Below are 72,089 nucleotides of genomic sequence, written 5' to 3'. Positions count from 1 at the left end.
CCTGGTTCATAGGTCAATGCTTAACCACTGAGCCACGCCAGCTGGGCTGACTCCATACTTTCTAGGTTTTTTTCCTTTTCAATTACAGTCCTTTTAGCATTCCCACTCCAGCATCACAACTCCCGACTCAATGAAGACACCACTACAGGGCCAAAGCAAGCACACATATATTCAAAGCAGATCACCTGGGAAGACATTGCACTCTTCTCGGATGGTTTATGAGGAACATTTTCCTATTGTCAGTTTCCCAGAAGGATGGCTATATGTGAAGGAAAGAGGAGAGAACCACACAGGCAGCTACCCCTGGGGAAGTCTGTTCAGTGTGTGCCCCTCTGAAATTATTCCCTGACGCTTTGTGCAGATGATTGGCAACTGTGAACTTGATTTCTTGCCTCATGGGCCACTTTGCATTAGTGTCTTCTGGTTTTTATAAATGTAAACATATAGTAAAAAAGAGATAACTCTGTGAGTGTGTGTGTGGTGTGTACAGCTCTATGGGTTTTAATACATATATAGATTCATGCAGCCGCCTCCACAGTCAGGAGGCAGCACAGGTCTATGGCCCCAGGAAACTCCCTCATAGAGCTCCTTTGAGTGTACCCGAGCTTCACCCCAGGCCTTACTCTCATAGAAATCACCAGGGAAAGGCTAGCCTCTGTAGAAAAGTTAAGAAAATTGGTCTGTGATCAATATTTAAAGGAACTTGTCATTTGGGGTTGGGTTCCATCTACAGGGTGAGGACCAGTTCCTACACTCTCAAGTCCTAAATAGATCCTTAGGTTGTCTTCCGAGGCTAGTTGGCTGAGCTATTGCCTCCTACCCAGGCAAGCAAGAGGTACCTCGCTCAGGAAAAACATCCTTGTCCTGAATGGGAACCTGATGATTTAAACCAGGGGTCCTCAAACTTTTTAAACAGGGGGCCAGTTCACTGTCCCTCAGACCGTTGGAGGGCTGGACTATAGTTTAAAAAAAAACTATGAACAAATTCCTATGCACACTGCACATATCTTATTTTGAAGTAAAAAAACAAAACGGGAACAAATACAATATTTGTATTTGCATGTGGTCCGCGGGCCGTAGTTTGAGGACCCCTGATTTAAACTTACATTCATGATACCCATTCATTTGAGTTTCACTAATATGAGTCTGAAATCATTAGGCTGTAACCATAAAACTTCTGAGAAAAAACTCTCAGTATGGTTATAGTCATTTAATCTCAATATGTGATGGTCTCGATTTGGGGAAATAAATACCAAGTTCATGCGCCCGTATCTACTCCACAACAAAATAAAAGCCTAAAGAATAAACTGTGAGCCCTGGCCATGTGGCTCAGTTGGTTGTAGCATCATCCCATACACCAGCGGTTCTCAACATGTGGGTCGCGACCCTTTTGGGGGTCGAATGACCCTTTCACAGCGGTCGCCTAAGACCATCGGGAAACACATATGTAATTACACATTGTTTTTGTGATGAATCACTATGCTTTAATTATGTTCAATTTGTAACAATGAAAATACATCCTGCATATCAGATATTTACATTATGATTCATAACAGTAGCAAAATTACAGTTATGAAATAGCAACGAAAATAATTTTATGGTTGGGAGTCACCACAACATGAGGAACTGTATTAAAGGGTCGCGGCATTGGGAAGGTTGAGAACCACTGTCTTACAGGGTCTTGTGGGAGATGCGGGCTGCGGACTTGGGGAGGTCTCAGAGCTGCCATGGGAACATGTTTTGAATACTATGCAAATCTCAGGACAGAATCCGAGAACTTAAAATCTGGAAAAGAAAATAAAAGAGGAGGGGGGGGAGGGAAGAGGAAGAGGAGGAGGAGGAGGGGGAGAGAAAGGCTGGATTGCTATAGCACAGAAAGATGGATGGATGGGTAGATAAGTGACAAAGCAAACCAGCAAAATGTTAATTGTGAAATCCAGGTGACGAGTATGTGAATGTGTTCTGTATGGGCCTTTCAATTTTCCCACATATTTCAACATTTGTCACAATAAAATGTTGGGGAGAAAAGTTTATTTTGCACCTCTGCTACAGGTCTAACAGAGGTGGGCTAGGGTCCTGCTTTATATCTTCTCTCTCTAGGACCCAGGGTGATGGATCATCTTGAAAGTGGCTGGTTGTCATGGCAAAGGGAAAGACAGCTCTGCCGGCATTGCACAGACAGCCAGATATTTCGGCCTGGAAGCGACATGCGTCGCTGCTGCTCACAACTCCTTGGCCAGAGATGCTCTCACAGGGCCTTACCCCAGGCCATGGATGTGAGTCCTATCACGTTGTAGGAAGGGCAGGGCTGGAAACACTGGGTGGGCAACATCAGTAATTACCCCGACAGAAATAAACTACTTAAAGGAACAACCGACGTCAGTACCGTCATCATTAATAATACAAACTCGAAAAGGCAGAGCCACTTAAGGCGAGGTCAGCAGGAGAACCCAGAAGCTTTTCCTCTCTAGTGCACTCGCCTTCTTTTGGTCTCCTTTAAAGGGAACAGCACTCAGCCGCTCAAGGCTAATATATTCCACACTTCTCGATGGCTGGTTTTCCAGTCATCCAGCCAGCCCGCCAGCCAGCCCGCCAGCCGGCCCGCCAGCCAGCTCTTTCTAGAATCTCATCACCTTTTTATTGAGTCAGCTCATTTTCACCATCAGTAAGAATAGGTGGACGCCGTCCAGAGAACTTAAGAAAAAGCAGAAGTTAGATGGAGGCTGATGACGCTTTTCAGAAAGGGGGTATAACAATAACATATTTGAGTCAACGATATTTCACAATTATTCTTGACTTGACATTTTAGAGGAGTCAGGAAAGCCTTCATAGCTGGGGTGACATTTCAGCTGGCCCTTGAAGGCATGTGCCAGGTAGAAAACGGAGCCGGGCATTCCAAGCCCAGGGAACAGGCTGTGCGGTGGGAGGAAACTGTCTGGCTCGCTGCTGCGTCTGAGGAGAATCACACTCGCTCCGTGGCCAGCGTCTAGAGTGCCTGTCGGGATTACTCTTCAAGCACGAGGGCAGAAGAACTAAAAATGTTGTTGCAATTTTCATTGGTTAGCAAATGGGGAGTGGAATCCTATACACACTAAGGAAAACATTTAATTCATCTTATCTAGTGCTGTAACAGCAGTTATTTAAAAAAGAAACAGTCATCTACAAGTCATTTGCTGTGTAGGGTTTCCATACTGAACACCGAGTTTCTAAAAATTGAATACTTCTAGTTATTGACAATAATTTTTAAGTTGCATATATGTTTTTAATAGATCCATAGTAAGTTTCCTTGGGAAAAGCAACTGATCTACTAGGCTGCAAGCAAATGAAGGCAAACCCACCTTCGTTAATGTGTTAAACAAACAAACGCTGCAGGAATATGGGCACAGAATGAAGTCATTTGCAATGACGTGTGTCAGGAGGAAGGTGATGGGTGGGGTGTATTAGTTAATTCTAATGCACTTTGTGAATTGGATAATATCATCATCATCATTTCATAAATGAGACAACTGCAGATCAAATAATGTGGTTTCTTATTAAAGTAGCAGTTTAAATTTGAGCCTTATATTTAAACTTCTGAGACGTTTTCCCCTCTGTAAAACAAAGATCTGACATGTGCTGCTTACCTCACAGAGTTGTCAGGAGGATGCAAAGAAATAGCAAATAGAATTTTTGACATAATTCGTGACGTTTTCCAGATTTTAAGTTCTCTGATTCTGTCCTGAGGTTTGCATATTATCCAAAACTGGGTCTTTATAAAAGAGACTTAATAAAGCCTGTTTGTGGAGACAGTCTTTTCCTACCATATCTTATAAGACGTACTACTTCAAACTATTTATTTTTAAATAATTGAAAATATTATCTCTAACCCTAGCCAGTTTGGCTCAGTGGATAGAGCATTGGTAACCAATCGATGTGTCTCTCTCATATCAGTGTTTCTCTCTGTCTTTCCCTCTTCCTTCCGGAAACGCAGAGACATTGACAACGGGGTGCGCAGAAGGAGCAGGGCCAGATCTTGATGGCCAGTGCCGGTGATGGGAGCTCCAAGAAAACAAAGCACGTGCTGCCAGTGGCTTTCGGAAGTTCTTGGTCCGCAGCGTCAGGGAGCTCGTGCTCAGCCTGCTCCCGCGTCTGCCATTGTGGAAAGGGCAGCCCAGCTGGCCATCAGGTCACCAACCCCAATGCCAGGCTGTGCAGCGAAGAAATGAGTACAGACTGTGTACACATTGTATTTGTGTTAATAAAACCATAAAATTTTGCACACACAAAAGAGAGCACCAACGTTGGCCACTATTTTCAATCTAGGCATGGAACAAGCTGCGAAAATAAGTTTTATTCCTTGAAATGCCTTCAGTTTTTCTCTTGGTATTTTTAATACTGTTGCTTGAAAAAGCATTTTGCCCTGCCTTTTAAAAATGTACTGAATAATATTATGTACAGACACGAAAGGTTTCACATACATTCATTTATTTGATCCTCACAACCATTGTACAAGGAAAGTACTACTGTTATCTCCATTTTCCAAATGATAAAGTTGAAGCACAGAGATATGAAATGTTTTGCCTGAGGTAACACAGTAAGCAGCTGAGACAGGATTTGAATCGAGGGATCTTGACTCCAGCATCTGAACTCTTAAAACAGAGTCGTGACCTTACATCTCTAAAGATAGCGGATCACCTTCCTAGGTGAATCAGGGCCATGATTATGTATATCAATTTGTATTTGATAGTCGCAGAAACTACTGTGATTTAGTACACAATTGTGTCTCCATCATCCTTACTTAGTATATATTTGACTGACTTTATCTGCTTTTTACATTTTTTTTCTTTGTTTTCTCTCTGTGAAAAAATTTATTTTCAGGATACCTATTTCTACCAATTGCCTTCTTGCTTCTAGTTATTCTGCTTCCAATTTCCTAAAAGCCTGAAACCAGATCAGCCTACTTGTTAGAACTGCCTCGGACATGGGAGTCCTGAGGTTTTGTGAGAAGACCCCAGCCCGTAGTGAGTGGACAGGTGACATTGTGGCGGGGAGGTTTATTTTTTGGCATGTTTTCTGCTCTCGGCTGTGGTCCAGATAGTTTAGATGGCTGGGCGAGTGACTTCTCAGTAAGCCAGGAGTGACAAAATACAAATTCAAGGCATTTCTACCCTCCCACCTGTTCGAAGGGGTTTAGTCACCAACATAATTAGAAGGATGGCCTTGTTCCTCAAGCTTCTGGGTAGCCATCTGATGCTTCGAAGTAGAGAGACGTGGCTACAACTTGTGTAAAAATAGCCCTTCCAGATGGCTGAGGGGCAAAGTTACAACTCAGCAGCTTGATATAGCTGAGCACTCAAGTTTTGGAGCAGGAGGAGAGCTGTGCGAGAAGTAGCCAGAGACACTGGGCTGGAGTCCAGCCATAAGTGGAACAGTATATGCCAGGAGAGATCACTTAATGTGGCAGATTAGCTGTTAAGATTTCCTGTTTACTTCATCTCCCTCTCCTCCCCATCTACCTGATTCAGCCTTATCTCTTGGCCCCAAGGGAACACACACACACACACACACACACACACTTTTTTTTTAAAAAAGGATTATGAAATAGAGGTAAAAACTCTAAACCTTAGAGGGCTTTAGACTTTTCATAGCCTAACTCCTTGTGTTGGAGACAAGCAAACTGAGACATGGAAAGGTGAAATGAGCTCTTAGGCCCAGCCAGCGTGTTTGTGGGACTTGGTTGCTCCAGCTTCCCGTCCAGGGCTCACCCTCCGGCTCCTCTGGGGGGCAGTGTGTGCAGTTTCCTCCTGCTCTGCCTCAGATCATTCCAAACCCCAAAATCCCTGTGTACTGAGGTTGCACATAGAGAATTGATGAGTGAATGCATAAATAGGTGGAACAGCAAATGGATGTTTCTCTCTTTCTCCCTCTTTCTAAAGTCAATCAATAAATTAAAAAAAAATCAAAACCACTAGTTTTTTATTTTTATATTTTGTTGCTGTTGTTGTTTGTTTTGTTAATCCTCGCCCGAGGATATTTTTTCATTGCTTTTTGGGGAGAGTGGAAGAGAGGGGGAAAGACAGAGAGAGACGTCTGTGTGAGATAAATGCATGGATTAGTTGCCTCCTGTATGAGTCCGACCAGGGCCCGGGCCAGGGAGGAGCCTGCAACTGAGATATGTGCCCTTGAGGGGAATCTAACCCTGGAACCCTTCAGTCCAAGGCCAATGCTCTATCTACTGAGACAAACTGGCTAGGGGACCTGTAGTTCTTTTTTAAAGGCCATGGAACTATTGCAAAAGCCATATTGCTTCCATCCCTCATAACAAATACTAAAGCTCTGATGGATCACTAGCTTGAAACCTGTTACACAAGTGAAAATATTTACTAGTCACATACTTCATTAGATTAAAACATGTGGTTTTCATATTTCCATACCTTCTAGTCACTGCACTTCTATTGGATATTCTGGAAGAAAACAAGCCACTGTCTGTAATAAATACATTGTTTTAAATACCTCAGTGTCTGTGTAAATAATTGAGTGTTGGCTTTTACATCACAGTAATTAGGCTGGGCAGTGTGGTTCAGTAGTTGAGCATCGACCCATGCACCAAGGGGTCACCGGTTCGATTCCTGGTCGGGGCACATGCCTGGGTTGTGGACTCAATCCCCAGTTAGGGTTGTGCAGGAGGGAGCCGACCAACGTTTCTCACTCATCAATGTTTCTATCTCTCTGTCCCTCTCTCTTCCTCTCCAAAATCAATAAAAAATCACAGTAATTAGGAATGGGCTAATGCTTATATTTATCAGCAGTTGTAATACACACTATTATTTTCGAAAAACAAGTAGATTGAGAAACGTACTGCTCTCCTAAACCAATTCAAGACTAGCCCAAATCCAAGGCAGTGCTGTGCCCTGCTGGCAGCACAGCCTCATTGCAGGGAGGTGACAAAGGTGGAAAGGGTTTTGGTGCCAGCCCTCCAAATTCAGTTCTGCAATAAACGGACTCTTTCTAATACTACTCCTATTAACCTTGCATATTCTTTTAAGGGTTTACAGGTGGCAAAAAACCAAACCCCAACTAACTTTTTCTAACACAGTAGGATTTGTGCTTCCCAGGTGAATACTGTTGCAAAGTAGTATGTTACTTTTCTTTTTTAAATCCTTACCGGAGGATATTTTTTCCATTGATTTTTAGACAGTGGAAGGGAGGGAGAGATGGGGAGAGAGAAAGAGAAAGAAACATTTATGTGAGAAAAACACATTGATTGGTTGCTTCCCGCAGGCAACCTGACGGGATGGAGATCAAACCTGCAACCCGGATACATGCCCTTGACCGGGAATTGAACCCCAGACCCTTAGGTGTGCAGGCTGATGCTCTAACCAGTGAGCACACCGGCCAGGGCAGTCTGTTACTTTTCAAAAGGATGTTTTTTTCCTTCCTAGGGATTCATCCTCAACCTTCATGGAGGGTGGGCTTTGTGCCAGGTAACGTGTAGTGCCCTGGGAGCAGGCAAGGTGTCCACCCTGGTGGGCACATACTATCACAGCCCCACCCCCTCAAGCTGCTCAGCTACGGAGCCTGCTGATGACGGGGTGGTCACCACGGAAGGCGGAATGGAGGAAGGACAGGGACAAGCACTTTTTGATTGCCCACCAAGTGCCCGAGCCCACATTAGCCCAGTGAGGGCTGGCTGGAGCATGCCGGTGGAATGGCCAGAGCTGACCTTTGAGTAAGTATGCTCCTTCTAGTCCAGGTCTACCTCTCTCCCCGGCAGTGCAGACGGAGACCTGGGCTGGCGCTGGCCTGGGGCTGAGGTCCACCTGACGAATAGGTATTGCCCAAATTAAGAAGGTAAGTCGAAGTATAATTTTTCAACACGTTTATTAAGAAATATCAAAAGTTGATCACAGTTCCATACACAGTTTTACAAAGTTCAAGTGGAGGGAGGGTGGGAATGTCGTCAATATGCACGTCTGGACACTAGGGCAGCTGGCCAAGGAGATAACCTGTAACCCCTGTCGCCTTGTTTAACAGTGGCCCACACCCTGCCTTTCCCCATCGCCACTCGGTCACAGCACAATTTAGGTACTTGAAACTGTTTAAACACATTATGAATACTCGTTCAATAGCTCTCCTTTTATTTGGTCATCTCCCTTCCCTGAAAAAGCTGAGCTGTGCATAGGAAGCCCACTTGAGTCCCATTCCCTGCTGTTTGCATCACATGTTCACAAAGCCTGCTTTGAGAATTGCACACATTGCAAGTTACACGTTACCATATTACACTTGGGAAAGAACCCACACACATTGTGATTTTTTTAGGTAAAGGCTAACAAAGAAGGGGGAGCACTCAACTTAGAAACAAAACACCACGGTCACTCGGTGGAACCGTGAAATAAGGGACTCGCCTGCCAATGCCACGAAGGTCCTCGCGAGCGGCCAACGGGCACGACCGAGAACAATTGGATGCAGGGAACCGGCACAGAATACAGAAAGGGATCTTCTCGGGCGGGTACATCACGTTCCTTTGTCGGGGACATTGCATCAGAGGGGAATGACACTTTCCAAATAATCGGGGCTAGTAGGTCATTGGCACCGACCGGAAACAGCAACGGTGTGGTGTGCCTTGGTGAAGGCTTGTGCTGGGTTATCTAAGAATAGATTTCGGAAGCGATTGTCCAGCAACATCAGCAAGGGCCATCTTCAGAGGAAGGACTCCTTGTTCACCCACATGAGGCTGCGTGTCTCGTTGGGCTTGCACTCATACTCAATGACCGAGAAGGGGCTGCCCCACTGGCAGTGATCTCGCTTGTGGTAATTGTAGAACTTGACTTGCCACACCGTCTCGAAGGTCCCAATGTCAGTGAACTGAGGGAAGAGAAACATGCCCCATAAAAACCCCATTCATCCCTAAGCAATAGGCAAGAGCTAACGTTACTAAGGTCTTCCATCACCCAGGATAAGCAACCAAGGCTCTGAGGGTCAGCAAAGCTTAGACCTTTAATGAACTGTCTTCCTTTATGATGGGAGATATTTTCCTGAAAAACTGTCTGTAAACCATATTTTTCCTCTGAAATCTTATCCCAGCGTGTGGGTGGCATGCGTTATCATATTGACTTTAATAAAAATACCTTCACAAAATGTATCTGTGTTCCAAATTTAATTTCTGGAAACTGCTCTGAGAATCTCAGAATTTTAGCATTTGCCACAGAAAGGGGGATTGGGAAGAGAAGAGGGCATAATGTCTAATGGTTGTTTTTTGGTTTCTATTTCAAAAGACAGCTGTCCAAAATAACACAAGCACAACATATGATACAACTGCCCTTCCATCATCAATTTTAATTCCAAGAAAAGCGATGTGATTGGAAGCATTTGATAGTTAAAGACCCTCCTTTAACTTTCAAATATTACTACCTAGTGTTTAGAAGTCAAGATCCATGACCATGCCTCAGGCTTTGATTATACCTTACCAAAACCATATTTGAGTACCTACTAGGTGTTTTGCACATATAAAAACTTGTATAAGGCATTATTCTTACTCTCAAGAAGTTTGCATTCTATATGTAATACTTTAAACAATAAAGAATTTATATTAAAAAAAGTTTGCATTCTAATTTAGAAGGTAGGCCCTGCAAGTCACTGCACAGAATTCTCCGGAACCATAAGCCCATGATTCTCATGTCGCTGAGAAGAGGGCACAGAACACCCCAGAGGCCACTGGGCAGGTGCTCAAGTGGCCTGTGGGGTAGCCTGACCCAGCTACCACCTCCTGGAGCTATTTAGGGGATCTGGCATTAAACAGCGTGATGCCTGTCGTTATTTTATCCGCTGACCCTCCCTTGTCATGGGAGGGGACAGGGACTGACTTGGCAGGATTCTTAGACTTGTCCGGAGCCAGAAGACAGAAAGGGGGAGGGCAGCGAGAGCTAGGAGCCTTGTGCTTGTGGCTGCGACAGGAGAAGGGTGGTCAGGTGCTTCCCAGATAGCTTTCCAAGATGCTCTCAAAAGTATATCCTGCACGATGGCCTCATCCTGCTAATTTGATTCCCCAAACAAGATCTGGCTTTCCTTTGGGCAGTTTGCTTGACTTGAAAGAATGGAGGATCTACCTAGGATCCATAAATCTACTCCCAGGTAAGAACAATAAAGTATCTCTGTCTAGAGAGTCATGGCTTAAAGACCTATGCAAGTCTACAAAGGCTTTATCTATAATAGCCCCAGACTGGGATAATTCACTTGATGACAGACAATATTTGGCATATCTATAAAATGGCATTTACTCAACAACAAAGGGAACATACTGATTCAGGCAGTGACAAGACTGGATCTGGACCTCAAAGACTTGCTGAGCAAAAGAATCCAGACCCCAAAGAATACATACTGTATGATTCTATTTATATAAAACTATATATATGTGTGTATATATATATATGTAATCTATAGTGGTAGGATATAATGTAAGCTGACAGGGAACATCTGTGGTTACCCAGGGCCTAGGGTGGGAGGAAGGGATGATGATTGATGAAAATGTGCAAGAGGGAACTTTTTGGGATGATGAAAATGTTTGATTGTGGTGGTGGTTATAGAAGTATATGTATATGTTTGTCAAAACTTACTAATCAGTGTGCTTAAGATTGTTATATTTATTATATGTAAACTATACCGCAAAGTGGATTAGAAATAGAAATATTGCTTTTTAGTGTTCTACAAGGAAACAGCTATTCTAAATACTGCCAATGGGAACTGAGTTATATAGCCTTTGGAAAGGTAATTTGTATCAAGTTAAAGGTTCTGAATATACTTGGGTTCAGCAACTCCACATGTAATTTTTCATAAGATTATCATAATGTTTAGAGTACTAAAAATGTGAACATTTGTATAAAAATGGAACACAGGTCATTAAAAAGAAAAAACGTCTAATATCTGAAAATATTCAAATATACTTATTAATTTAAGCAATATACTTTTACAAAGATATTATTGACCTGTCAACTTAGCAAACATTTTCTAAATACCAGAAGCTAAGCATCTAATAAAAGGAAAATATTATGAAAATGGTGGGATATGATGGATTTATATAGGGTGGGGCAAAAGTAGGTTTACAGTTGTGAGCATGCGAAACAGTTTATTTTTGTATTATTTTACAAACAACTGTAAACCTACTTTTACCCCCTCTGTATAACCATGAAATAGGGTTATAAATGATGTCAGAAAGTGATTAGAACAATGCCAACAGGAAAAAGATGGATTAAAATAGTTTATATACAGTATGAGCTCAAATCCATAAAATAAGATATATGGGGGAAAATGAAAACATATTAATAATATAATTCTAAGTAAAAACAAATTGAGTGGTTTTTCTATCTTTCCTACTCAGATTTTTTTCAATATATGCTACTTTCATAATCAGAAAGAATATTTTAAATGGTAAAATGGATTTATCATCCCTAAAAAATTAACATGTATTTCTCAAATCCTAGGAATTTTATAAATTCTATGAAGGATACATATACGCTAATGAAAATATTAAAAGTTTATGTACAATAGGTTATTAGCAACAATAATAAAATGAAATTTTGTTTTGTAAATCGCCAACTCATTCGAAGAGGGTTTAGTATTACTTATTATTATTGACCAGCACAGGGCATTACACATTTTAAGTGCAATTGAGTTAAGTTAAATTATAAAGATATTTTACAAACACTAGCTGATCTTTTGAGAGAAGAAGCCTGAAACCATGCTAGGGAAGTGGAAGAAACAATGCTGAGGCCTTTTTTTAAAAAAATAAACACAAAACTTGGTTTTAAAAAAACAAACTGATGATAACAACAGGTAAGAAAAAACTTATGTCTGAATAACCTTAAAAACTAAGGAAGTCTCAGTAACACAAGAGAGCAAAATAGAAATCTGCTGACAGCAATAGTCATAGCTCAGTAAATGGCACACGAGATGCTTCATAGTCAATTTTGTTTCTCCTTTACTGATGTTGCACCCACAGGCATGTTGTAGTAAACTTAACTGGTGCTTACCATGCCTTAGTTGTTTGAACTTCCCATTAGCCTTCCTTCCCGTTCTTTCTTCTGGAGTTCTATATTCTGGGCATCTCACTACCTAGCTCAGAATTTCTGCTCCTCTGGCTAAGAACAGATGGAGATTTAAAAGCTGACATTCTTCTTGAAGAACAGAAGAAATTACATAGGCTCTCTACTCCCTCTCAACCCATCTGTGCCTTCCAAGGAAAATTTACCCAGGCAGGCTCCCTGGGCGATGCAGTTTATACACAGGTGTAATTCTGTGCACTTGTATAGTACTCTTTATTTATTTTTTTACAATATATTTTATTGATTTTTTTACAGAGAGGACGGGAGAGGGATAGAGAGTTAGAAACATAGATGAGAGAGAAACATCGATCAGCTGCCTCCTGCACACCCCCCACTGGGGATGTGCCCGCAACCAAGGTACATGCCCTTGACCAGAATCGAACCTGGGACCCTTCAGTCCACAGGCCGACGCTCTATCCACTGAGCCAAACCAGTCAGGGCAGTACTCTTTATTTTATGCAACACTTTCACATATGTCATTCCACATTGGTCTTGTGATGGGTTTTAACATCTCCATGTTATGAAGGTAAGAACTAAGATTCAGAGAGGTGAAGTGACTTTCTCTTGGTTTAGACGAGGCAGCCAGCTAATGATAGGAGCAGGCCAAGAACCTAGGTGTCCTAATTCCTATCTAGGAACCATCGTCACTGTACCAAACTGTTCATATAAGGAAAAGAGCTACAAGTTGATCATCAGTGGTTTCTTTTTTCTCCTTCAGTGAGAACATACACAGATTGTTACCTGTTGAATCCTTTAACACTGCTATGGACTGAGTGTTTGAATTTATCCAATATTTAAGCCTAAATTAAAAATGTATTTGGAGGCCTTTCAGAGGTCCTGGGGGTGGAGCTCCCATGAATAGGATCTCTCTCTCTCTCTCTCTCTCTCTCTCCTCCTTCATGTGAGGACACACCAAGAAAGCAGCCTTCTATGAACCTGGAAGAGTGCTCTCACTAGATCTGTTAGCACCTTGATCTTAGACTTCCAGCGTCCAGATCTGTGAGAAATAAATGTTTGTTGTTTAAGCCACCCCGTCTACTGTATTCTACAGTTTACATTCCACTATACACCTGGATATTTGCTGTAGTGTCCTTAAAAGTTGCAAGCCTTGGTCCATTTTAATTTCACAACTAATGTGAAAAAGAACCCATCAGATTCCAAGAAGAGAAGATGCATTTGTTGTCCCCAGTTATAAATGAGTAATCTGAAGAGCTTTTTAAAAACAATTTCTGTGGTCTTGCCCTAGCTGGTTTAGCTCAGTGGATAGAGCATTAGCCTGCGGACTGAAGGGTCCCAGGTTCAATTCCGGTCAAGGGCATGTACCTTGGTTGTGGGCACATCCCCAGTAGGAGGTGTGCAGGAGATAGCTGATTGATGTTTCTCTTTCATTGATGTTTCTAACTCTCTATCCCTCTCCCTTCCTCTCTGTAAAAAATCAATAAAATATATTTAAAAAACAAAACAAACAAACAAAAACACAACCAATTTCTGTGGGTCTTACCACCAGTTGGTCTAGAATCCCGAGAACTTCCCTGCATTCCCTATGCCACCCACCTCCACTGGAGATATGTGAAATTCACCAAGTTATTAATAAGGTCATTCAGAAATCCATTGACTTGGGAGCACAGAACAAAGTTATATTGATAAAAACACGATGTTACTTCATTACCAAGTAAATTCAGTATAAAAAGCACCTGTGACTTTTAGTGTAGTGTGATCTATTAATTCCTACTGGATTCCAAGCCCCTCTTCTTCCCTCACATGCTCCCTCTTCCTCGAACTCTTATTCGTTCTTTAGTTCTTCCTTTAAGAAAGCCATCCTCACCATATCTGGTTTGGCTCAGTGGATAGAGCCTAGGACTGAAGGGTCCTGGGTTTGATTCCGTCAAGGGCACATGCCCAGGTTGTGGGCTTGATCCCCAGTAAGAGGTGTGCAGGAGGCAGCCGATAGATGATTCTCTCTCCTCATTGATGCTTCTATCTCTCTCTCCCTCTCCCTTCCTCTCTGAAATCAATAAAAAATATATTTTTAAAAAAGAAAGGCATCCTCAAAACCTTAAGCTAAAATTAGAGCCCTGGTATGTGCCTCACAGGCACCATTATTTTTTCACTACACTTTATATAGTAATAATAATTTGCTTTATTATTGATAATCATGTATAATTATATTTTGCTCCTCTAGATTAGAAACTCTGTAAAGCCAGGCATGTATATTTTGTTTACCACTCTTCTCCCATATTAACATATAGGAAATCGTCATATATTTATTTGTTGACAAACCAAGAAAATAAAAAAAATTCATAAAATAAAAATCTAAAAACTCGATATAAAATATGAGCATATTGAACTTAGCATTATATTAAGAATCATACATGATGTTTAAAAGTAGGACTTATTTTAGAAAATAAAGGTATATTAGCATTTGAAAGTGTATTATGTAATTATTATATTAATATATCAAAGAAGATAAGTTATCTCCATAGACAGGAAAAGAAATTAGATGGAATTTCACACACCTCCCAATTTTAAAAATACCTCTTAGTGAACTAGAAAAAGGATGCTTTAACATAATAGATATTTGAAACTAACATTGTACCTAACAGTGTAACTCTGGAGACAAGGCTAGCCTTTACCAACACTGGCATGCAAAATTATTCTAAAAACATCAGCAATGCAATAAGGTGGAGGAAAAAAATCAGAAAATGATGCACTTATATGTAGATTATGATTTTCTAGCTGAAAAACACAAGATCATTAACTGAAAATTTTTAGTATGCAAATTTAGTAAGGTGGCCAATTACAAAATACATGAACACATATCATAAAAGCAACATATTTAAAACAATGCAGTACTGGCATAAGAATAGACAGATCAATGGAATAGATTAGAAAGTGTAAAAAGGGCCTTAAAATTATTCCCATATAAAAAATTACTATGAAACTGACCTTTGGAGAAGTATGGATTATTTAATTATATTGGGACATTAAGGACAAATAGATTCTAATATGAAACCATGAGTTTAAATATTTCATTTTATACCTTTTCTTAAGGGGAGATAGTGATTGTTTTCTTTTCTGTAGTTGCTATGTGCCCAAACACCACCCCCTACACTCCCAAGCAGGCCTTACCGGCATGGTGATTTGGATGGGTTGTCGTTCTCCACTCTTGGTTGGGGCCACACCTTCTGTGTCATATGTGCCCATATAAACAATTCTGTCCCCATCAGGCTCTTTCGACTTCAGTTCCAGTGGGACGACCACACCACCAATGGAAATGTTCCTGCAATGGACTTGAGTTGAGCACATGTGGTAGGAATGAGTTTAGGTACCCTTTGTTGGTCTTGACCACAGCCCTAGGCAGGAAACCTACAGGGTGTGGCTAAAGAAGACATTATGGTGTTCTAAAAAGTTCTGAAAATTCAAGAGGCTTGAGTTCTCCAACTAACCAGACATGTAATCTTAGACCAACTACACAATCTCTCTGGATGGACAGTACTCTCATCGAGAATACTGGTACAAGGCCAAGTCAGACGTTAGCCGTGGTCCTCCTCTGTAGTGTCTCTTTTGTGGAGCTATTAAAAACCTACCTATACCCAGCCCCATCCCAAACCCCAGAGAAGAATTCAATGGGTCTGGTTTGGGCACTGGTAAATCTATTTTAAGACTCACTAGGTGATTCTAATGTGTAGGTAAGGTTGAGAACTACTAAACTAGTTCTCTCATGATTTTTCTGTTCTACCAATCACAGATCCCAAGAGTTGGGGTACTCTTCCTCAAGCCAGCTACAACACCAGACATTCTCACTGTTGTTTAAGCCACCCATTCCTTTGTTAGGGTAATGGCCCTCAAATAGCCCTGAACTACCAATATCAGATCACTTGACAGCCTATTAAAAAGCAAATTCTTAAGCCCCCACTCTAGGATGGGGCTTAGCCCTCTGTGTTTTAATAAGACCTCTAGGTGATTCTGACCTACACGCAAGTTCAAGAACCACTGGGTTAGGACATTGAAATCCCCTTGATAAAATTAAATTTTAACTAGAAAACAATAGTTTTGTCATTAACACAGATTCATTAGTAGATTAGCTTAAAAAATAGAAAACAACCCTCAAGAAAATGGCACAGAGAACAGATAACTTGAGAGAAGAGGTTGCTTGGAAAGAGGGGAAAGAAAACGTCTGGATCTCATGGAGATGCACAGATAACACTGGGAAATGTGAGGACAATGGGTCCATGAAGCTATGGGGGGGGGGGGAGGGGGGGAAGAGAAGATGCTGACAAATGGGTGGACCAGTTGCACCAGAAAAAAACGAGGTCTGAGGTCCTTGAATTAGGGCCTGCCACTAGAAGACCAATACAAGTTTAGTGAATTAATGACTGCAGATGGGCACTTACGCTGAAAAGGTCTCTGGTGGATTCAAAGCACCCCCCCCCGCCCCCCCTCCCAACTCAGTATATGGTAGATGATTTAAATGCTGGCTATTTCCTCCTTCCCCGCTAGACCTCACATCAGGCTTAGGTGGAGGCTGAGAGGTAAAGGACCCCACCCCTGGATGCTTCCCCATAATCTATGAACCCTCCCACACTGACCTCCCAGCCAGGGGTCTACTAGGTGCATCAGCTGGGGTAGCAGGGAAGAGATAATCCCTGCCACGAGTAAACGAAAAACACACACACAAACACATCTTTTTGTTGTAAGGATGTTGCTAATCCCAGGCGCCATCACCAGGCTGAACAGAAAACTCCGGAGAAAAAGAAAAACACCCGGCACGGGAAACCGGCAAATTAGGCCAAGCAGAGGAGGCTGCGCTCTGACTGTGGCTGCTCCCCCAGCCCGGCGTCCGCAGCCACGGAAGGGCAGATGGAGGAGTGGGGGGCGTCCTCCGGGAGCCACAATAACCACCCCACCGCCGCCTTTACACTCCATTCCTCAGCCTACAGCTCCGGGGCAGGCCGGGGCGGGACGCCAGGACACGGGAGAGGAGGACCGGGATTGCGGAAGGTGAACTCCGCGGCGAACTGCACCCATCTGCACCGCCCCGGCCGCCTGGGGGTCCGTGCGGAGGCTGGACAGAAGGGATGAGAAATGTACAGGTAAACAAACAAACAAAACCAACCCCGAACCCCTGGCTTCCTGTCGCTGTTTTAAACATCCCACCCTCGATGGGTGGAGGGAAGCCAGAATAGAGGAAAGGCAAGGGTAAGGCAGAGGAGGGGACCACGGGAACCAGGACTTCTGCCCCCCACCTCCGGGTCCCCCTGGGTGCGGCGCGAGCCAAGAGGGGCCCGGGAGGCTCAGGCGTCCCGGGGCCTCGGTCCTCCGCGCGTACCCCCAGGGGGCCGGGCATCCTGGGCGCGCTCCCGCACTCACTCGACCTGCAGCGTGCTGGGCTTAATCTTCACCTCCACCTTGTAGGAGGAGCCGGTGAGCAGCTTGATGGTGCGGTTCTGGCCGAAGCGCTGCCCGTCCACCTTGTAGAAGACCGGGCCATCGTTGGGCTGGATGCGCAGCGCGATGGAGAGGCGCACCAGGCCGGGCAGGTCCCCCATGGCTGGGCACAGGGCGGCAGGGCGGGCGCGGCGGCTCCGGGGGGCGGAGGAGAGCGCGGGCTGTGACCGGGCGGCTGGAGGGCGGTGGGCGGAGAGGAAGCGCGAGTAGGGGGGAGGAGGCGGAGGGAAGGCTGCCGCTAGTAGCCCTCGCCGTCGCGGCTGTCCGCACCGGCTCTGGAGCAGCTCCCGAGGCTGTGGCCTCCCGCCCCACTAGGCGAGGAAGCGCACCGCAGGGACAGCTGCGAGGCCCCGAGCCTGGCCATTCCCCCGCTCCCCCTGCTGCGCCCTCCGGGCACCCGTGGGCTCGCTCCAGCCTGCAGGCCCCCGGTAGATCAGCGTGGCTGGGGGCGAGAGAGTTAATCCTGTTTACGCACCACAATCCCCTGCAGCTAGGGGAGAGGAGGATATTTAGGCTCCTCCTAGAGCGGCGGGGTTTGGTCGATGGAGAGGGTTGGGAGGAAGGGGTTCAGCGACACGACAGCCAGAAGCGAGACCTCCGAATGTGGATGCCTCCTCGGTCAGCACAGGGATGTGGACACCATTGCTCGCGGATGGGGTCCCAGGCAGACAGGAGGAGGCTGAGAGGCGAAAGGGAGACTGGACGCGAGCAGGGCAGGAACCCGCTAGCCAGTGATTTAAATTTCAGGAAATAGGAGTCTTTCTAAAGCGTAGGGGAAATGGCCGAGGAAAGGCGCAGTTCCTGCTAATGCGGACTGCAAGCTACACTGGATTCGGAATGTGCGCGAGAAAAGGGGAAAGATGAAGAGAAAGAAAATAAGCAATACTCAAGGAGGTACACCTGGCGGTGTATATTTTAATTGTGCATATCCTTGTCTCAAGAATGACACGGTAATGAATCACACACATATATTTATAGTTCTTGATGGGTGAGCTATTAACCCTGTAAAAGGCAACTGGCATGTCTGGAAGGCATAGTTGGTGGACTATGTCCAGGAGGGATCCTCCATAAAAGATTATTGGCAGAGCCCTTGGCCGGACACATTTGCATATTAAGTATGATTAGAGAGACTTCAAGGCAGGAGTCGGTTGACAGATCCTGATTTTGGAAGCAAGCGGAGACCTGGGGTATTAGGGCTCTATTGAGAATGGTTTCAGAGAGCGGAGAGCAAGCTTCTGCTTCAGCACCACCCAGGTGGATAGTACCAGGGCCGGTGAGCACACCTGGGTGATGGAGAAGCGGTTAGTGAGGACTAGTGGGTAGGAACGGGTCTGTTTGGTAGTATTTGTTCACCCGGGCTGGCACCACTTTTCTTTAGGAATAGCGTCGTCTCGAAAGTGATTTGTTTCCTACATTATTCTACAAAAATAAATCAGTTTTAACTCTCATTCCGGAGCTGTTTGCAATATTCCCTACACTATTCTGAAGAGTATTAAATTGTGTAGAGCTGCAGAATTTTGTATGGTTGCTTCCCTGACACTGGATAGATTTGCTGATCACACCATAGTTGCTTATACTAGTATAATGTTTTTTGGTTTCTCAATAAGATTTTGCCTCTTTAGATCACCAAATAATGTCTATCAGAGTGTCTTCTGTACAGGGAACCTTCAAGCATTTGCTAGTTTAATCAGCTTGTTCCCTCTTGAAGGGAGGGAGTCAGACTGGGTGGAATGCATTGAAAGTGTTCCTGGCAGCAGAAGCAGTTTGTGTAGTTGTTCAACCCAGAAGCCCTACAGTCAGACTTGTTAAAAATCCACACTCTACCACTTCACCTGTTGGTGACCTGGGGTCTCATAATTTCTTGGAAGCAGTTTTCTCATCTGTAAAGTGGGCCGGGGAAGCAGATGTTATCTCTCTGAGTTGTGATAAAGAACCAACAGGGATGCACATTTCAGTACCTGGCTCTAATATTAGCAATCATTATTAATTTGAAACCCGAAGAACAGTAGGCATATGTAAGGATGCTCAACCCTCCCTAGGAGAAGAGCCAGAGGAATGCAAATTAAATCAGTAATATCACAACTATTTTGGCCTATCAGCTTGGCAATTTTTTTCATTATATTTGTAATTAGTTTTATCATAAAGAATTCCAATAAGGAGGACCAGCCAAATGAAGACACACCTAGGGTGAGGTCTGGGAGGAAACACAGAGTTGGCAAACATTGTACATATTTAAACTTCAGTGTTGGCAAGATGTAGCGAAATCAGTACTGTTAGATGTTGGTAGAAAAATATAACTGCTATAACCTTTTATTAGAAGTAATCTGAGGAATTTATTGAAAGTTTAAAATTATACATCTATATCCCTTGTGTCAACAATCCTACTTTTTAAAACCTACCCTTTAGAAGAAATAAAGGCACCAACACCCTGGATATGTGTAATATGGGTATTTATTGCAACATTGGTTATAAAAATAAAAACAAAGAATAAACTGAATGTCAAAAATAAATGGCTGAATAAGTTTTTATATGCCCATACTATAGAATTTATGTAACTTCTTAAAATAATAAATTATACGTTATATTGGGAAACACGTATGCTAAAACTGTTATTGACAAAAGTAGGATGGCTTCACTGTGGTAAACTGTGAAAGTCCAAGGGCAGGCATTTTTGTCTGTTTTGTTCATTACCATATCCCCAGTCCAGTACATGGTAGTGCTCCATAAATATTTGTTGAATTGTGCGGGAAGCCACCGCTTTCCCAATACTGTCCTAAGAGTGCATCAAGGAATGCAGAAGGCCGATGGACCTTGGACTTAGCAGGGCTGTGTTGAGATAGTGGTGGCTCGAAGCAATTACCTGACCTACTAGCCTCAAAGTAAATGTTTACTGATCTTTATTGACCTTTGAGATGGTCTGTCTGCTGCCTGTTTGCCGTGCTTTACTGAGGGCAAGATGTGTATCTAAAACTGAATAAAAAGCAGACCGGTCAGAATTTCGGTGTGTGTTCTTCACGAAAGAGACACCCCTGACCCCCAATGCTTTCTAAATTCATACACTTTGTATAGCATTTTCATTTGTGATCCTGAACCCTAGCCGTGCAGGTTGCGGCAAAATTGAATTCCTGTCCTTGTTGTAAATATGTTCATATGGAAATTCTTCCATATCTTGAAAAGTAATTAGTTAGATCTATATGATTTATCTGGAATAATGTAAGAGAAAAATCTAATTGTAAATAATATCTATAGTATGATGGTATTTTAAAATACTTAAAAATTTAAAACTATATTAATTTGTACATATTTTTATTAATTTGAAAAAGCATTAGAGGTACACAGCAAACTGGTTATTCTGGTGAATGGGGATGGAAAGAGAATTACTTTAGTTTTTTTTGGAAATTTTTACTTTTTTTCTCACTTTTCATTCAGCAGTCCTACAGTCTCAAACCAGCTTCTACTTGTGTATTGATGAAAGTTTTGGACGTGGAATGAGATGACTTCAGTTTGAATTCTGGCTCAGGTATTAATTGTTTTCTTTATGCGAAGCACTTAAAATGTTTGTATTTCTTGTATTTCAATTTTTATTGTTGTAGAATGGGAATTAAAAAGCTTCCTTCTCACTGTAGTGAGAATTAAAAGAAGAAATGAAAAATGTTTTAAAAAATTGGTTTTCAAATATGAGGTGTTACGAATGCCAGGCAACCTGCATTATTAAAAACATATTCAGAATCATAAAATGCAACTTCTTAACATGAAATTAATAAATGTAAAGGTAACTGGAAAATTTCTCATCACTGATACAAATATGCAACAAATCTGGGTATGGAGTCTAATGGACCTGTATTTATATCCCAGTTCTGCTGAGTACAAGCTAGGTGACCTTGAGCAAGACAAGCTACATAGTCTCTCCAGGATCCAGTGTTTTTCATTAGTACAATGATGATGGGAACATATATAATGCTCATAGAGCCAAATAAGATAACATAAAACACACACGAGTAGTAGTCACATATAAGCTCAATATATTGTAGCTATTTCTGTTCACTTGAAAATATACTTACTGTATTTTTTAAGGTGCCTGGTATTATTACCTCAAATTGATGGCCTTAAACACTGTCAGCAGGGCAACCATTATTACCATTCTTTTGGAAATTGGGAATTAGGCTAGTAACATTCCGTGTTCACTGTTCCAGTCTCTATGGTAAATTCATATTATAGACTTTAAAAAGTTATCAGTATTGTGATATGGGACATTTGTGTGTGTGTGTGTGTGTGTGTGTGTGTGTGTATACATACAGGAGTGGGCAAAAGTAGGTTAAATACCAGCCATTATTACCTAAAAGATAAATCATATGTAAGGATAAAAAATAATACAAATAAATAATACTATAATAAATAAATAAATAAATAAATAAATAATATGAGTAAATTCTTGTGTATTCACAACTGTAAACCCACTTTTGCCCACCCTTGTATACATAAAATCCAAACCCAGCACATTTTACTCTCTTTTTCATTCCTTCTGTCCCTTAGCAGTACATTTTTGGATAGGAATTTTTAATGATCTCTTCAAGTTTATTTTACATTTAGAGTTCTTCAATCAAGTAAGAAACAAATCGAGTCAAGGAAGATAGAGCACCTGGTGTTTCTCACATCCTGACTCCCACCTTTCTTTCCATCATGCACATATGTGCCCGCATGCTCAGATGCCTCAAATATCCTCAAACCGAAACACAATATACAGTCTCAATCCTTCTCTGAATGTATATAAGGTATTGGTGGACATTATGAAATTCTCAGGCTCTGAAATCACAAAATGCAATGAGACAATCTCCTGCTAATGACGCCTGGCCTGGCTCCAAGCTTGTCAGGATCATGAAATTGGCTCCATTATTTTCTTTCTTCTCCGGCCTTATGCCTTACAAAATGGCATCTTAAATAATCACAGGACCTGTAATACTGGTGAGTAAGAAGCCATAAACAGTGGAATAGATTGTGCATTATAAAATAGGAAATGAAATGACTGATTGAAAATCAAAGCACAGTTCTCAAAGATGAAACTGTGGCTTAAAGCACAACATACTGTCTGAAAACATGCTGAACATTGTACATGAGGAGAGATGGGGAGTTAACAGGGGAAGCAGTAAATAGACTTTTATTTATTTATTTTCTTGAGATGGAAAGATACTATTAGAGCATTAGATTCTGAAAATCTGACCAGTGTTTTATGGAAAGTAATGTGCAGGGAATTTCCCCCCTCATTTTTTTTTTTTTTACTAGTTCCATATATGACACACAGACATTCCGAACGCTGAAGTTGTGTCTGAGTACAGCAGGGTTCATGGTCTGGGCACTCAGACAAAGGACTGGGTTTGAGTCAAAGAAGAGGGTTCTTGAGAGCTGCAATATATGCAGAGTGGCTGGTGTTAGGAACTCAGTCTAACATAGGTGCTGTATTCCTTATCTATGGATGCATAAAAAATTACTCTATAACTCAGCAGCTGAAAACAATGTGCATGTATTATCTTACAATTTCTGGGGAGTCAGGAGCCCAGGAGAGTTTAGTTGGATGATTTTGGCGCAAAGTCTCAAGCATTCAAGCTGTTAGCCAAGGATACAGTGTCCTGAAGATTTGGTGGGAGCGAAGGGTCTGCTTCCAAGTTCACTCACATGGGTGTTGACAGGAAGCCTCAGTTCCTTTTTGATTGTGGGCTGGAGGCTTCAGTTCCTCACCCTTTGGGCCTCACCACATAATATGGCAGAGAGCCAAGGCAGAAACTGCAGTGTTTATAACCTTACTAGAGGCCCGGTGCACGGGATTCATGCACTGGTGGGGGGTGTGACCTGCGGGGATCGGCCCGCTGTGGGAGCCCCACTCATCCAGATCAGCCAAGCGGCTGCACAGCTGCTCATCCCGGTCAGCTGAGTGGTTGTGGACCTGCCCTCCGAGCAACTGCTCCCACTGTGGGAGTGCCACTCATCCCGGTCAGCAGTGGTGCTCCCACTTTGGGAGTGCGCTGACCACCAGGAGGCAGCTCCTGCATTGAGCATCTGCCCCCTGGTGGTCAGTGCACATCATAGCGACCGGTTGACTGGTTGTTCTGGTCATTCCACCAATCGGTTGCTGGGCTTTTAGTATATAAGATCTTGGAAGTGATATACCATCACCATTACCATATGCTATTGTGCTAAGGGAGGGAACTTCACCAGGGGTGACTACAGGAGGTGGGTATCACTGGGGGCCAACTTGGAGGGTAGGTACCTCAGGTACAAAAGCACTTATTAATAAGGTGGTTCTCCCTAGGAAATGTCAGGTCGATCAGAAATCTTCCTAATAAGGAAGTCCCAAAGCATAGGTATATTTTTGTTTGAATAAATAGAATTTTTTTAGTGGTCACTGCACCACAAATATTTAAAACTGGGTCAACAAAATATAGCCCTTGGGCCTAATTTGATTCTGCCTATTTTTTGTATGTTTCATGAACTAAGAATGGTTTTACATTTTTAAATAATTGGAAAAATAGAAAGAATAATTATATTTAATGACAGGTGAAAATACACAATTCATATTTCAGTGTCCATAAATAAAGTTTTATTGGAACACAGCTATACTCATTTGTTGAGATTTTGCCTAGGGCTGCTCTGGTAGTAAAACAGCAGAGTTGAGAAATTGCAACAGAGACTGTATGGCCTACAATCTAAAATATTTACTATTTGGTCTTTACTTAAAAAGTTTGCCAACCCCTGACTTAAAAGGACATTTTAAATAAAGTTAAAATAATATCCTTGTAATTTATACATTATAAAGGATATGAGGAATTTTTTATTGATAATAGAGTATGTCATAAGGGTTAATATTTGTGTAAATATAAATTAATATTTGTGTACTGAAATAATGAAACTGGACAACCAATGAGTCCGGGCTACCTGTCATTGCTTGGGCCAATTCAGCGGAGACGGGTTGAATCAAATATGAATGTTTATTTCAGTAATGCTGGCGGGATGGGAGAGCAGCAGGTTATCCACAAAAATCTGCTCTGCACCCATCCCATTATAAGCCAGCTGCTTATATTGAGTAGAAGGGCAAAGATTACGTGGGGAAGTAGGAATTACAAACATGGGAAAGGAGGCACTGGATAATCATTACAGGTTATGCCATGTGGGCTGGCGGGTCGCAGGAGGGTGGGCACCTCCGGGCACCCTGGGACCAGATTACAGGCAATAGGGGCTGGAGGTTGTAAAGAGCAGGTGCCCCCAGGACTAGATTGCTTCGGCCACAAGGTTGTAAATCTTTCCATAATGATAGGCAGTTCTCGGGACAGGAGGATGGACTGCATTCCGATGTTAGCTCCCATGTCTCAGGGCGTACAACTCTCAGCCAGGTGAAAATGTGCTTTCTAGTCAGAACAGAACCATCATGATTAACAGAACATGATTAATATTTCTTATAATTATAATTATAATTAGTTTTCGATATTCTATTTCTGCCCCTAACAATTCCTTTGATGGGGCTGAGGGCCACCTAGGTTCCTGTGCACCCTGAGGACTGGGTATTCTGTTTCCATTATGGGAGCTCACCAGTACCCTTCTAACCACTACTTTCTATTATTTAAGTAAGTGAAGGGTAACAGAATTTGCCACCTCCAAATATGCCACTTTGGCATAAGGCAATGAATCTAAGATGCATATAAGGAAAAGAAAAAAATTTCTTCCCTTACACAAGTCAGAGTCAGAGCGCTTTGGCAACTAAATACTACTAATAAAGTTGGTGTTGGGTGGGAATGGTATAATCAGAGAATGTACACTAAGGTTTTAACAATAACGTTTGCCCTTTTACCCTTCGTTTTTCTTGTTTATATTTCCTAGAATGAATCGTGAATATGTATTACTTTTAGGCTATGAAATGAAAGAATAATCAAACTATTTTTACAAACAGGATCAGAGATAGAAATGAGACCACGCACCGGTTACAACTGACCTTACTCAATTTAGATCTGACTTTTGCGGGGACTTAAGGGAAAAAAATTGAGACAGGAAATATATGGATTATTTAGTCTGATAAAAAAAAATAAGCAAACATATTTTTCTAAAGAGACAAGGTTTCTTTTCTGGCACTGAATTTAAGGAGGAATTTTTGTATGTGTGTGGGTTCTTGTTCAAGGTACAGGGAGTAATTTAATAGATATCTTAAAGTGTGGTTTTGCAAAAGACAGACTGTTCTTCAAATGAATGTTTATATTAGCATACTGTAAAAACTAAGAGACTTATATTCCATCTTAACCAAGTGAAGATTTCTGTAAGAGACCAAAATAATAATATCATGTAAGTTCCATTCTCCAGATATTACCTAGTATAGGTAATAGATCCTAGCTCTCACTCTCACCTACCTCAGAGCCAAACTCAGAATTTTATCCTGAAAGGATTCAGTGCCAAAAATCCTTGAGGGAGGGCTGAAGACCTTGAGACCCCCAGAGCAAGAATGATGGGCCAGGGACAGGTATAGAAACCTACTGGGACGGAAAGCTCCAGATGCCTAGCCAGGGGCAAACTGGGAAAACAAGAACCTCGCCCCCAGGGTAACCTATTCTCTCCATTTCATATCACTAGTCAGGCACCTTGGACCCCTGATCTTCCAAAGTAGATCCAAATTCACTTTTTTTTTTTTTTACAATGGACAGACATATCTGTGGTTAGTTTGTTATTCACATTTCTCACCAAACAGCAGAAACTTAATCAAACTCATGCAGTAGAGTTTGTTCCTCTTTCCAGTTGCCTCTTTCTCTTTCCAAATTGCTACAGATCCTCTCTGTGGTCCAGGTTTAGCTTTTGTCCTCAACTGAAGATAACCCAGCTCTCATCTACCTTATTTAAAAAAACAACCAACCAACAACAAAAAACCCAAAAAACAAAAGCCTGGTTTGGTTAGTGGAGTAATTTCCATTTATTGTTCTCAAGCAAGACCGTAATGCCTTACCAACCTACCGAAAAATGACTTCTGCTTTTGGCATGACAGTAGACCACATAGTCTCCTCTTACAAAACAACTAGAACCTACATAAAACACAATTTTTATTACATTGCTTATATATCACCCGAGGATATTTTTCCATTGATTTTTAGAGAGAATAGAAGAGAGAGGGAAAGACAGAGAGAAATATCAATGTGAGAGAAAGACATCGATTGGTTGCCTCTTGCACATGCCACGACCAGGGACCAGGCAGGGAAGAGCCCACATCCAAGGTACATGCCCTTGACCGAAATCGAACCCGGGATCCTTGGGTCCGCAGGCCGACCAAATAGCACTTTCTTTACATAAGCATCTGGTCTCAGGTTTTTCATACTGAGGACATTTTGAGATTTCAGTTTGAAGACAGCCTGAGGTCCTATGAGTAGCATACCCCGACCACCCTCTAATAGCTAGCTTGTTTTTTTTTTTAAATATATTTTATTGATTTTTTACAGAGAAGAAGGGAGAGGGAATAGAGAGTCAGAAACATCGATCAGCTGCCTCCTGCACACCCCCCACTGGGGATGTGCCCACAACCAAGGTACATGCCCTTGACCGGAATCAAACCTGGGACCCTTCAGTCCCCAGGCCGACGCTCTATCCACTGAGCCAAATCGGTTACGGCCTAGCTTGTTTGTATAGGCAGAGGGATTCATCTCTCCATTTTAGATGGCTTGATGTTTGTAGATCTTAGAATGCTTGCCTTTAGGGACACTTTTACTTGGAAAATTACAACACTAGTACACAAGTCAAGCCTTAACACATTTAATATTTGCTTGTTGAAAGCAATGTCATAAGATTAAGCATGTTTTACTTTTTTCCTCACAAGGACATAAAAATTATGGAAGGGGAACTTAACAGGAAATTTTAGAAAGGTAACAAATTTTTTCTTTTAGTAGCCCTAGGGTGGTTATGACAGATAAGTTCCACGTTTTGTTTGTTTCGTTGAACAGGGATTTTGCTGCAAAGTTTTGTTTTTAATATCTGCTTCTGCCTCCCCTTCTGTCAGATCAGCTTCCTGCAGGGCCACCACCAGTTGGTGCTGGGTAGCTTGAAATGCTGTAGGAATCAGGTGGAGGAGGGTCCCCCTGCCCCTTTCCATTGAAGGGGGAAGCCCTCTGTTTTATCTGCCAACCCGATCATGACCATGTGAGTAGAGATCACTTCGGCTGCTTAAGTAACTGTCTCAACTTCCACCACAGCTGCTGTAGTCATCACAGCGACTGCTTTCCACCGTAAAATGATGGGACCCTCCTGTAGGTGGAGCACCATGTGAGTTACCATACCTGTCATGTGGATCCCTGCAGGAACCACCACTTGAATGATCTGAATAGTCATGATCACAACCGTAGCCATCTCTATCGCTATAGCCTCTTGATGGATAGTCATCACGTGAACTGGAATGACCATAATCATGATAAGTATAATCTCTCAGTGGTGGCGCATAATCTCTTGTATCACGAGAATTTGGATAATCTCTGTGTGAATAGCTGTCTTTAGTAGAATATCTATCCTCTCTTGGGAACAAATAAACATCTGTACCAGAAGGCGGGGTGCCTTCGAGGTGGGCCTTCATTACCATCTCTTCCACGTGATGGGGAGCCCTTCTTCCCATTCCACTGTTGCTGGGATCTGGTCTTGAAGGAGCAGAATTTTTTTTTTAAGTGAAATTACTTTTAAAAAAAATACATATTTTTAAATTAATTTCATAGAAGGAAGAGGTGAGAGAGATAGAAACACCAATGATGAGATAGAATCATGGATCAGCTGCCTCCTGCATGCCCGACACTGGGGGGATCGAGCCAGAAACCAGGCATGTGCCCTGACCTGGAATCGAACCTGGGATCCTTTAGTCTGCAGGCCAACGCTCTATCCACTGAGCTAAACCAGCTAGGGCAAGGAGCAGATCTTTCGGAGGAGAACCCTTACTTCTCCGTGGTGGTCCTCTTTTTCCTGGAAGTGGTACCCTGGAAGAACTCATATTAAAAATCATGGAATAGTCACTATCATCCATGTGCCCTCCATGTGACTGAGGTCCCCTGGTCCCTCCACTTCCTCCCCTGCCTCCTCTAAGACCTCTTGGAGGGCCTCTGCTTCTTGGAGGGGGAGGTGGCCCACTTCTACTACTTTCAAATGATGGATTAATGGCTTGTTCTACCTTCATGGCTTCCATCTGAGGACTTTCCATTCATGGCTCTGGCTGCTTTCAAAGGTGACAAAAGCAAATCCTCTCAATTTGTTGGTTTCAAGATCTTTATTTATTTATTTTTAAATTTTTAATTGATTTCAGAGAGGAAGGGAGAGGGAGAGAGAGATAAAAACATCGATGATGAGAGAGAATCATTGATCGGCTGCCTCCTGCACGCCTCACATTGGGGACCGAGCCCACAACCCTGGCATGTGCCCTTGACCAGAATGGAACCTAGGACCCTTCAGTCCGAAGGCTGACGCTCTATCCACTGAGCCAAACCAGCTAGGGCTTCATGATCTTTATTCAAGAGTATTTCTACTCTTTGCCTATATTTCCCAAATACTGCGCCAAGGGTTTTCTCATTTGTTTCTGTATTGAGGCCACCAATGAAGAGCTTTCCTGGGCGATCAGCTTCAACTATTTTTCCCCCTGGTGAGAGTCGAAGGGGGACAACAGTTTCAAGCTCTTAAGATCTCACGGACGGGCCTTCCTAGCAGTTCAGCACACGGGAGGGCCGCTGGCTCTGAAGACAAGAGAGAACCGCTGGAATTATTGCGCAAGGAACAAATGGATACATTTTAGACAACAGAATACTATTTTAATGAAAATGAACCATTTAAAGCTATATGAAATAATATAAATGCATCTCTCAATACTAAACAAAAGAAATAAGGTCCTCAAGAATACAAGTAATAGCCCTAGCTGGCTTGACTCAGTGGATAGAATGTCAGCCTGCGGACTGCAGGGTCAAGGGTTCAGATTCTGATCTAGGGCACATGCTGGGGTTGCAGGCTCAGTTCCCCAGCAGGAGGTGTGCAGAAAGCAGCCAATGATTCCCTCCCACCATTGATGTTTCTATCTCTCTCTCCCTCTCTCTTCCTCACTGAAATCAGTTAAAAAAAAGAAAAAAAAATTTAAAGTCACATGAAAAAAAAAAAAAGAATACAAATAGGCCCCAGTCAGTTTTGCTCAGGGGATAGAGCATGTACAATTCTGGCCAAGGGCATGTACCTTGGTTGTGGGCTCCTCCCTGCCTGGGCCTTGGTTCGGGCGTGTGCATCGATATTTCTCTCTGTCTTTCCCTCTCTCTTCCACTCTTTCTAAAAATCAATGGGAAAATATCCTCATGTGATTATTAAAAAACAACAACAAATAATAGAATTTCTTATAGTTCTAAAACAAGTAAAATTAAGCAACAATAATCAAAACCGTTTGGTGTTGGCAATAAAGGGAGATATATAGACAAATGAAATAGAATAGAGCCCCCAAATAAACGCTTGCATAGATGATCAAAAGATTTCAACAAAGGTGCAAAGACCCTTCAGTGGCCGAAAGGACAGCCTTTGCAACAAATAGTGTTGGAAATACTGGTATCCACATGCAAAACAGCAACAACAATAAAAACTGAAAATGGATCAAAGATTTAAATGAAAAGCCTAAAAGTATACAAATCTTAGAAGAAAACATGGGGGGAAGCTTTATGACATTGGGTTTGGCAATGATTTCTTGGATGTAATACCAAAAGCACAGGCTAAAAAGTAAAAATAGATAAATTGAACTACATCAAAATTAAAAACTTCTCTTCATCAAAGGGCACTGTCAATAGTGTAAAAAGGCAACCTATGGAATGGGAGAAACTATTTGTAAATCCTATATCTGGTAAGGGTTAATACCCAAAATGTATAACTAATTTCTACCATTCAACAACAAAAAGCCAAATAACTATTAAAAAATTGACAAAGGACTCAAATAGACATTTCTCCAGAGAAAATATATAAATGACCAACAAGCACACGGAAAGATGCTCAACATTACTAATCATTAGGGAATTGCAAATCAAAATCATAATGAGGCATCACCTCACATCCAATATGATGGTCGGTATGAAAAACAACACCACAGAAAATAACAAGGGTTGGTGAGGATGTGAAAAATTGGAACTCTTGTGTATTGTTGGTGGGAATGTACAATGGTGCAGTCACTATGGAAAACAGCATGGTGCTTCCTAAAAAAAAAAAATAGAATTACCATATGGTCCAGCAATATTACTTATAATATATATATATATATATATATATATATATATATATATATACTGAAAGCAGCATCTTGAAGAGACAATTGTACAATAATGTTCATAGCAGCATTATTCACAATAGCCAAAAGGTGAAAGCAACCCAAATGTTCATTGACAAACAGACAAATAACATGTGGTATATTCATTAAAAGGGATAAAAAAAGAAGGAATTCTTACCATTTGCAACAGCATGGATGGAACTGGAGAGCATTATGCTAAGCGAAATAAGCCAGTCAGAGAAAGATAAATATCACATGATCTCACTCATTTATGGAATGTAATGAACAACATAAACTGATGAACAAAAACAAATCCAGAGACAGAGAAGCATCGATCTGACCATCAAACCTCAGAGGGAAGGTAGGGGAGGGTGGGGGTAAGGGGAAGAGATCAACCAAAGGACTTGTATGCATGCATATAAGCCTAACCAATGGACACAGACACCAGGGGGTTGAGGGCATGAGTTGGAGGGGGGTCGGGGGGGGGGCAATGGGGTGATAAGGACACATATGTAATACCTTAATCAATAAAGAAAATAAAAATAAAATAAAGTAAAATAATAAAATAAAATAAAAAATATTCCAGACCAAAAAAAAGGGGGGGGGAAGGATATTATTTGGCCTTAAAAAGGAAGAAAATTCTGACACATTTGACAACATAGATGAAACTTGAGGACATTATAGTATGTGAGCAATAAGCTAGTTGCAAAAAGACAAATATTATATGATTTCATTTATAGAAACAGAAAGTATGACAGGTACAGAGGGATGGGTGAAGGGGGATATGGGAGTTGTTTAATGGGTGTAAAGTTTCAGTTTGCAAGATGACAAGTTCTGGAGTGCTGTTCACAACAATGTGAATGTATTTAATACTATTGAGCTGTGCACTTAAAAATAATCAAGATGGAAATTTGTATGTTACATGTCTTTACCACAGTTAAAAAATGTGAGGAATGAGCAAAATTACTATATGGATAGAGATACTCTTCCATGTATGCATTTAAATTACAAAGGAAAACGGAAAGTGATTATCATGAAGTCCATCTAAAAAATAAAAACCTTTTCCTAACCTAGGGTTTCAATGAGTTTTTCTGCAAGTTTTTCCAGGTTTGTTTTTACATTTAGAGCTATTGAGTTAGTTTTTGTATAACATCTGAGGCCTGGGTCCTTTTAGGATTTTAATTCTTGAATGAATTATGATGCAAAGACTAACATATAGCTAGAATTCCTCAGCTGCAGTGGTAGATGCGGTGGATGTTCTATTCCAGCAGCAGCCTCTTGACCAGAGCCCCCTTCATTTCTGTCTTCGAGTCTGACAAGGCAGCTGCATTGAAGATAACATTGTATTTGTGTTCAACAAAACATAAAAATTCCTGAATAAACAATATCCCAAAATAACAGTAACAACAACAAAAACCACACACCTTCTTTAGAAACAAATACGAGATAATAAATATCCTTTTCTGCACTACATTTAAAAATGTTTAAATTCAGAATTTATTATAGCCATTGAACAAGAATAAGGTTGCTTTACATTTCACTGCTTATTTGAAGAGTTGTATGAAGACACCTGAACTGAACAGTATAATTGTTATTTATCTAATTATATTTAGATACATAGATTGATGTCCTAGAACAGGGGTGGGCAAACTTTTTGACTCGAGGGCCACAATGGGTTCTTAAACTGGACCGGAGGGCCGGAACAAAAGCATGGATGGAGTGTTTGTGTGAACTAATATAAATTCAAAGTAAACATCATTACATAAAAGGGTACGGTCTTTTTTTTTTTTTTAGTTTTATTCATTTCAAACGGGCCGGATCCGGCCCGCGGGCCGTAGTTTGCCCACGGCTGTCCTAGAATATTGCTTGTTTGGTCCATCCCTAAAGCAGCTCTTTGATTATGCGCCTCTTCTCAGGTTTCCATAACAGAAAGAGATTTATGTTCTTATTTGGTTGAAATTTGGGAGACGGGATTAAATATGCATTCTCAAAAACACTCTGGACCTTTAAATGCTTAAAAATTATTTTCGTGTTTACCTTTGCCTTTATGATGTTGTCCATGTGTTTACAAGTGATGACACGCAGGTTTACATGGATAATGCCTGAATGAGCACTCGCAAATGCTAAATGCAGGACCAGAGGTAAGAGAACGTGGGCCTGGACACTAGGTGGACCTGTTTCACTCTTAGCTATGGCACTTATTAGATTATAGAGAGCTTCTTAGTCTCTCTGATCCTCACTTTTCCCTTTTACGATATAAAAGATTCTACAAAATGGAGAGAATTTTTCCTGCCTTGGATGCATAGACTAGGTTTTTTATAAACATAGCTAGCTAGAGGAGGCCCTGGGGATTGAGAGGAGACAGAGTCTGAGCTGGATCCTGAGGGATGGATAGAATGCTTTCTCTGACTTTTCCTTTTCACCTGCTTTTCTGTTGCTCTGACAAAGAACACATCTCTCCCCCACTGCCTGCCTTTGCTGTTACCATGGTGATCCAGGTTCTATTTAGCAGGCCTTAGTGATAGGACAGATTGTTTCTGCGATTTTGTGAAATCTCACTCTCTAAAATAAGGACCAAGCAGTCACGGCAGCAGTTACATGTGTTGGGCAGAGTTTCTGCCACCTCTCAGCCACATGGTAAGTGCAGAACCCACCGTCAGCTTGGCGTGGCGCCAGGTCCTGGTATCCGGGTGATGAGGGAGGCAGTCATCTGAGCTGATAAGATGCAGCAGTTGAAGATTGCCGTTGGCTTTTCAGTTTCCTTTCCCTTCAGTGTTTTTCTGTGCCACATGCCTCCATGTTCTTCCCTTTCTGCTTTCAAACATCTGCTCTCAGATCATCTGAGTTGACACGGCAGAAGTGGGCATTAAAACAGATTCTTAGAATTGATTTCAGAAAACCTTTTACTATAAAAAAATGTTTAGTAAATTAAATTTAGTAAGTTATCCTTTTTTAATTTAGTAAAAAATTTACTAGAAATTATTTTTAGTACTCATCACCCAACTTCAATAATTATGAATTCATGGCATATATATACATATATATATATACATATATATATCTTTGTATATACATCAAAATATACATATATTTCATCCTCACCTGTATTTTTTTGCCACACATCCCAGAAATTATGTCACTGGATCCATAAATATTTTTTATTGTTGACACTATAATAGATGTCCCCCATTTTCCCCCTCCACTCATTCCCGTCCCCCGTCCCTCCCTCCCCCGCCCTTATTACATTGTTGTCTGTGTCCATGGGCATAAAGATTTTAACAGAACCTCTAAAAGGTAAGAATTGTTGTTGTTTGTGTGTGTTTAAAATGACCACAGTGCAATTTAAATTGACCTTGGATATACCCTATTTTTCTTTGATAAGTTCTGAAGAATAAAATTGACTTGTGCTTTTTCCTTGCATGAAAGCTTAACAGCAACAAGAATTTCCATTTTGTGATAAACAACTAGCGAAATGAACAAAGCTTACATAACAGCTATTTTCAAACAGTGAAACTCAGGCAATATAGAACTGTGAGACCTGAGAGGACTGGAATAAGTACTTTAGGCTATATTATTTTCCAACCTCTCTATTCTTGAGATTCTATGTTGTTTGACACCTGATTTATCTACTGCACACCACTCCCAGTTACTCCCAGCTTCTGTTCCTATTCAGGGCCTGTGTGTGTGTGTGTGTGTGTGTGTGTGTGTGTGTGTGTGTGGCATGCCCCTTAGAACACTATACTTCTGAAAGCAAATAGATAATGAAGATATCCCATTAATGCCTGCTTTAATAATTTTCCAGTTCAAAATCATTATTGCGATATAAAAAACTCATGATATTCAACTTTGATTAATCATTTTTATATTTACATGTATGATAGAGCAGCCCATAATTGTTTTCCAAGAAAGATCTGTGTTCTAGCTTTAAAAATAAATTCTATAATCACCAATACAGAAATGATATATTCATCTATTGAGGTGCGAATTACTTGTGCATTCTATCAGAGTTAGAATAGAAGCAAATAGAAGCAATATTATCTTACACAAATGGTAACATGCAGTGCTACCGTTGTGCACCTTGCTCTTTCTCACTTAACAATATACATGCACCCATTCATTTATCATTTAATATTATTTGTAGAGCTCCTAATAAATGCCAGGCCCATTCTAGATGCTGGGGATGCAGCCTGTCTTTTGGGTGCATTGCCCTGACATCAGCAGTAGTTACAGGTTCAGACTCAAAATCCAATTAGTAGGACCCAATGGGACTGAGTCTAGCGCTAAGTTTACTCTATAGACATAAACAGGTTGAGGAAAACAGCATGCAAAACATCTTTGTTCCCATTGGTGATCCAGCAACTTCACACAGGGAGTGCAAACATAGTTTTCATGAATGAGGTCAAGGTATATCGGATTCACCTTGAAACAGAGAACGTACTGTTCTATTTTTGTACCTGTCACTTTATATGATGCTAGTTATGTAGACCCAAGGTGTGCGTGCCAATTCATTGCTCTCCCAGTAAGCAAGACATGTAACCAATTTGTGGTATGCAATAGTCCACATTTATGCAAGGAAGTGGTGCTGTGAGAAGGCAAACCCAGAATTACCTCCCCAAGCGGAACTGCTGCTCTCCCTTTACTCACATACATGCACTCTCTTCAGGGGAGACAGACAAAACAAGCAAGTATGTCCTAAGGACAGTACTGGTAAATGCTGTGACGACCAATAAGGATAAAGAACTAGAGATGACGGAAGATGCTCCTTTATACCACAGCGAGGGGAGTCCTTGTATATTTATCATTCGTACACAGGTAAGTATAGCCATAGGATTCTTGCTCAGGAGCAGATTTGCTGGGTCAAAGAACATGTGCTTTTTGTAATTTTGATAAATATAGTCAAATTTTCTTCTGTAGAGTTTGCTCAGCTTTATACTCCCACCAACAATGTGCCTGTTTCCTACCTACACCTTTGTCAACATAGGGTGCATAAGTTTGGAGTCTGAGCCATCTGATATGTAAAGAATAGAATCTCATCATTCCTTTGTGATTCCTTTTATTATGAATGGGTTTACACATTTATCATAACTTTAAGAATCATTTAACCCCCTTTCCTGAGAACTGTTAATTCATGTCCTTTACCCGTTTTCTTTTGTTGTGATTGTATTTCCTTGTATAAATTCTCATTGCATTAAAAAATAAGCCTTTGGCCTGAAATATGTAATAAATATTTTATTTCAATTTGAAATTTATCTTTTTGCTTTGTGGTGTTTTTCTAATACACTATTTTTTACCTTTATGGAATTTAAACTATTAGTTTTTTATGACATCTCCATTCTGGGATTATAAAAATAATTTTATCTCATGTTTCCTGATAGGACTTTCCTGATATCATTTTTAATATTTAAATTTATTAATAATCTGGAGTTAATGTTGATACAAGGTGTGAGATGTAGAATCTAAAATTTGTTTTTTTCCATATGCTATCCATTACACCACCATGATTTATTGAATAACAACTTGATAATATTTCAGAACTTATCTACCTGCTTTAATTGGTAACCTAGGATATACACACTTTTGGTCTTTGCTAAAGACTACAACCTCAAACTTTGTGTTGCTCAACTGTGATAAAAGATGATTTACATGGAGGACTGCTTAAAGGATATTCATCTGAGAATTTTAAATATCTGTGTGTATTTTTTCCATGTTTCATTTCTGCATTAAGACAGAGAGTTGTTGTTTTTAAATCCTCATCCTAGGATATTTTTCCATTGATTTTCAGAGAGAGTGGAAGAGAGAGGGAAAGACAGAAAGAAATATTCATGTGCGAGAAACACATCAATTGGTTGCCTCCCACAAGCGCTTGACCAGGGTGGGGCCGGGAAAGAGCCTGCAACCGAGGTACAGGCCCTTGCCCGGAACCCTTGACCAGAATCAAACCCGGGATCCTTTGGTCCACAGACTGACGCTCCATTCACTGAGCCAAACCCACTAAGCCTGTTATTGCTCTCAATATCCTGGGAACTACCTTGAAAAAGACCCAACTATATAAAAAAACAAACAAACAAACCAAATGTGACTGAATCCTATTCATTTCGTAGAATTGCAGAATGGAGGTATTGGAAAGGTGTTATCTGGCCCAGCTTCCCCTCCAAGAGTTATTTAGCAAATATTAAAATAAACCCCAAATTTAACTTTTTCCCCTATATAAGAACTAAAGTGTCTTTTAAAGAAATGAGAAGTCTGTTTGAATCAGAATGAAATATACACGTTTCTAAACACTAAAGTGTTTAAATACTTTCAGAACCAAATTATGATCTGATATTTCATTTGGTTTAAATTCCTTTTGGGAAACAATTCCTTTCACCTTTTATGGTAGGTTGGCTGCTAGAGGGCCTGTGATCTCGCTGTGCTCCTGGTACCTCCCCCAGCTCTGGTCCCCCACTGTGTCCTGAGCAGTCTGGCGGGAATCAGCAAGGACATTTGCTGCTGCGGAGAATACGTTGTGCTGATTTAGGAATAACAGCTCTGAGCTGATGATATCAGTAGCTTTTAAATAGCTTATTTAAAACTCTCTGCAGTGACCTCAGCTACACGTGATGCCACTTAGCTCACCTAGACGTGGGCAGGAAATGTAAGAAGGATGGGTGACAACTGGAATTCCAAGCAGTTGTATCTTCAGAGGCCCATTTTAGGAAAGAACTGGACTGAACAAGTTGAAGATTGAAGATACCCTTGGTATCCAGTGACTACAATGTAGATATAGAACCTGTGCGGCCCAGCCCTGCAAGTCTGGGGAGAAGTCTTACCTCCCTACAGCAGTTGCACATCCTATTGCTCTGCACATACCTTCTGTGGTGGGAGCTCTGGCCCCGTTTCTGGTTCCCTTTGTATTTTGTTGATTCTGCAGGAGATGTCTCGGGGGACTCATGGACACGGTCCTATCGGTCACTGTGGATTTCTCCTGTTGACCATCACCATAGCAGGTGATGATGCCTCCTGAGGTCGGGGGCATCTAGGCCGCGGATGCCTGACACTTAGAGTGCTGATGTCTGCCCTAGGAGCACGTGTCTTGCTGCAGAGCCCACGTGAAGGTGCTGCTCCCAGCAGAAGTGCTGATGGGACAGCACCCTGAAAAGCTGTGCTTAGTCTTCTGGAGCCTTCAGTGTGCTAAAGCTACACCAAAGCAGGGGACACTTTGGCACCCGTAGATGCCATTTATCTGTTAATTAGACACCAAAATGATACCATAAAATCTCCAGCACTCTATACCTGTTACTAGTGAAATATTCATGGACCATTATTAAACATGATCTTACTAAAAACTTGACAATTTCACAACACCTAGATCATCACAGGACTGACAACCTTTTCAGCCTAATCAAAGACCTGTGTGTGCTGTTAAAGAATCAGCACATAAAGTCTCCAACTGGTTTATGTCCTGCTTTTTCCACTTATTTCTATCGAATGCTTTTTATTATATTCTAAAAATAAAATCACAACTCACATAGAATACAATGGAGGAGAAGTCAAAGACAAGTTTATATGGAGTGAAAGAATGTTAAAATCAATTTACGAATGGGCAAAACCTTTTTTTTTCTGTGTGTGTGTGTGTGGGGGGGGTGGAATTGGGTGGGGTAGTAGAGTGGACTGGAGTCTGTTGAGTATCCATCAAAGAGAATTTACAAAGCTGTAAAATAATTCAAATATAAGGAAAAACACAAACTCCATAGAATCAAATCAAATCACCTGTAAATGTGTGCTGTAAATGAAGCCTAATTTCCCATTGGAGACATACAGTAATCTTTTTTTTTTTTGCTTATTCCAAAGTCTTAACTTTTCCTTACACCAATAAAATGTACTACAAGAATGTTTCCAAAGTATTGATCCATTGTGGAGAATTAGAAGTAGAACAGAAAGAGGTTTAAAGAAGTAAGCCTAGACACACATAAATAAATAAATAGATATTCAAAGAGATTCTAATTATCTATCTGATCTGGAGATGGGATGTGACAGAAGGGAAGAGCATTTGCTTCAACTCATAAAAGTCCTAAATATGTCACTCATTCAGACAGTTCCTTCTACTGACCACTAGGTGTTGCTAAGCAGGCATGATGACCCGAGGCTTGAGGAGAAGCAGGAGTGTCACCTCTAATCCATCCCTGATAATGTTCAGCTGATAAACACATTTAAGCTACTTGGTGGCAAGACATTTTACCTAGTCCAGGGCTTGGCACATAGTCAGCATTCAAAACATATTTCTTGAAATAAATTATTCAGAATACAGGGGGTTGCTTTTATACCGTAGGCATCCTAGAAATGTGATATTTTGGAGTAAGGATTCTTTACGACCTCTGGTCATATTCGGGCAAAGAGAGAAAACATTACAGTTTGGAAGCCACTTGGCCAATTAAACAAAACGAGGTAAATTTAGCCATGAAACGAGACTTGGTAAATCTATGAACTGTTTCCATGGCCTGTAAAAATACAGACAATGCAAAATACTTGTTTCAATGAAGACAGAATAACCATCCCTTACTTTGGTTTCTGTTTTGCTCAGGTGCCATCTAATTTTTATTTTTTTCACTCCTATACCCCCAAGCTTTCTAATAACTTTCAACTAATGTTGGTGCAATGAAAAGTGGATGGTGAGCCATCTATATAGTTTTACATAATCCTTCTGTGGACGAAAGGGGCCACTTGCTACCCTGACAAGCTCAGGGGAGGCCTGAATGTCAGTCTTGCAAACTCAGAGACCTAAAGTAACCACAAAGGATGGTCTGAAATTAAACTTTAACTAAAAGCAGTTATGGTGGGTTGTTACATCCTAGGCCGGTATCTTCACTGACAAGGTCAACCTTTACCTTAACTGAGCCTGTCTTTTTGCATCTATAATAACATACCCTTGAAATGTCTGGGTAACTTGTAACTTCCCTTTTTCTGGACCGCTTGGGGCACAACCAAATATGCTGGGCGCCAGGACAGATACCACAAGTTCCTTCATTATCGTGTTAATTGTTCCTGCACCCACCTAAGTATGTGTCCATCATTTTACTTTTTATCCAATCCCAGGGGTTTCCCTGCTTTGCTTTCTCCCACCTCTCTAGTCTATAACCAATGGATTTCATGTAACCCACCTATGTCCCTTTCCTTTGATTGCAATGTATAAATACAGATGTAATCCGCCAATCTCCGGAGCATTATCTCAATTCATTGAGGTTCTGCTTCCTGGCATATGTGGACAGTTTGGCTCAAATAAACTTACAAAAATTCTTTACAGGTTTCAATGGTTTTTTTTTATGTTGACACTACATTAGCCTAAAATGAAAAGTGAAACATAGAGGGGCAGTGACTGCTGGTTAGATACAGAGTTGGAAGAAAGGAGGAGAGTGAGTCAGGAGGCTGTTAGGAAAAAAACCCTCAAGAACAGATCTTCCTGCCCCTGAATTTCCTGGGGTTTTGCCTATGCAGGGCCTTTCACTCTTCCACTATTAAAAGTGCCCTGATTTTACTTTGGAGGATGAGCCCTCCTCCATCAGGCACTGTCCAGGTAGCTGAGAGGGAAGCACTGAGGCAGTCTAGTCCCATCAAAGGTGGGGTCCCTGGAACTTATTGTAGAGCCTGGAAACCATTGAAATTCTTTTAGTTTGTGTTTCAAAGACACCATGTACTAGTTCTTGCTTCCTGGAACACCACAGCTGCCCTGATTTCTGTCCTTTCAAAGACCTGAGTCCTCTTTGTATGCATATATGCATAAACCTTGGATACAGACAATAGGGTGGTGAAGGCCTGGGGCATAGGGCGGGGCCAGGCTGGAGGAGGTTGGGGTGGGGAGGGGACATATGTAATACTTTCAACATATAGATTAAAACACACACACACACACACACACACACACACACACACACACAGACCTGAGTATTTTTTCTTTGAATAAGTTAGCCATTCCACACTCTTCTAGTGAATTCCTATTTGCTTATCTTAGTCAGAGTTGGTTTTTATTGATTGCAGCCAAAAACTGCTAATATAATGAGGAGAGGGAACTAGTCAAAAATCTAGTCCTATGATTACTTCTATAATCTTTGTTGAACTTATCATTGAAAAGAATCAGCCCCACAATTTATGCAAAGAAAATTTCCCTGTCAATTTGTTTGATGATTACCTTAGTTTGTAAGTATCCCATGAACTGATGTTTGGTACCTTAAAACTAAAATATAGCCCCTGGATATGTGAAAATGTATGTTTCGGTGCATCTCTGTTTTAAGTAATTCTTTTCATGTTTTCTAAAAATGTGGCTCAGTGGTTGATTGTCAACCTATGAAACAGGTCACGGTTCAATTATGGTCAAGGACACATGCCTGGATTGTGGGCTTGATCCCCAGTAGAGGGCGTGCAGGAGGCAACCAATTAAAGATTCTCTCATCATTGCTGTTTCTATCTCTCTCTCCCTCTTCCTTCCTCTCTGAAATAAAAAATATACTAGTACATATATTTAAAAACATGGATCAGCCCCAGAATAATGAAGACTCTTTGAAAATGAGAAATCACTAACATTTACGGGCACTTACTAAATGTCCCAGACACTTTTCTAAACATTTACAAATATCACCTTATTTAAACTTCAGAATGACCCCATTGAATAGATGTTATCATCCCCATCTTACAAATGAGAAAACTGAGGCACAGAAGGATTAAAGAACCCGCCCATTTTCACATGGCCAGATAAACATTCTCAAAATTTGCTGCATAGAATACTAGTTTTACAGATTTCTACTTGTTTCCTGTGGCTTCTGTAACAGAGTACCACCAACTGCATAGCTAAAACCAGCAGAAGTTTATTGTCTTACAGTTCTGGGGGTTAGAAGTCTGCAATCCAGGTGCTGGCAGGGCCATGTTCTCTATGACTGTTCTAGGGGAGACTCTTGCTTGCTTCTTCTAGGTTCTGGTGCTTGCAGGTGATCCTCGGCATTCCTGGGCTTAAAGATGTATCACTCCAATCACTGCCTCTGTGTCATGTGGCTGTCTGCTCTCTGTGTTTCACTCCTCTTCTAATAAGGGCATTAGTCATATTGGATTAAGGGCCCACCTCCTCCAGTATGACCTCATTTTAGCTAAACTAACTTCATCCCCCAAAATCCTATTTCCAAATAAGATCACTTTATAAGGTACTGGGGGTTAGGACTTCTTTGGAGGGGGAATACAATTCAACCTATAACAAGAATGTTAATAGACATTGCTCAAAAAGAATTCTGTGGTTAAATAAATTTGGGAAACACAAGATTAAACACCGCTACAATAAGACTGTCTGCTGCAGAACTTGAATTTGTTCATTTAAAGGCGAGTCACTAAGCTGAGACTGTAATGTACAATTTCTCAAACATGTTTGAGTACGGATTGCTTTTTTACCAGCCTACTGTTGGGTTAGCATTGTGTGTGTCAAATGGTCCTCAGGCTGATGGGAGGCAGCAGTACCCTGGTAAGATCTCTCCCTTCTTTTCTGGTTCTACCTCTTTCCTGCTCTGTCACCTTGAGACAACTGCTTACTTTTCTGAGCATGAGTTTATTGGTGTTTTCAGATGGAGACAATAGTGAACTTCCCCCTATGGATTTCTTGTAAGGACCACAATAAGTGAGGCTGGCTGAAAAATAGCCGGTAGAGTACTTGGCATAGAAGTGGGCATTCATTTAATAGCAGCTACCTTTGTTATGCTAACCTGTTGGTTGTGAATTTCTTGGAATGTTTATTAAGCATTTCTAGGATCTCAAGAATCATTTCAAAGCCAGGACTTTTTCTACTGAGAAGGTTTTCTTGTTCATTTTTCCTCTTCTTTTGACCATTTTCCTTCTATTTAGGAGAATGATTTTCCTTATGGTTATACAAATTTACAGTCTCCAGCATTAGCATAGAATGGGTTGTTTCTCTCTGCAGTTCCTTATTCTGATCTTCCACCCCAGTGAGGGGAAGAGGATGTGATCATGCGATCGCCAGCCAACGGGAAATTGTGAAAGGGACCTCACCATAGAAAAGCAGCCCACAAGTGCCTCAGCTCTCAGAGGAGGCTGAGCTTCTGAGAGGACTTGTCTGAGAGTGGACCCGGCCGTCTGTTTGTCCATCCAACATGGAACCAAAGCGGATCAGGGAGGGCTACCTGGTGAAAAAGGTAAGCAAGAAGTGCCACCTACACGGGTGTCACTGGAGAGAGGGTTGGGGAGGATAGAGTCCAGTTTGCACTCCCTGTGCACTCGTTTTAGAAATGTTGAATGCTGAACCTATTGGGTTGAACTAGGAGAACATCGCAGCATGTAAATGTCCAGGAGGAAACCAGCACAGGTTCCACTTCATTCTGGTTCTTAAAGGTGAACTTCCCTAGCACAGGTGTCAGCAGAGGTTGAACTCGTGGGGCTGAGAACTCCAGGCTACAGGGTCTGGAAGGCAAAGGTCTAAGCAAAATCAGTATGCTTTTCAAGAGCCACATATGCCTGTTATGACTCAAACTCTTTTGCTGTAGAGGTTATTTGGAGAGATTATTCAGTTGTTATTTAAATTCTAATTCCCCTCCTTTTTATTTTTATTATTTTTTTTGAGGAGAGAGAACAGAAAATGATTAAAGATGAGCTGATATAATAATACTCCAGTTGTAGCTTATTACTTGGGCTTTCTTCTTAGAATTGGTACATTAAAACTCTATCTTTTTTATTGGCCTGAAATCATTCACAATTCTTAGTGAATTTATATAACGTGCCACTAAAGTGGTAGGTAGAGCACCATTTTAAAGATTGGAAAATGAGGACACAAGGGCACTCAGAAATGCTTAGTCTCACTGGTGTGGCATCAGGAAATTGAATTTTGTTAGACTGTTGGTTTGTCTTCTGCTGGTGAGCATATGCCATGTCACTGTGAAACTCTCCAGGATGTTGAGTTCACACTCAGGGCTCATTAGCATCCTGTGGGCAATACACATATAAATAAGTACACTCATACTGTCCCAAGTGAGCTAAGTATGTCAGAAATGAGCTGAATTCGATACGGGCCTTCAGATGAATGCCTACAGTGACTCTTCTAGGTTGTTTGTTGGTTTAACATTTTAGCCAAAACGTTCTACTTACAAGGAGGTTAACCAGGACACATTGCTGCCCGATTCTCTTTTAATTTAAAGCTGGAAGGGACCCTAGATCCTCTGGCTTCATTCCCTCATTAACAGAAGAGGAAATTGAGACCCGGAAGCTGGGTGACTGACTGCCCAAGGTCACATGGCTGTGACAGAGTTGGGGCCAGAAACCCACTCTTTTGAGACCTGAGTTTCTGATTTGTGGCCCTGAGCTCAGTCAGTACACCAGGATTTTCTCAGAGTAAACTTAATCTAAGCTAGGATTTGTAATGCATCTATGGTAGTGAGAGGTATGAGCGGATGGGGGAGACTATGTAAATGCTCAGTTTATATTTTCTCTAGCTGGCCATCTTTTGAAACATCCTTTGGAAAAGACACACATATGTACACAAAGGTGTATGTAGATTCTTTGCAATAGGCACCAATACTCTTTTTGAGAACCAAAATTAATAAATGTTGACTTACTTCTTTCCTGATTGCTTCGGCTAGTATCCTGAGATGAGCCGGTAAATGGAAACATTTTCTGCAAAGTTGTTTTGTTCAAAAATAATTTAAACATCTTGTAATAAAAACTGCTTTAAGTGTGTATTTTCATATTTTAAACTCTATAAATTACAAAAAAAGAAGACTGACTCTTTAGTAAGTGAGTTTGCCCCAGTAGAAAATGGGAATGATAGAGTTAGGGTTATGGACTTAAATTAATAAGTACATAGTTTTTAATTTTTTCAGATCATGGCCTGTAAAAGGCAATCTAGAAAATGTAACAAGAAAGAAAAATAGTGAAATTACATCTTCAGTAATTTCTGCATTTTTCTCTGGGACCTTTTGCACACTCTGTGTTGTAATGTATTAAGATTCCCTAATTTGTCATTTTTAAGAAATGCTTGCTTCAGAAATATTCTCTTGTTGGCTGCAGAACTACCCCAGAAGCCAGAATTTCCTGGGAAGGTGCTGAAGTTCTTAACTTCTTTAGATGTTAAGTTTCACTCAGGTACCTCATATATGGGGGTTAATTATATATAATGGGATATATACTGGTTCCTGGCTTGGTTGCCAAGTTAATAGTGAAGCAAGGACCAAAAAAATCGTTCTCTGGCAAGGCTGTTCGAATCCTTCACTATGGTTTTTGACATTAAAGCATGACAGGCAATAATTTATGAATCTCCCTCCAAGCACATATTTTGTTGTTGTTTGTTTTTTGTTTTTTTTCTCATGCAGTTTCAGATTCGTAGGTGGTAATAAAAATATCTTTCTCCTTATTCTTCTTTTATGAAATAATTTTATTGGAGATAAAGATGTTTGGGGTAAAAAATAATACACTAGGAAAACTCTGGTGCAAGGATTTTGTCAAGTCAGAAATCTTGGGATCGGTAATCAATGGAATGTTTCTGCTTTTCTTTTGTGCAAGGAAACTGCCCACATTTCACAATTCAGGTTTCCTCCTTTTCGCCAGCTAAGATCTTTAAATAGAGCTGATGGTTAAGTAAAGGAAGAAAAATACATAATTCTGTCATTTTGTAGCTTTTTCATTCTAAATAAAACCTGGATTTCCTTGCCTCAGAATCTTGTCACTAAAAAAACAAAAACAAAAAACAACAACAACAACAAAAACAAACAAATAAATACAAAAGTACTTAGAAGCTACTATGGGTCCTAAAAATAATTAATACTTTTCCTCTCACCTTTTAAGTTCTAGCTGGGCTAATAATCAAACCAACAGAGATAGATTAACAGGAGAAAATCAAATTTTAATGCATGTGCATGGGAATTCACATAAGCATGAAAATTCCATAGATAGTGAGTAGACATTGGGCATATATGACATTTTTGAGAAAGCAGAAAAGGAGTGGGAGACCTGGTCTTAGATTTCAGAAGTGAGATTGGCAATTCACAGGTAGTTGAGGAAGAGCACAATATTCATGGCAGGCGAATTCTTTTTAAAAAATATATTTTATTGATTTTTTACAGAGAGGAAGGGAGAGGGATAGAGAGTTAGAAACATCGATGAGAGAGAAACATGGATCAGCTGCCTCCTGCACACCCCCTACTGGGGATGTGCCCACAACCAAGGTACATGCCCTTGACCGGAATTGAACCCGGGACCCTTGAGTCCGCAGGCCGACGCTCTATCCACTGAGCCAAACCGGTTAGGGCGGCAGGCAAATTCTTGCTAGGCAACTCCGAAACAGTGGGGCACTGGGTATCTTAGCTAAGGGGTACCAGCCTGAAGCCCTCCTATTCACCATACTTAATTTGAATTTGGTTAAGGCAGTCTCCTAAGATTCCCTTCCTGGAGTAGGTTTTTCTACCTGAACCTCTTGGAAAGGATAGTAAGGAGAGCTTGAGTTTCTTTCTGAGTCTTTTATTTCTCAGTAACCATCTCAAAATCAATATCCCAAAAAGGCAGCTTCAGGGTGGCAAAACTTTGGTTCCCTTCACTATCATGTAGCAGTCAGTTGTTCTACGAAAAAGATCTCATGCAACCCTAACCACCCTGTACAATAGTGTCCTTGTCCCCATCTTACAGATGAGAAAACGGAGGCTTCACAGGTGAAAGGCCTTGCAAGTCTGAAATGGGGCAGCTGGGGAAAGCAATATAGAGTTCCGCTCAGCCTTATGTGTTGGGTGGCGTAGGTTCTGCTCATGTGCATAAGCATAGCTTTAAAAAAGAGAAAGGAGCAGGTTACGAATTGGACTCTACCAAGTCACATCCCAAACCAACCTCATTCCTGGGAGTTTATGGAGCAAACTGTTGTTGATTGTTTGACAATAATCCCACAGGCACTTCATGTAGCAGAACTGATCCCAATTGTAAGCCTAGAGGTTTGGGTGGTCTTTTAGGCTGGGAGAAAGCACAGGAGTTGGGGTGCCCAAGGACAAGCGGGTTGGACAGGAAAGAAAAGACCCAGTGAGAAGTGTGGTTGTAGGAGGAAAGCCTGGGGTAAAAGAGAGAACAGGAGTCAGGTGTGTTGGCCTAGGACTTTTTTCTCACAGCTACGTTGTCTTCTGGACACAATACCATGAAATAGTTTCCAATGATTTGTACCCATTGATTCCCATCATCTTAATAACGAATGGATGTGGTGCTTGCCTTGCAGCAGGGACAGATTTAAAGCATCAATGCACTTAGTACTTATAACAACACTACAAAGTGGGTGGGTACAACTGTTAGCCTTACTTGACAGATGATGAAAGAGGCTTGCCCAAGGTCACACAGCTATTAGGTGGCATAGCTGGACTGGAACTCAGCAGTGTGGCCTCAGTGTCGCAGAGAGCTGTGCCTAATCGCGTTACATGCAGCCCTCTTGGGCTTGGATTGCAGTGATTTAGATTTCAAAGCACAGTTGTTGTGATGGCTGGTACCCAGGATAACCTTATGCCAGAATGATTTCGCAGAATTGCCTACAAAACTGTGTAATCCCATCTGCCTATATGCAAACCACGTTTGAGCACCTGCTCCAAGTTAGCCACAATACTTAAGCCCTTTAAGTATATTCCACTTAATGTTTACAATAGTGGAAAGTAGTACAATATTACCTTTATTTTACAGGTGAGGAGACTAATGTTTGGAAAAATTAAGTAACTTGCCTATGAGGACTGTCTTCAAATTTGAACCCAAATTCCTAAGATGGAAATCATGCTGTTAAGCACTCAGTACCATTTCTCTGTTGCTTACCCAGTATGATTTTATTGAGAAATTATCCAACCTGGAAGATTTGATTAATGTAAAAAACATATTAGGGAATAGATTGGTTTCCTTGCCTTCAGATAATTTAAATAGGCACAAAGCAACCATTTATCTGGGATTTTATACAAGTGATTTCATGGATCAGGTTGGAACACCAGAAGATACAATTTACAATGCAGCAGAAATAAGGATGTAATTTGATGCAACACCAACTTGAAGTAACACGCCCATGAGTGTGGGAGAATAGGTCATGCCAACTCACAGTTCTGCTTTAGTTAAACACGTAGTTTTGAGCATAAGGTAATTTTCCTTTGAATTCCAGCTGTACGTCAACATATGAAAAGAGAAGTTTGAGGGAAAGGAGAAGTTAAAGGAGGTGTCCTCACTCCCTGGGAAGTGACCTGGGAGGGGTTCTAAACAACATAATAAAGTTGCCCCAACCCACAGCAGTGAGTCGTGGCTTTTTTCAGTGACGCTGTTCATACTCTGCATCCTTCCATTGAACTGGAGGTGTCATTCAAGGTCACTCTCTTCCCCTGTTAGATGGTGAATCATCTAAGAGCAGAGACTGTCTTACTCATTTCCACCCCAACACCCAGGCCAGTGTCTGAAGCACAGGAGTTGCTCTATCATTATTTGTTGAATGAACATGTCTCAAAGAAAGAAACTTGTCTAAATCATAGAAACCAAGGAATTGGGGGTCCATATTACAGTAACTTATAATGTATTAAATTTTTTCCAATGGGGTATTCATTTTTCGGTGATCATGTTAAATATGTGTTAGAACTTTATTTATTTATTTTTGGCTTGTAGGAGAGACCCAAAGGGATATCTTGGAATTGAGGATATCCACAGGGATAGTAAGGACAACAGCCTTTTTGGAATAGATGTGTAGAATCTGAGGGTTGAAAGGAGTATTAAGTATTAAAGTAACTTTTAACTGAATTTTCCACCTGAGGCCGCATTTCTTTTGCTATGCTGTTACCAAGCATGCTTGAATGCCTCTTGTGTCAGAGAACCCACTAATTTAACTTTCTCTCTTAAGTTATGCATAAACTGTATTTTCTGAAACCTCCATGATCGATGACAATGTTTGACACCTTTGAAGACAGTCCTCCTCAGCTCTGCTTGTTCCTTTTTGGGCTAAAACCTACCCAGTTTCTTCAACAATTTCCCCAAAGAGATGCCATCCTGTCCCTCTCTTTTGAACAGGCTCTGGTTTACCTGCAGCCTTGAGGTTTCCTAAACGCAAGGTCGTCCTCCAGGTGCACCTGATAAGCAGGGTTACAGGATATAGGAACTATTTTACTGAGTGCTTACTATGTGCTAGATTCTGCCATTGGGAATCTACATGAATTGTTTTATTTAATCTCCCAATAACGCTGAAAAATACGTAGTAACATTGTCCCCATTTGCCAGATGTAGAAAATGAGGTATAAGAACTTGCTCAAGATCCCATTGGTAGAATGTGGCAGAACTGGGATTTGAGCCTGGACCACCCAGCTCCAGATTTGTGGTCACCTCCTGGTTATGCGCCACTTAAAGTCAGAATATTACTGTCCTCTCTTTAGATCTTATGCTTCTATATGGCCTACAATGACTTTAGGCTTTCATATATATATATGTAAAATTGATTTCAGAGCGGAAAGGGGAGGGAAAGAGAGATAGAAACATCAATGATGAGAGAGAATTATTAATCAGCTGCTTCTGCACACCCCACACTGGGGATCGAGCCTGTGACCTGGGCATGTGCCCTTGGCTGGAATTGAACCCGGGATCCTTCAGTCCGCAGGCCGACACTCTATCCACTGAGCCAAACCAGCTAGGGCACTTTAAGCTTTTTAAAAAATAGTGCACATCAAACTGCTGCTCATAAGGCTCCTTTTTGTCTTCTCATGCCCAGTTCCCCAAATCTTCACCAATATATTTTATAAATCTTTTAAAAAATCTTATCAATGGGCAGAATTATATCTTATTTAATTTTTGTCTCTTTGAGTACTATTGAAGCAGTACATTTTTAAGTCTATTGAGCCTGAGTATTTCTTCTCTTGAGAATGGCCTATTTATATTGTTTGCCCATTTAAGGAGTGTTTCTATACATGTTTAATAATTCTAAAAAGTTCTTAAAAACATGTCAACTTTTAATTATATGACATATTACAAATATCCACATTTTATTTTGCTGTGTTTTTTTAATGCACAAAAGTTCATTTTTTAAAAATATACAGTCAAATATCTCATCCTTTGAGATTTCTTCTTTTGGCATTATGCAATGTGAGACCCTTGTGCACTGAATTATACCAGTCCCATGATGATCAACAGCTGTTCCCTGGGAAACATTAATAAACCTAATTCAGCATCTAAAACCCACCCATTGTACATTGTAGGGATTTTCTTCTATAATGACAAAAGGTATTACAGAAAAATACAAATAATACCTCACCCCTCAATACTTCAGACATATGATATATATAACATATTATATAAAATTATAACCATGATTTTATGTATAGCTAGCTAAGTAGCCTGAAAAAAATGATTTAGGTTCCAGAATTACTCAAAGATACATAGGAACCGAAATAAAGATGGCATCTGAGGGGAAGTAGAAAGAGCATAAAATTGGGAATCAAGAGACCTGGATTCCAGTTCCACATGTGCTGGTCAGGTGTCATGTGCCCTGGACATTCCAGGATCACACTGCCCGGTTTGCTCTTGGGTGAGTGCCAAGAGGGTTGGGGACAGGAAGGGGTCAGTACAGTGGTAGTGGGGAGGAGGTGCTGTCGGTTTACTGCAGTGAGAAGCTGGTGGCTGTAGCAATGGCTAGGAGAAGAGAGATCACCTGTCATTCCATCATCCTAACCCAGCTAACCCCAACCAAGCCTGGAAGAAACTTTCCACTCTACGAGGCTGGTCTCATTTCCCTTGTTTTACAGAGGATCAGCCTTCTCAGTGTGCCTAATGGCCCTGAATCCCAAATGACACATCCTGCTCTGAGAACTGACAGACCCCTGAGGCTACATTTGAATTAGGAGTAGCTTTACTTTAATTGCCTACAGGAGGAATGCAGTGCTGGCTGACCTCTCCCAATTTATCCCAATACTAAGGTCAAAACTGCTGAGTGATTGTGGCAGTTATTCATCTCTGAGGGGCCTGAGGTAGAATATACAATTTTAGACATGAAAGGTATTCAGCGTCATTTAGTCCAACTTTTTGCTCCTAGCTCTCTGAGTATCGCTTTTATTATTTTCATTATTTTATACACCTGTTTCTATGTTTCCCTGAAAGTATAACCTAGATTTTACTATATAGTAGTGTCTTCTGTTGTTCATTTATTTATTAATTTTCCCCAATTATTTTGAAAAATTTTAAAACCCACAGAGAAATGAGAAAATGAGTACGACTACCTGTATACTATTTATTGTTAACACAGGTCCGCACTTGCTTTATTGCTTTATCTCTCATATTTCTGTATTTCTATGTAAATATACACACAGATTTCATGAGAATAAGCTGCGGACATCATGCTACCTCACTCCTCAGTAATTCAACATATATCTCTTAAGAATTAGGACATTTTCCAGTTTGATGTGCCATCTTGCACTCCTGCCCACCACATATAGGGATTCCAGTTACCATCCTTGCCAAGTCTTGCTCTTCTTAATTTTTGTAAATGTTAGATATTCTAATGACGTGTAGAAGTATCTCACTGTGCTTTAAATCTGCATTTTCCTAGTGAATAATGATGCCAAACATCATTTCAGATACTTTTTTGATAACCTCTTTTTAAAATATATATTGATTTCAGAGATGAAGTGGGGGGGAGAGAAAGAGAGATAAAAAACATCAATGATGAAAGAGGGGAGGGGAGAGAAAGAGAGATAAAAAACATCAATGATGAAAGAGAATCATTGATCGGCTGCCTCCTGCATGCCCCCTACTAGGGATCAAGCCTGCAACTCAAGCATGTGCCCTGCCAGCGAATTGAACCCTGACCTCCTGGTTCATAGGCTGACATTCAACCACGGAGCTGGGCTGGATAACCTCTTCAGTGAAATGCCTCTTGCAGTCTTTTTCCCATTTAAAAAATAGATTTTATTTTTCTTATTGATTTGCAGGAACTCTTTATATTCTGGATATAAGTTTCTCTCAGATAGATGTAAAGCAGAAAGACATTTAACTGAAATTATTTCCTGTGTTTGCAGTGTCTGACCTTCCCCATTTTTTAAGAAAGGAAAACAGTCTAGTGTTAGTATGGATAGTCATTCTGCCTGTGCAAAAAAGAGATAGTGGGTTCTAATTTTAAAAGTTCTTTTAGTAACTAAAGTAAAGGAAACACTTGGACAAGCAAAATGATACAAAACGATAGTCCCACAAGTACTTAACCTTTTTGCATAAATAGACTTCCTTTTGGGCAACTGACCTTAATATAGAGGCTCTTTGCATTTGAAGATAAGCCGCAAGGTCTTCTGGGAGCTGGATGATAATTCTATTTTGTGGAAGTCATGACAGGGTGACCTCATGGGTCCAATGGTGAGAGGCAAAGAACCTTATTTTCCCCAACTCTCCCAAAATATAGACAAAAAAGAGAGACTTCTTTGATTTAGTCAGAACAGTTAATGTACTGCTACAGTTGACATTAGTCCAAACTGAAAACTTTTCCAGTAAAGATCTTCCTAAAAGCATGGACGGCAACATTCTGGCATTACAGACCATTTTTCAAGGGATTTTCATACAACTTAGCCATCCTGAACGCAAGGCTGCTGTCTGAGTTTCTTCTTGACATTCACATTCAGATAAAATCTTAGACCACAGGATGGAAGAAACTGCAGCTAGCAGCCACCTTTATGGCCTCCACACCTGAGGCAAACACAGCTGTTGGATCATGTCACTTTCCCCATGAGTCCGGCCTCAGGCATCGGCTGCTATTCAGTCTGTGCTGGCACTTGAGATAGAATCTATTTGCCATCCCTGAGTTGAACTGAACACAATGGGCAGGGGTGGGAGCAGAAAGCCAGCCTGAAATGCACAGGAAGAAGAGTAGAGATCCATCCCATATTCCCTTGGTAATGACCCATGAGAGGCTTATGGCCGATTATGGACATGCATACAGTTTATCTTAAAAATATTTTTTTAAAGTTCCAGAAGAATGGCAGTCCCTTCTCCCTTGAAGGCTGCTTGCCTAGCACCCTGATCACACAAATGTGGGTCACCTGAGTCCACACTGGTCAACAGTAGGCTATTTACCAAGTCCTACCTCATCTATAGAACAATTTTAGAAAATATTGTTACATGACTTTTTGTTGTCATTACAGGGGAGTGTGTTCAACACCTGGAAACCCATGTGGGTTGTATTGTTAGAAGATGGAATTGAATTCTATAAGAAGAAAAGTGACAATAGCCCCAAAGGAATGATTCCCCTGAAAGGAAGCACTCTGACTAGTCCCTGTCAGGACTTCGGCAAAAGGATGGTGAGTGGACATTAATAGCCACAATGAATAGTTGGTCAGACACTGACCTTTGAGCCTGTGCATAGCCTACAGTATGACTGGTTCCCCCCAGACTAGTTCCCTCACCACTACCCTGGGCATTTGGGTCTCTCTTGGCCAAGTACTTCCAGGACAGGGTTGGCTCAACTGCTGTGCTTCATAAGGGACCTCAGCCCCTTGAAAAGAGTGATTCCTAATGGCATGTATTTTTATTTTTAGTTTGTGTTTAAGATCACTACAACCAAACAGCAGGACCACTTCTTCCAGGCAGCCTTCCTGGAAGAGAGAGATGGCTGGGTTCGAGACATCAAGAAGGCCATTAAGTGCATTGAAGGAGGCCAGAAGTTTGCGAGGAAATCCACCAGGAGATCTATTCGACTTCCAGAAACCGTTGACTTAGGGTGATTTTCTGTGTTTGCTTCCTTCTACCCCTTCTTTTTTCCCCTTTGAGGAGATGTTCCAGGGCTTGCTTTGGTCACCTCTGAAGGCTATATTCACCCTTCCAGGCCGATACTGGCTCTTGGTGTACTAAGATGTTTACCTGGATCTGAAGGAGTGATCATGGCTTCTCCAAGGCCTAGCAGCTGAGGAGACGAAGCTACTAGAATATAGATTCCCTCATTTTGGAAAACCTTGGAGAAGAAACCTTGGCAAAGAAAGAGATCCAAAGAAATAGAGACAGAGAGATAGAACTTATTGCATTTATGAAGTAGCCATAATAAGCTAGTCTTTAAAGAATGCTCCAGGATGTCTGGGTAGGGAGGAAAAGGCAGGGGGTCTGCATCCAAGTATGCAAGGTCTTGAGTTCAAGTGCATATATTCACACTGTCAGCCAGGACAAGTCAAGGGGAACACCCATCCTGGGCAGAAACCCTGGCCTGGTTTAATGTCCTGTGACGTTGGCTGGCTTGGAATTGCAGGTGATAGTTGTTGTCTAAAGGTTGTTAGAGGCTCACAGGAAAATTCAGCCCCTGACAGGAACAGGGCTCCTTTCTTTCTGCATGTTTTATATCTCCTTCTATCACATGAGCTTTTTTTTTTTTTTTCTAGAAGAATCATTGCTTCCTGATAGTTTTGCATCTATGTCGAGTATAACCTGAAATAGGAGCCCAGTCAGAAAGTATTCCATGTTGGCTGATAAAAATGTTCAAGAAGGGTTCTGTTTACACAATGTGGTTGTCCCTGAGAGGGACCAAAGACAAACCCTTTCAGCAGCCTACCACAGGACTTGGCATGTCACAGGAGTTTAAGTTTGTACAGTGAACTTGGGGATACTTAGAATCTTCTCTCACCAGCAAAACTTTTGGGTAAAGACCCAAGAGCAGGCTCCTGGTCTAGTGCAGCTGCTGGCTGGGGGCATCAGGTGACCACATTTCTGGCCATGACTGTCAGAACTAAGTGGGAATGGTGTTTGTGCTATATGGAACCACATGATACATGAAAGGGGCTTTCTGGTTACTTGCTGGCAGTTTCTCTTATAAGGCTATCTTGAGTTTATTACTTCAAGGACAAAAATGAGAATTTCTCACTATTTTGCCTTGTCTCATAATAGAATAGGAGATAAGTTTAGCTAAAACATTCGCTTTCTTGGAGGCAATGTCTAGTCTAGATGGTCTCTTAATGACACATGAAGGACTGGGATGTGAAAATCAAGGGACCTTGAAGATTAGAGTGGAAAACTGGCCCTGAGAACCTTAGTTTTTGCCACCTAACTTTCTCTCTCAGGCATTGGGACTTAAATCAACAAAGAGCTCAATGAATTTAAGAACTAATAATTATCTCCCTGCTGCAAATATCAACTCCCCCCTTTAACTACTTGTGTTCTGGTGGGGAGATTAGGCACAGGGGCCACCTGGGAGGGGAGAAGCTTGTGTTCTTGGCCAGCTCCTCAAAGTCCCTGTGAGGACTTGCCATTCTGAAATGCTCCCCACTCATCCATCTGTTTTCATCTCTGTGCAGGGCTCTGTATTTGTCCATGAAAGACACGGAAAAAGGAATAAAAGAGCTGAACCTAGAGAAGGACAAGAAGATTTTTAATCACTGCTTCACAGGTAAAAGGCCTTGGAAGTCTGATATGGGGCAGCTGGGGAAGGCAATATGGAGTTCCCGCTCAGCCTTATGTGTGGGGTGGGGCGTGTGTAGCAGGCTGGGTAGACGGGGTCATAGGAGGATGACTGGTGAACATGAGAATTGAACTTCTCCAGCATGGACATAAAATGAAGGGTGGAAAAGAACTTTGTTGTCCAAGATATTGTTTTGGAAATGCCAGCTATATCAATCAAAGAGTCATTTTTTTCTCCCCCAAAAATGGTATTATGTTAAAATAGACACAGAGCTGAATAAAAGAATAGACAGGAATCAAGATATATAAGACTTTAGTGCAAGTGGGTAAAGAACTATTTCTTTAATGATGCATTGCTTCTTAAAGAACTTACAGATTTAAGAAAAGAGAAACAAAACAAAACCCTTTACATAGTTCCGTTTGTTTCCGGGTAGCTATCCCACTGATTTTGTTTTTCCTTCCTGGAATAACAGGGAAGATGAGACAAGTCAGACACGTGGGTGCTCTGGGGCTTTCCAGAGGCGATGGTCAGTGGTTTGTTCTTTGATTAGGAGAGTTAACCTTCCCTCTGATGGCTCCATCCAGGTAACTGTGTCATCGACTGGCTGCTCTCCAACAAGTCTGTTCGGAATCGCCAGGAAGGCCTCATGATCGCCTCCTCACTGCTCAACGAAGGGTACCTGCAGCCTGCTGGAGACCTGTCCAAGAACGCAGTGGATGGGACTGCTGAAAATGCTTTCCTGGACAACCCTGATGCCTTCTACTACTTTGTAAGTGAGAGAAGCTACCTAGCTACTCTTCCTGTAATGGAGACTGCTCTGGGCAGATTCGAGGCTGGGCCACCCACATGTGTGAAAGAGAGGCCCAGCCCTCTACCCAGAGGTGTTAGCTGTTCTTGACTTGACAGCTGCCCCCCAGCTCAATGCCTGCCACATCCAAGTGAGTCAGTTTAAAGGAAAATATTGTTTACTTGAGTAGTTTGCTTTAAAGTGACTTTTAAAGCTTTTCATCTATTCTTATTCTAAGCAATAATTCATTTATGAAAACAAAGAGGATAGAGCAATGAAAAAAAAATTGCAGCCTGCATGGAGCTGCCTTTCTAGAGGAGATCCATAAAATCACATTATGCTGATTGTATATTTTCTCAAATATACATTCAAATATTCAATTTAATGCAAAATGTATGCATTGGCACTCCCTCCCTCAGTCATCTGTGTTACCACAGATGGGGAAACACGGGATGTTACACAATGTGGACCTAAACCTGGGCCACGTGAGAAACCCTGCAACATTGAACTTCCAGGGGAGTTTTGGCAGTTTTGTTTCTATTTGGGGTCAGAGCACAGAAGTTAGGAAGCTACTTAAGAGCCTTTTATAAAAATGATGTGAATGTCCCCGGGAGAGTTTCATTTCACTTTGGGGGAAGTTCCGTTGTCAGCATACATATTTTTAAGACCTCTAATTTGGCTGCTTATAGCCATTTAAATGTGGGATTCTAAAAATATCCAGCCACAAGGTCCAGGCCAGGCTTATTTCCTGTTTAATGTGTTACTGAGTCCAGGGTATTGGGCTAGAACTTCTTAAGTCCTCCCCATTGAAGGTCTTAAAAAGTGGCTCCTCTTTCTCTGTATGCTTCATTGCTTGCTTATAGCTGAGCAAGGCCCAGTTCCCTGCTGACCTCAGGGGTTGAGGCTGGGCACCTGCTCTTGGTCTTCTCAAAGTAGAAGAGGGCTGAGTGGCAGAGATCATAGTGGAGGTCTTGTTGTGCAATGTCTTATAAAGTAGCCAACTCTACTTTTTAGGATGTGGCTTTGAGATCGGAAATGAAGGAAGGCTTTGAAGGAAGAAATGTGCTGAGCTAGACTTAAAATATGTGTAGCATGGGGAACCCAAGAAAATGAAAGGATATCAGCAAGATCACATGAGTGGAAGGAGAGGAAGAGCATCTAGATTCTAGAAACAAGATTAAGGGGGAGGGGAAATGAGATAACCAAGGACAGCCTTAATTTTTTATTGTTTATTTTATTTATTTATATATTTTTAAAAATAAATCTTTATTGTTGAAAGTATTACGTATGTCCTCATTTTCCCCCATTGACCCCCTCCAGCCCACCCCCTCTGCCCCAGGCCTTGACCACTCGATTGTCTGTATCCATGGGTTATGCATGTATGCATACAAGGTCTTTGGTTGATTACCCGCCCCCCTTTCCCTCCGAGATCCAAGGACAGCCTTTAAAGTTCAGGTTGGGATATGAGCCTTTGGAGGAGAAGAAGGAGCCTACGCCAGTGGCTGGAAGTGGTGCAGGGTGTGTGTGTGTGTGTGTGTGTGTGTGTGTGTGTGTGTGTGTGTAAAGATGGTACACATAGCAATATGCCTAAGACTGGTAAAATAAACTTGCTATTTCCTTTCCCAATAGCCAGACAGTGGGTTCTTCTGTGAAGAGAATTCCAGTGATGATGATATAATTCTGAAAGAAGAATTCAGAGGGGTCATTATCAAGCAAGGATGTTTACTGAAGCAGGTGAGTGGCCACTACTGTTCCCTTTTAGCCTTTCCCTCTTCTCAGGTTCTTTTCGTTTCTAAACCACCAAATGGTATTTCATTTGGCTGATAGTCAACCAGTAAATGAAACCAGCAGACTGAGATGGACAAATAGCTTGGTAAATGGTCAAAGTGGCATTAGGACAGGAGGACCGAGGCAGGCAGGCAGAAGATGCACCTCGAAAAAAGGAAACTCTTTTATCAATATCATGGGAAAAAGAGATGTTTCAAAAAATTATTGATCTTTAATTAGCTGGAAGAAATCAGTTGCCTAAGAGATGGCATGGAAAAGACAGATATTTCATAATACAAATACTTCCATTTGCTTATCCCTCCCCCTCCACTTGCCCCCAAAGTAACCAGGAAACAGGAATAAGCCACACCCAGAGGAGGAACATTATATATGCTTGAGAGCAAGTAAGTGCCATTCCAGCCTGTGGGAAGGACATAGTGAAACCAAATCCAGGGCATGCCTGAGGCCAACTCTGCAGAAGCAGCAGACGAAGGTCAAATCCAGTGAGAGGGCATGGACTCAGTCCTGGGGGGAAGTCATGTGCAGTTCCCAAGTGTCTGCAGGTATAGGCTAGCATTAGACTGGGAGGCAAGGGCTAGGTGAGCTGAAGAGCTGTACTTAGTTACCATCTGCCAAGGCATGAGATGCCAAGAGTTAAGGGCTGGGGCGAGCGAGAAAGCCGGGGCCAGCACCTGGTAGAGGCAGAAGCAACAGGAAGACATGGGAATATCAGGATGAAATCAACTGATACTAGCACATGGTGTCACAGAAGCAAAAGCTGCTTGATGAAGCCAAGGTTTTGCCCTTCTGGTTGTGTTGTGAGCTGTCTTACAGGCACTGCTCAGCATGTAACAGGGAGAATCTGGTTGCTGTAAGGAGATTTTTGTGCACTGTCTATAGGCCCTGTGGGACGGAGATTTGACTTACCTCGAAATGGACCCCTGAACTTTTAGGGCAAAGAAGGGAGAACCAATGTTGAGTATATATTTACTTTTAGAAAGAAGGGATTTGGGCTGGTTGAAATTAGGTATAGATGTGGATTCCGAGTTTCACTAGGGGAAGTGGGGCATTAGTGTGGTAAACTACCTTAACATCAGGGTCCTAAGAAATAATACAGCAAGGATTTAGAAAGATTTCACAGACTCTTGTAATGACTTTTATGACAGGGTGACCAGTGACTAGATTAAAGGAAAATCATAGGAGCAAGGCCAGCCTTATATAGGGAAGATGGACAGTTTGCCCATTGCTGGCTTCCTCTTTAGTTTAATCCTGGCTCTTTGATTACAGGTGCTGGTAGGTGGCCGTTAAGACAAGAGTTCCTTAGGAGGGAATTTCATTATTTTCTTACGTTGTTGATTCCTTGTAGAATTCTGTATTATTATCGGCCATTAATGACTGTTCTTGAATTAGTTGACCTGAGAAGCCCTAGTCTAGAGAGGAGCCCTGAGAAAACTGAACGTGAGGGTTGAAAAGGGCTGAACGAAGTCTGAGCTGGACTGCATAAGTACCCCAATGCAGGCCCTGGAGCAGAAATCCTCAAACTACGGCCCGTGGGCCACATGCAAATACAAATATTGTATTTGTTCCCGTTTTGTTTTTTTACTTCAAAATAAGATATGTGCAGTGTGCATAGGAATTTGTTCATAGTTTTTTTTTAAAACTATAGTCCAGCCCTCCAATGGTCTGAGGGACAGTGAACTGGCCCCCTGTTTAAAAAGTTTGGGGACCCCTGCCCTGGAGGGTCAAAAACTGGCTGAGGGTAATGGGTGCTTGAATGCCTGTTGAAGACAGTGGGGACCAGAGTAGACGTGCTTCCATGTTTTCCTTCGCCTGCCTTTACTGGGCCTTTGCTAGCTACCGTTTAGCCTTAGCTAGCCCAGTTGATGCACACTCTACTCCTCCAGGGACCTGTTAAAATTGCATGCCAGGCCAATTAGATTAGAGTCTCTGGACTTTATAGCTCCCATTGGTGTGTGGCCAGGCTGAAACCCACAGAGCTAGCCTTTTACCTAAAAGCTAATTTATCCTATTATCAGAACACTACTATTTAAAGAGCCATCCTTATAAACCTCCTTTAAACATAAACAAAACAGAAATCTATGTGCATTCAGGAATTTTTTTCTTTTATAATATTCTTTCCTCTCTTTTTTTGGAGGCAGGTGGGGAAAAGAACAAAAACCTCTTCTATTTGAATTGACAGCCCCCTTTAATGTTTCCATCCTCTTAGTTCAGTGGTTTATATCAGAGTCATCTGAGGGAATTTTAAAAATGTCCTCTTTAAGTGGCACAAAAACTAACCCATCCTGTGTCTGCTGCTAGGAGTTAGCGACCACTAACCTGCATAGAATGCTGATCTTGAAAAAGGACACCTGTGCTCCACCCCTTAAATGGTGAAGAAGCAGTGTCCAACTGGAGGTCAGGCCCTTTCCTCCCCATCTTTTCCTCCCCACTTCTCTTATCCCAGAGGAAATAATTCTACTTGGGGGAATGTAACAAATTCGAGGACAAATGAGGTTGGATTATATTCAATATAATCTTTTTAAATATAATTCATTCTGTTGTGACAATGGATAAAATATCTGGTTTCTCAACCAATGTAGATTTTGATGAGGAAGGACAATGTGTTATGCGTGTATGTTTTTCTCATATCTGCTGCAGAATTCAGCATCCTTCTTGGTCTATAATAGGCAAAAAACATTTGTAGGATGAATTAAATAAAATGTAAGTAGATTACTTTGACAGATCAGCAATACTTCTTGGAAGCCCTAGGCACCCATGCATTCCTTAAAATCCCTCAGAAAATGCTCATCAGATGAAAGATGTCCAGGCAGAACATCAAACTCTTCAACTTGTCACATTGTGATGCCAGTGAGGGCTTAAAGGGATGTGGTGGTGGCCAGGGTTGGCTGATTTCACATCTTCCTGCTACCTTCCTCTTCCATTGACTCATGAGAAGTTGGTATTCACCAAGTCATTTCACAGGAGGATATGCCACATACACAGATCAGGATAAAACGATGTGGGCAGAAACTTTAGTGTCCACATTTTATGGGCAACATCAATTAAGGCAAAGAGCAGAAATTCATAAGAAGAACTTTAGAAGTTGATGCTTTGCAAAAGCCATTCTGAACGTGAAATAGCAGATAGAAATATTCTGTATTCTCCCATATGACTTCATAGAGTTCCTGGCTTCAACCTTCATGCCAGTAAAAGACTCTTTTGACATGAGCTCCTTGACCAAATGATTGGCCAAATAACTTAGACCCATTCTTGAAAGCTCCCTTTAAACTCCTCTGACCTGGAATTATGGCACTGTTTGCTAAAATTGTAAATGTCTCATTGCTTTCTATACGCACACAATGAAAAAATGTTGGGAAATTCATTTATGTGCCTGTCATGTGTGGAGTGTTAGAGAACAACATCCTTTGTACTGGCAAGATAGAAACGCCATATCTTTTAATCTAATACAGTATTTTTTGGCTTCTGAGTTATTCAAGTCATTTGAATTTCTGTGGGAAAGCATGCCATCAGTTTTATCATGACATTTTAATAAAATGCTATAAGCTAATTGAAATAACTGGGTAATTCAAGGCAATAGACATGAAGCACTCCCCTGTGCTAGGCATAGTGCTGGGCATTGGAGGACCAAAGACAAACAAGACACAAATTCTGCCCTTAAAACCCACAGTCCGAACAGTGTCAGTGTGTAATTCTATTGGAAAAGGCCAAGTCCTATTCTTCCTTCTCATCATGTCTGGCACAGCAGCGATTCCTTCCCATTCCCTTTGCTGCTATCTGTTGTTAGGCCCTGATAATTTTATGCCTGAATTGTTGCAATCATTTCTTAATGACTTTCTTTTTACCTTATTATCTTGCCCCTGGTTTATCTTTAATTTAACCAGCTAGTTCATTCTGTATGTTGTCACCACATCAATCTTCCTAAAATGTGTTTGTAATCTTTTTACTTCTGACTCAGCAACAACCCCACCTTTTATTTTTACTAAATCTCTTTCCACTTTTCCAACCTTGACTGGACTGTTCCTCATGACCCCTGCCTTCTAGTCTGACTGCTCTTACTGCTGTTTTGTTGTCAATTGTCTTCTTACCTACCCTTTTCTCACCCATGTGGATAGGCATAGGTCTTTATAAGACTTTCTTTGACATCCAAACCCCAAATTACATATCTCTCATTTAATTTTTTTCAAATCCATTATCTATACCAACTATTTGATACTTTATTTTCCCACATAGACTATAAACTCTCTGAAGAGAAGGGACATGTCTTAAATTAAATCTCTTTATAGCCCCCACATTACCTAACATAGTACATTGCACATACAGAGTACTGTTTTGTATAATATCAAGTTGGAAGGCAATCTTAGCAATAATTTAATCTATAGTTTAATGATATCCAAATTGTTCATGGGCCACCGTGCTAACTCTCTGACAAAGATCTGAGTTGGGACCTGGTTCTCCTAGAATTAGTATTTCATCTTTTTTTTTTTCCAATTCAGCCAAGATTTATTTTGCAGGTGCTATATATACAGAGCGATGCCAAGAACTCATCATTCCTTTTCTTATGTTGTTCCTGGATATAGGGGCATCGGAGGAAGAACTGGAAAGTGAGGAAGTTCATTCTGAGAGAAGACCCTGCATATCTGCACTACTATGACCCAGCTGGGGTGAGATTCTGTGGCCAATAAGCCCATCCTACTGGAAGCCGCCACTGCATCTGCTCATGGGGCTTTCCACTCCCACTTCTGCTCTGCTGATATCCCCTTCCCCTCTTCGCCCTCCCACTTTTGTTTTTCTGCCACCTGTCTCTATGGTTTTCTACCTCCTCTTATTTGCAAAGATTTGAGATCGTAGGCTTTGAGGCATAAGCTCAGGGATGGAAGAAAATATCACTAAATTATCATTTATTAGTCAACTCAACAGAATTTGTTTTATTTTCCCTAATCTAATATTTTCAGAGGGATTCAACCAGTTCAACACTTTGTTCCTGGTTTAATATGCAAACAAGTGTTAGTTTCTCTTTCAGGCCAACTTGGATGAAAGCATTGTTTAAATCTAGGCGCTTAGACTGTTGAGTATTGAAGGGGGCTTTTCCTCAATGAAATGAGCCAACTCTGAAGTGTAAAGACACCTCCATCTGGGTTGGGTCCCCAAACTCTTTGATTCTCTCCCATGAGGGTTAGTTGCATGGGGCCAAGAGCTCCGGAAACATGCAGTTCTCTTGTGGGACATGATGATTCAGCCTTTCCACCTCCCCTCCCACTTTCTCCAGATATGAAGCTAAGATTGACTTGTGTCTCCTCACCCCATCTCCCCGGGTGAGGTGGTGGGTGGGGGACTTGGAAGGGGTGTCTTTTAATTTCCTTCCGCTCTTATCTATTTTGGGGGGCCCTGATCTATACCAGAATGAGTGTGTGGCTTTGCACTGACAGGTAAGTTATATCCATACCCTGTACTTTGGAAACATAACGAAGGACTCCTCTCTCCTCTAGGGGGAAGATCCCCTGGGAGCAATTCATTTGCGAGGCTGTGTGGTGACCTCAGTGGAGAGCAACCCAGATGGTAAGAATGAATTTTTGTTTGAGAGCGGTGTATCTACTTAGGTTCCCTTTCCACTCATGGGCATCCTGAGCCAACAATTATCAATCATTCGATTAATCAGGCATAAGCATGAATGAAATTCTGTTTAAAAATCTGGGAGAAGCCAAGAGCTATTCTTTCCCAACTTCTGCCCTGGCTCTGTGGGTCTTGGGGAGTTAGAGAGATTTTGTGGATGCTTTGGGTAAATCAATGAGCAATGCTGAGAAAAATTCTTCACATTAGAACTGGCTTAAGTGGAGAAACTTGTTACCTCCTGATGCGTGTAACTGAGCCATGACATTCCTTAATGGGAGCCTTTTACATACCAGGAAATCTCCCACAACCCAAAGAACATTTGCAGTGTGTGGAAGGTGTGCCTGGGTTATCGTTAGGTCTCTGCTAGTTGGTTAGCGGCATGGCCTTGAGTGAATCACCTAAATAATCTGGGTCTTAGTTCTTCCTCTGAGAATGAGAGGTTTGCACCAGATGACCTCCGAGTCCCAGATCACAAGTCTATGATGTGGTGCATGGAATAAGCATGTTGGTGTAGATTGACTTCTCAGGTGTGGGGAGGGGTGGTATCACTGTGGAGGTGTGGTTTGGACATCCAAACCTTGATTTTATCTGGTTGTTTTGGGTTTATGATGTTATAGAGATAGACAGAAAAACACTACAGTTGCATAAGCCTAGATTTTTTCCCCCCCTACCCCTGCTTACTCCCTTCACCCCATAGAATTCTGCTTTAGTTTTGGGGTAGGGAGCATCTTGCTTTTTGATTTGAGGTGGAGATTTTAAGCCTTGTCACAGTATTGGCCAGTTTACTGCCTCCAATCTTTCAGCAGAGACTCTAACTTAGCCCTTGACAAAATAAGTTCAGGCTAGTCTGGTGGTACTGGCGGTAGGCCTGGCTATCTATTTATTTATTCACTTATTTATTTATAAATTTAAAAATGTATTAGGGTCAGCCCTTGATTTATATTATGAGTAGAGGAAATATTCATTAGACACTATTAGAGGTTACTTACTACTCGTATGCAAAAGTGAGAAATTCAGTTTGTAAAAGAAAACGTTTCTCCTTGAGTGTTTCAACTTATTTCTTAAATACACACACACACACACACACACACACACACACACACGATCATACTATGTACCTGTCCATATAAATACTATCTATAGTTATACAATAAATATATATGATCATACAATGATGGTAAGTTTGAAAACCACATATTTGATTTTCTTAGGACACTCAGGAAAAGGGATTTCCTTCCTTGCAGAAGGAGGGTGAGCTAGGTGGCCTCTCTGATGCCCATGGACACTGTCATTCCTGTTTTCTTTCACCAGCCAAGAAAAGTGAAGAAGAGAACCTGTTTGAGATCATCACGGCCGATGAAGTTCATTATTTCTTGCAAGCGGCCACCCCCAAGGAGCGCACCGAGTGGATCAAAGCCATCCAGGTGGCCTCCCGGACTGGGAAGTGAGGACACACCTGCAGCTCCTCCTCACCCTCCAGAGGGAACCCCCCAAATAAGCTCAGTCCAGGATCTATTCACTTCTGGAGACACATCAACAAGAAAGGGCCCAGGGCTGGGAACTTTTCACCTGCGGGGATTCTAAATGTAACTAACCACATGCCAGGCAATGTGCACCTGCACCCCACTGTATGGCTCACTGCAGTCTCTGCTACTCTTCGTGTCCCCCAAGCAGATATACCAAGCTATGTGGAGTTGGCACACAGCTTAATCTCTCAGGCCCCTGGTTCCTCTTCTGGAAAATGAAGTGAAAGCCTTGAGGTCCTCCCTAGCTTAAAACCCCAAAGCCCCATGATTCTAACACCCCCCGCTCCCTGTCATCCAGCTGCTGTCCCTTCTTGACTAAGTCTTGGTCTTCAGAACCCGAAACAGCTCTTCCCTTTATAATCCTTGCAACCTGTACTAAGAGGACTAGGCACAAACCACGTTTGTTCTTTTCCACTTCCTTCCGTTGCCCTTGGCCACAAGATTATGTATCAAAATGAAGAAGACCTCTTTTCTTCCTCCCTCCCTCTACCCAGAAACGTCCTGAGAGCCAGCAGTGCAGCGGTGGCTTTCAGGGTGAAGCCTTCGTTCACGCACTAGAGCCTGGAAGGTTATCATGTCTTCTGCGAAAAAGACCCAGGGAGGCCTGGAGTAGCCGAGGTCTTTTCCATGCCTTAAAGCCACTCAGAGCAGGTGTTTTCCACTCCCACTCGAGGCTGGTCTGAGAGGGCCTACCTTTGTTTCTTTCAGGAGCATTTCTCTATCATTTATTACCATTAGGATGGGGAACTCCACATCTTTGAGATTGTTTTTTTTGAGTGTTTGCAGGAAAAAAAGTCACCATATGGGTTCCCTTCCTGGTTTCTCTCCATGGGTGCAAGGCCTGGACAGCTGCCTGGTAATGTGTGCCTCCAACCCCAGCTCCAGGGTGCAGGGGCTGGACCGCAGGCAGGCAGACGGGGTGATGGGTTCATATAAAGACAGCACTGAAGGGACAGAGCTGGAGGTGGCGGTCAACATGGTTTGGTGCTTTCAGTTCTGTGGTGAGTGACACTGTGGTTGTGCCTGAGCTTTAAGCATCAGCTGTAGCAACTCCTGCTGGGCCTCATGGACCCACTTTCAACCAGACTGATCTGACCTTGATTCAAATCAGGGACCGGTTTCCAAATTTTGTTCGTGTCTACTCACTGGTGATCCTAATCCAAAACTGAGAGATAAACCGGGGTGTGTTCGAAGGTGTATTTCCCAATTTCAGATTTTTAATTCTAAGGCCCCAGTGAAGAAAGGAGAGTAGAAAATTCTTCCTAATTGTATCAACTCTCTTCCCTCCCCCAATTTCACACAATATCCATGAGGCTATTCCTAGTCCCAGATTGTTTTAGCAAAGGCCTTCGGGCAAAAGACTACCTTTCTTCTGATTCTGTGGTAAACTGTTTTCTTAGAACAAGCACAGTAGTTTTTCGATATTCAGTGTTAAAAGTATTTATTAATATGGAATCCACGTTATGTTTTCAAATAAATATGACTGTGTTTAGTGTCTTTTGGATGTGATAACTCTGATGTTTTGCCTCGCATTAACGACTCTCCTTTTCTACAACCCACTTCCATTTTCTGAGGACAATACCATCTATAATCTCTCAAGTTATCCCGATGACTCTATGATTTCAAAGTCAGTCTGTTCTGGGAATAATAAAAATAGGGGGCAATAAAGATAAACCATAAGCCTGGTTCACTAATTTTTAATTTATGAGACCTTGATTATAATGTTCAGGCAAACAAGAGTCCACAAATGGCCATTAGCTATTAAGGATGCAGAAAACTATTTGCATCAGGGAAAAATAAGTTTCCTACAGGAGGGCTGCTGTGTGTGGTTGAGCAGATGTGTGCTGCTCAACCCCAGGAGGCACTATTCAGACCGGAGTCTAGGTGACTGGCGCCCCTAGGATTTTCATTACACAATCTGCATATTTGGATACAGCCGTCTGCAGAGAATGCAAAGTGTTATCATGGTTATAATGGCTTCCTCACACAGCAACTCGTTCTTCCTGTTGGAACAAAGGGGTCACTTTTCAAAGTCGATATTTCGAGTCTAGGTATAGATGTTATATCTGAACCTCTTTGGCTAAGAAGTCTGCCCAGGCCTTCAGGCTAATGATAGGTAAATCCACGTGGGTCCTAGCCCCAGAGTGACAGACTTTTCCCTCAGTAATGTGGATGAAGGAATATACAAACTGTCAGTTTCATTTGAAGAACATTCAAAACCAAAAAGAGAGGCTGCTTGGCATTTACCCATGATTCCTGTTTTAGGGGTTTGTGTTCTTTGGGATCAGGAAAATGTATGTCTTTTACAATTTTTCCAATCCCTTCTAACACCTAGTTCAGTGCTTGTGCATAGTAGATGCTCTATAAATAGCTGTTGATTGAGTAATGAGAGTCAAGGAATTATAGTCACAAGTAGGAAGCTCTTTATTCACTGACAGGAACTTAGGGAGATCCCTGCAGCTGAAAGAGCACACTTTTATCTGCTACCGCCATCCTAAGCTTATATCCTTGGCAGATATAAGCTCAGTTAATGTTTATAGCAACCTTAGGAGATTTATATTATATTATTCTCATTTTATGGATGAGGACATTTTGGCACAGAAAAGTGAAGTAACTTGTCCAAGTCACACAGCTAGAAATTGTCAGAGTTGGGGTTCTAGCCCAGTCTGGCTGTCCCTAGAGTCCCAGAATTCAGGCTCATAACCCCCACTTTCCCTTTATAATAAGAGATGAATTTAATGTGCTGATCATAGATGCCAAGAACTGTGTTACATACCACCAGATTTTTCACTTAATTTTTATAACAATCATGTGAGGCAGCTTCACCCCCATTTTGCAAATGAAAAAAAAATGAGGTTAATAAGATTACCCAAGAGCTCTGAGCCAGTAACCCAAGGGACTTCAAACCCAGGTCTGCCTGGCTTCTGAAGCCACGTGCTTAAGTGCTCGGCTCTGCCCTGAATTCATTTGGGTTTTACCAACTTTTGGTTATGTATCGCGTTGTTGTGGGAACGCCCTGCTTACTGCACCCACTATTCATGCACTATCAGCGGCAGCAACATTTCCTGTTAGGTCACAGGGCTCTAGGTTTTCCTTTGTTTAAAGGGAAACCTGTATGGTCAGATACAGCTATGCAAACAGCTCTGCCCTGCTGATATTGGTTTGGAGGCTCCTGATGATTTTATTCACTAACACTATATGTTCCAAAGCATTTTCCTGAGCTCATTAGCGTGTGTGCATGTGTGTGCCTATATATACACATGTGCACTTGTATATGTACTTATAACCTTTTTACCTAACTCTACTGATATCACTGCATCCATGCACAGGAAAGAAATTGCTGTGCGATCAAAGGTCATGTTTTGTCAATAATAAGAAAGCAAACAACATCATAAAAAAGGGGGGGGATACTTTACTGAAAAAGATATATAGATGGCCAATCACCATCATTAGTTATTAGAGAAATCTTTATTGCCAAAGACACTATTTTGAATACAGTGGGTCAAATAAAAGATATTATTAAAAGTAATTTTATCTGTTCCTTTTTACTATTTAAAATATGGCTATTAGAGAATTTAACATTGTGCATGTGGCTTGCCTTTGTGGCCTGCATCGAGTTTTTATTGGATAACCTGGTTCCAGATAGTAGTTCCTCTATCTGGATGGTTCCTAAAATAAGGATGTCCAAAATATGGAACAGATCCTACACCCAACCCACAATGTGTAATGTGAGCAAGAAACAAGTGTTTGCTGTTTTAAGCCATTAGGGTTTGGGGTTACTGCGGCATTAATACCCTAGCTAACCTGTTGGGTCAACATGGAAGAGGAACTTCCAGACTATCTACCCTCTGAAGTCTCCAGCGATAATTTTTCTTCTTTAGATTTCTCATCTCCAGGAGTCACAACCAGACAGGTCAGAACCGTTTACGATTTTCCTTGCCTTTCTAAATGAACTCTCATCTAGTAATAATTCAGAAGAAGAACGGCATATCCAATATCACTGTGTGGATTTTTCTTTTACGTCAGTGTCTTGACAGACAAGAAAGATAAGTTTCTCGTTTTCTTGCCTTTGGATTAGTAAATAATGTCAACATGAGGCTGGAAGACTCACTGCCCCAGTTTGGTCATTTGTTTTCTGTCACAGTGAGTGACCCAGATGGAAGAGCAGCCCACTCTTTCTGTTATGCCTGCCTTCCTGTCTCTCTTGCTCTCTGGGCTTCTCTATGAACTATTCACATTAGTGTTTTACAAGCAAATTCTAACCATAGTGTGGAGAGCATGTGGAGTGAGAGGACAGTGGTAGTCAAGTCTGTTGTCACACCCAGGTAAGAGATGATAGGAACACGGCAGTGAAGGTGAGGCAGGTGAGAGTCCATTTCAGTCACCAGCTGAATAACTATTTGCAGAAAGTCCATCACATATCAGAAATTTTGCAGGGATGAGAAGTAGCTGAGCCTTCCTCTGCCTCAAAGAACTGTGGTGCTGATGTTTCAGCACCTTATGACTGCTAAGGACTTGATGGGCCAATAAAGAAGGGGAACTGGGCTGTTTGAGACAGCTTCCTAGAGATGGCGAGAGCTGAGTGAAGCCTTGCAGGATGGATATTATCAAGCACAGAGGGTAGGGGACAGACCTGAAAGATACTCAGGAGGGAAAATGAACAAGAGAGGAAAGAATCTGTGATGATTTTCAGTTTGGCACTTAGTGACCTGGAAAATGGTCATTTCACTGACCAGTGTAAGAAATACAAAAAGAACTAGTTAGTGGGAAGGAGGATGCATTTAGATAGAAAAATACTAAATGTGAAGTTCTAGCTAGGAATCTAGAAGGGACTGCCCAGTAGCAGTTAAGGATGTAGGAATGAAGCAAAGAAGAAAGGTCAAAGGGAGTGTTACACGTTGGAGTCGTGTGCTTGTCTGTGAGCATTTGAAGCTGTAATAATGGGTAAGACTGCCCAGGGAGAAGAAAAGTCCATGCGTTCATTTGACTCATGCACTCAGTATTTACTGAGAGTTCACTGTGTGGTAAGTGAAGAAAAGTGAGATCAACCTGAGGAAGTGTGTACTTCAAAGACAAACTGAAATGTAGGCTCTTCCTTCAAGAGACTTGACTATGGCCCAGCCAGTATGGCTTGGTGGTGGAGCATTGACCTATGAACCAGGAGGTCTTGGTTTGATTCCTGATTGGGGCACATGCCCACGTTTCGGGCTCAATCCCCAGTGGAGGGTGTGCAGGAGGCAGCCGATCAATGATTCTCCCTCATCATTGATGTTTCTTTTTCTCCCTCTTCCTTCCTCTCTGAAATCAATAAAAACATATTTTTTTAAAGAGACTTAAATGTGCAAGGAAAGGGATAAATACCTGATAACTAGATGGGATAGGAAACCAAGAGAACACTTTAAAAGGATGAGAGACTTTCTGGAGTTGAAAATTTAGTTTAATTTCACCTACACTTAAAAACAAACACCTTTTTGTCAATGAGAGAAATATAACTTAAAAATTTCAGTTGATTGTTTGCATAGATGTTAATATTGTTAAAATGTTCAGGGATTTAAATCATATCTATTAATACTCCTACCCATTATCTGATTCTTCTGCTCTGCAAATAATGGACTTAGAAGACTTATGCTTCAAAAGAAATTAATTGGACAAATGTTAACTGGCCATCTCAAGAGCTAGGTGTTATGCGGGTGCAGAGAAGTCAAGATCCAATTGTGCTCTCCAGGCCTTAGTGTCTGTTTATAAGGATTAATGCTAGTGAACTGCATAGATGACCACAGTGATGAGATTACACCTCCATTTTTAGAAAATACTGCAAAAAGTAGGAAAGTAGGAATATTGAGGAAAGTCTAGAAAACTGACTTGAGCTCTGTTTGTGTTAAATAAATAACTAAAGAATTAGGACTTCCCTTTTTTCCTTGGAGGCATTGGGCATTTAGGTAGCTTGAAAGAAGGTCACTCAAGGGACAGGGAAATCCATTAGTGGATTATTATAGTTTATTGGCATGAGAGGCAATGGAGTATAGGTAGCAGAAATAAAGATGAACACATGATTTCTTTCCAGGTCCTTATATTTGTATTCAAAAACTAACTTCAAATATTTGAAAATAAAATTGATTTTATAAAAATGTGACTCAAATAGTACATTTACCTTAGAAACCAAGTTAATAAAGTCATTCTTGCTTTTAAAATGTCAGTGAGAGTGCTCTTTACATTTCTAATTTTTAAACTTTAAGTGTATTTTATGTCCATAAAGTAGTTTTAATTTTATTAAGTTACTTTTGAATAAATGAGTTATTTTAAACATTGCTTAATGCTTGAAAATTTTAAGCATGAAAGCAAGTTTTTCACTGCAATATTTTAGGAGTTAGTCTGTCAAATCTGGTATTTTCTTCTACCCATTTATAAATGCCCTAGTACAAGACCCTCTTTTGTTTCATGTCCTATTTAAAAAATATTTTATTAATATTTATTATTATTTTTAAAATTAATTTTTATTGTTGAAAGTATTACAGATGTCCCCCCCCCAACTCCTGCCCCCTCCCCAGGCCTTCACCGCACTATGCACTATTGTCTATGTCTATGGGTCATGCATATATCATATAAGTTCTTTGGTTACTCTTTCATCTCCCCTCCCCTCCCCCCCTAGCCCCCGCCACTCCCGGAGGTTCCTCAGTCTGTTGAACACAACTATTTCAAAGGAAGAATGTACTGATTGAATACGATGGTGAAGGTTAAGAGGTACTTAGAGAGGACTTCGGTGTCTTGTTCCTCTGAGAAGAGTAGTTCCTTAACAGAAAAAGGAAAGTTATAAAATGAGGATGGGTTTGGAATATGATTTTGAAAATAAGGTGAGAGAGTGGGGATCAGGGGACTGCTTAAACGCATGAGCAAATAGGTAAAAGCTGAAATCTTTGGAGATGTGTTAATCAAAAAAGAAGTAAGAGATTGACACAGCTGTATGTCAGACAACTGGGAAGACCCATGGATGGAGATCAGGAGCAGGGAGAGGAGCCGCCAAGGGCTTGGTAAAGACGTGGTCTACAGGAGGAGACCCAGAAGCCTGGGGAGAATTATTTTGCAAGAAAAGGGAAGTGGTCAGCAGTGTCAAATGAAGCTGAGGCCTCAAAAAAGCAGTTGGGTTTGGTCACTGGAGCACCATGGTGACTTTCAAGGGAGCAGTTTCCGAAGAATGGTGAGGCAAAAAGTCGCAGCACAGAAAAAATGGTGGGTG

General features: G+C 41.4%; 2 protein-coding genes and 1 pseudogene across 4 annotated transcripts; 1 reads left to right on the top strand and 2 right to left on the bottom strand.

Moving 5' to 3' along the window:
* Window positions 1-7,843: 7,843 nt before the first annotated feature.
* On the bottom strand, window positions 7,844-17,914 carry CNRIP1 (cannabinoid receptor interacting protein 1). The gene is made up of 3 exons (XM_006092987.3): window positions 17,448-17,914; window positions 15,207-15,357; window positions 7,844-8,844 (listed from the first exon to the last, which is right to left on the bottom strand). The coding sequence occupies exons 1-3, from the start codon at window positions 17,624-17,626 to the stop codon at window positions 8,680-8,682; spliced, it is 495 nt and encodes a 164-aa protein (XP_006093049.1). The 5' UTR covers window positions 17,627-17,914; the 3' UTR covers window positions 7,844-8,679.
* A 9,790-nt stretch (window positions 17,915-27,704) lies between these two features.
* Window positions 27,705-37,813, bottom strand: LOC102428491 (annotated as a pseudogene).
* A 4,941-nt stretch (window positions 37,814-42,754) lies between these two features.
* PLEK (pleckstrin) lies at window positions 42,755-66,354 on the top strand. Of its 3 annotated transcripts, XM_023757451.1 has the most exons (10): window positions 42,872-42,959; window positions 44,824-44,898; window positions 52,908-53,063; window positions 53,301-53,482; window positions 55,041-55,132; window positions 55,729-55,913; window positions 57,561-57,665; window positions 62,297-62,380; window positions 63,206-63,275; window positions 64,641-66,354. In XM_023757451.1, exons 2-10 carry the CDS (start codon window positions 44,881-44,883, stop codon window positions 64,775-64,777), a joined length of 1,029 nt encoding a protein of 342 aa, XP_023613219.1. In that variant the 5' UTR covers window positions 42,872-42,959; window positions 44,824-44,880; the 3' UTR covers window positions 64,778-66,354. The 3 variants fall into 3 exon arrangements, with proteins under 3 accessions (XP_006093048.1, XP_023613220.1, XP_023613219.1); XM_006092986.3 differs by lacking the exon at window positions 44,824-44,898 and having other exon boundaries at window positions 42,755-42,959; XM_023757452.1 differs by lacking the exons at window positions 44,824-44,898; window positions 52,908-53,063 and having other exon boundaries at window positions 42,841-42,959.
* The last annotated feature ends 5,735 nt before the right edge of the window (window positions 66,355-72,089 follow it).

The sequence above is a fragment of the Myotis lucifugus genome, unplaced genomic scaffold (genome assembly GCF_000147115.1).
Source record: "Myotis lucifugus unplaced genomic scaffold, Myoluc2.0 scaffold_108, whole genome shotgun sequence".
NCBI classification, from domain to species: domain Eukaryota; kingdom Metazoa; phylum Chordata; class Mammalia; order Chiroptera; family Vespertilionidae; genus Myotis; species Myotis lucifugus.
This window is presented reverse-complemented; position numbering and strand designations above follow the sequence as displayed.

Coding starts and splice junctions, on each gene's coding strand:
- PLEK (XM_006092986.3), top strand. CDS start 42,918: ATGGAACCAAAGCGGATCAGGGAGGGCTACCTGGTGAAAAAG. Junction 57,666..62,296: donor AAGGATGTTTACTGAAGCAG/GTGAGTGGCCAC, acceptor TCCTGGATATAG/GGGCATCGGAGGAAGAACTG. Junction 63,276..64,640: donor AGTGGAGAGCAACCCAGATG/GTAAGAATGAAT, acceptor TTCTTTCACCAG/CCAAGAAAAGTGAAGAAGAG.
- CNRIP1 (XM_006092987.3), bottom strand. CDS start 17,626: ATGGGGGACCTGCCCGGCCTGGTGCGCCTCTCCATCGCGCTGCGCATC. Junction 15,358..17,447: donor CCCAGCACGCTGCAGGTCGA/GTGAGTGCGGGA, acceptor AGTCCATTGCAG/GAACATTTCCATTGGTGGTG. Junction 8,845..15,206: donor CCATCCAAATCACCATGCCG/GTAAGGCCTGCT, acceptor CTCTTCCCTCAG/TTCACTGACATTGGGACCTT.